Source organism: Somniosus microcephalus, chromosome 8 (assembly GCF_052327205.1).
Source record: "Somniosus microcephalus isolate GS21.2 chromosome 8, FLI_Smic_1.0, whole genome shotgun sequence".
Lineage (NCBI taxonomy): Eukaryota > Metazoa > Chordata > Chondrichthyes > Squaliformes > Somniosidae > Somniosus > Somniosus microcephalus.
In genome coordinates, this window is record NC_140994.1 from 66,892,085 (window position 1) to 66,964,173 (window position 72,089).

Below are 72,089 nucleotides of genomic sequence, written 5' to 3' on the forward strand. Positions count from 1 at the left end.
ACTAAAAGATGACAAGTTCCCTGGACCAGATGGCCTGCATCCCAGGGTCTTAAAAGAAGTGGCTGCAGGGATAGTGGATGCATTGGTTGCAATATAACAAAATTCCTTGGACTCTGGAGAGGTCCCAGCGGAATGGAAAACCGCAAATGTAACTCCCCTATTTAAGAAAGGAGGGAGACAGAAAACGGGAAACTATAGACCAGTTAACCTAACGTCTGTCATTGGGAAAATGCAGGAGTCCTTCATTAAGGAAGCAGTAGCAGGGCATTTGGAAAATCATAATGCAGTGAAGCAGAGTCTGCATGGTTTTATGAAAGGGAAATCAAGTTTAACAAATTTGCTGGAGTTCTTTGAGGATGTAACGAGCAGGGTGGGCAAAAGTGAGCCAGTGGATGTGGTGCATTTGGATTTCCAGAAGGCATTCGATAAGGTGCCACATAAAAGGTTACTGCATAAGATAAGAGCTCACGGAGTTGGGGGTAATATATTAGCATGGATAGAGAATTAGCTAACTAACAGAAAGCAGAGAGTCGGGATAAATGGGTCATTTTCCGGTTGGCAAACGGTAACTAGTGGGGTGCCACAGGGATCGGTGCTGGGGCCTCAACTATTTACAATCTACATTAATGACTTGGATGAAGGGACCGAGTGAAATGTAGCCAGGTTTGCGGATGATATAAAGATGGGTGGGAAAGTAAGTTGTGCCGAGGACTCAAATAATCTGCAAAAGGATATAAACAGGCTAAGTGAGTGGGCAAACATTTGGCAGATGGAGTATAATGTGGGAAAGTGTAAGGTTATCCACTTTGGAAGGAAAAATAAAAAAGCAAATTATTATTTAAATGGAGAGAGATTACAAAATGCTATAGTTCAGAGGTACCTGGGGGTCCTTGTGCATGAAACACAGAAAGTTAGCATGCAGGTACAGCAAGTAATCAAAAAGGCAAATGGAATGTTGGCCTTTATTGCAAGGGGGTTGGAGTATAAAAGCAGGGAAGTCCTGCTACAACTGTACAGGGTATTGGTGAGACCACACCTTGAGTACTGCATACAGTTTTGGTCTCCTTATTTAAGGAAGGATATACTTGCATTGGAGGCAGTTCAGAGATGATTCACTTGGTTGATTCCTAAGATGAGGGGGTTTACTTATGAAGAAAGTTTGAGCAGGTTGGGCCTATACTCATTGGAATTCAGAAGAATGAGAGCTGATCTTATTGAAACATATAAGATACTGAGGGGGCACGACAAGGTAGATGCAGAGAGGATGTTTCCCCTCGTGGGGAAATCTAGAACTCGGGGGCATAGTTTCTGAATAAAGGGTCGCCCTTTTAGAACTGAGATGAGGAGGATTTTCCTCTCTCAGAGGGTCGTAAATCTGTGGAATTCTCTGCCCCAGAGAGCTGTAGAGGCTGGGTCATTAAATACATGTAAGGTGGAGATAGACAGATTTTTGCAAGATAAGGGAGTGAAGGGTTATAGGGAGCAGGCAGGGAAATGGAGCTGAGCCCAAGATCAGCCATGATCTTATTGAATGGTGGAGCAGGCTCGAGGGGCCAAGTGGCCTATTCCTGCTCCTATTTCTTATGTTCTTATGCTACGGACCAAGAGCTGGAAAGTGGGATTAGGCTGGATAGCTCTTTTTCGAGTGGCACAGACATGATGGGCCAAATGGTCTCGTTCTGTGCTGTAAATTTCTAACATTCAGAGGAAATAGTCCTTCCCTATCACTCTATTAAATACAGTCATAGTTTTTGAAACCTCAATTAAATCTCCTTTTTGTCTTTTCTACACGAGTGGAAATAGCCTCAGTATCTCAAGTCTCTCCTAACAACCATCTCATTCCTGGTATTATCCTGGTGAATGTATACTGTACGCTCTGTATGGCTTTAATGCCCTTTCTATAGTGGAGTATTTAAAATTGTGCAGTGTTCTAACTGGGGACTAACCATTGTATCTCTTTGCTCTTGGACACTGTGGCCTATTTATAAAACCTAGAACGCTATTGGCCTTTTTGTGACATTATCTGCCTGCTCTCACAGTTTCAGCAAATGATGTACTTCACCCCTCCGTCTCTCTATTCTTCCCCACCCTTCAGCCTCTTCCCAATACAGGGAAGGTGTTCAAATCTAATGTGTACCATTTACTGTTTTCCACAGGAAGGAGTCTACTGAATCATCCAATGAGGGCAGCCTTATGATAAATGAAACCGATAGACACCACCTTAGCTGAGATTACTCGTGGGTCTGTGCAATAAAGAACCCGGATTGTAAAAGCTAGGATGACTAAAGATGTCTGCACTCATTGAAAAAGCTATTCCTGAATTTCTGGATAAAATTTTCACCCACATACTAATCTTTAGTCACCCAGTGGCTGTGTGCAGGGTGAGCAGATCAGAAGACCTCCTAAGCATTTCTGTTCTGGGCCTAGCTAAAGCCGCAGTCTGCGGCTTGAAGATGTGTTGGATGGCCGAGAGCTGTCTCTATGCCTGCTTACCCATGTTCAGAACACCAGTACACACCCAGGTGAGCATGAAGTGGCCACCAGTTTGCACAAAGCCTTCCACAAGCACTGGGCACTGCAAGATATCTATTGCATAATAGATCCAAGCTGAAAGTTGTGGGTGTAACCTGGGGAATCATTTTAGTTTCGGCGGGTTGTATGGAATTTTATTAGTGGTATTCTCCCAGGAGTGAGCTTGAAGAATGTTCAGCAGCATTCGGCATGCCGATAACACCTCCATGAGCCCAAATAAAATAGGGCACCTCCCCGTGGAGAGAGGTTTAGCTGAATAGATATAGCCTGAGGTAAATTAGACACTAGTTGGTCTTGCGTGGGGGTGCTTGTTGATAATAGGCCTGAGGCAGCTATTCTATCCCCTCCTCCTGAAATTGGCCAAAGGGATGGTGCCCTATACTGACAATTACCTGTAAGTACTCAGCTCCTACCCTTGAGGGGAGACCAGATACTTCTGGGTAAGAAGATTTCTACAGGGAATGATTGGTTTTTAAGACGTTGCTTTGTTTCATCCTAAGACAGTGGGGGTAATTTTGACTTTGGGTTGATCGGGCAAAATGGGTGATATCGATTCAGCCGCCCACTATCCATCTCTTCTGATTTCCATTAATATTGCAACCCCAGTATCAATTTAGCAAATAATGGATCTTGTATTAGAAAATCACAATTTGAGCAATTCTCCCGCTGATGTGCAGTAGAGCACAGACTGCAGCAACTTTTTACAGTACTAAAGCCTTTGGTACCACAGGAAGGAGCAAATTATTTCCTCTTCTTTCCTATATCGCTTGTAATCACAGGTCTGAATATTGTTTCAGCTTGCACAGCAGGAATTACCAGAAGTCAGTCTCAGTCACTAGTTCAGCTCTTTTTTTTTTACAACCAACTGCAACCAGAGAGTGGCTAGGTGTTTGATTTGCTTCTCTCCTTGCAAGCTATATATCTATCTTTATTATTGCTGTGTTCTCAGGTCTGGTTTAGCACAGGTAAACTGGCGACCACACCCTAAGTGCTCATTAATCTTGTAGTATTTTCTTTGTCACTGTCTAAGGGATTGAACTAAGGTACCAAGATATTCCTATCCACAGCTAGCCTTTTTTTTACCCAATTTTGCACCTAGTTGTAAAGTGTGACCTTTCCTTTCAGTAAGTATCAATGGGTCTCCTAAAGCTTATAGCAAATTAATTTCAGCCCATGTTGTGTCCTGAGTTTCCATTCAAGGATCCAGGGGCTTAAAGGGAACATAATGAAAATGATTGAAACAGATAAAAGGCACACATGCTGTATATGTCAACTGTAGCTCAGTGGTAGCACTCTTGCCTCTGAGTCAGAAGGTTGTGGGTTCACATCCCTCTCCAGAGATGTAAGCACAAAATCTCTGCTGACTCTTCAATGCAGTACTGAGGGGTGCTGCACTGTTGGAGGTGCTGTCTTTCAGATGACATATTAAACAGAGACCTCGTCTGCCCTTTCAAGTGAAGGTAAAAGATCCCACAGCACTATTTTCAAGAAGAGCAGGGGACTTCTCCCTGGTGTCCTGGCCAATATTTATCCCTCAACCAACACCTAAAATCAGATTATCTGGTCATTATCACTTTGCTGTTTGTGGGACCTTGCTGTGTGTAAATTGGCTGCTGCATTTCCATCAATATAACGGTGGCTACACTTTTTAAAAAGTACTTCATTGGCTGTAAAGCACTTTGGGATGTCCTAAGGTTCTTACTGTGTTCTTTACCCCTTATAAAATACAGTAAAAGTTGTAAAGAATGGCGCTAGAAATTGGGGAATTGCATTGCTAGACACAGAGCATTTTCCCTAAAAAAGTGGGGGGGGGAAAGAGCTGGCATAATTGTGGAGACCCTGGAACTTTACATGACACAGGAATAGGAGGTCCTATAAAATACAGCTCTGAAAACAAGCTGCCAATTTTAGGGCCTTGTTTAATCACATGGTGATGCTGATTTTGAAGTGACCGCCTTCTTTGGGGGGGAAGCCAATGGAAGCGGTCAGAGGCCTGAACCATTTTCTTGGCATTTGGAGCAGCTCGCTGATCGGGGATGGCAGGAAATCTGGCGTCTCCTCTGCGGACCCCACCTGGTCCCAGTAGGTTAAAAGGGATGGGAGGTGGTGATCATAAGGGAGGGCTGCAGAGGGTCACACATCAGGGAAGAATGGATTTTGTGGGCCCAGGAGGAACATTAAAGCAGCGGTTCCTTTACGAACCACTGGTTAGGCCGCTCTTTGCCAAGTACCATTAAGCAGAGCGTGCTCCACCCATTGCTACTTCAAAATCGCATCATGGTCCTATTGATGCCCTAAGAGCCCAATTTGAATGGGCTAATGAAGCTGCCGCCTGTTTCAGGTGGGAAACTGGGTAGCCTATTTCACGGCACCCACCAAAAAAAACGGTGACCTGAACATCAGTGGGAACAGGCTGGTAAGTCGCACTACCCCCCTACTCCCACCTGACGGTATCTGTTGAACCAGTCCAGATCAGGCAACCTCTTTGATGCATGAAGGATGCCTGACGAATAAAACGATTTTTAAGTTTTTCTGTTTAAGAGTCCACGATACAGCAACAGCAGTTTACAGACTTAGAGAATTCTTCTCTCCCTGAGGTATTTCTGTTTCAAAGAATGTGCCCCTCTTACAGTACCAGTTCTGGCCTCTCTGCCAGCTTCAGAGCCTCGTGCATTCCTGCAGCAGAGAGTTTACGGTTAATATTCCTGTACCTGCACTTCAACAGATTGTGATAGGTTGTCCGCAGATCTCTGTTGAATAATGCGTAAATAAACGGGTTTAGCAGAGAATTTGCGTAACCAAACCACAAGATCGTTCTTTCCAACCAAAAGGGTATACAGCTGCACTCGGTGCCACAGATAAAAGGTCTTGCGGTAGAAAGTATGAAAAATGGCAACCAGCACACAGTGAATGCCCCGACTACAATGCCAAGGGTGGTTGCAGCTTTCTGCTCCCTTTTGAAGATTGACATGTTCTTCCTGTCATTTTTCAAAAGTCGGGCAAAGTTGGTGCATTCCTCCGACTCTTTGCGTGGCTTCACCTCTCTTTTAGCAGCCTCACCCATGCGCATGTCAACTGGCCGAGGGAATCCTGCAAACGTATGTTTGGCAGCACTCTTCTTGGCAGCCTTGAAAATCTGATGGTACATGAGAAGCATGACTGACATCGGGATATAGAACGCCACTGCAGTAGAATAAATAGTGTAACCAAAGTCTTGGCTGATCAGGCAGACTTCGCCATCGTTGATATTCTCGGCCCAGCCAAACAGAGGTGGTAGTGTAATGGATGCAGCCAGAAGCCACACACAAAGGATCATTTTGGCCATGCCTTTCCCATTCTGTCTGACGGGATATGTCAATGGTCTTGTTATTCCTAAATACCTGCAACAAAAAAGAAGTGGCAATTGGTGATCTCCATGTTCAATGTGAACAATTTATTTCATTGAGAGTTAAAAAAATAGTCTATCTAATAAAACTGGCGCCACATGAGAAAGAAAACGCTACAGTCTACAATTACTCCCGTGTACACAGTTGAGTCCGATAAAACAACAACAACTTGCAGTTATGGAGCACCTCTTAACATAGTAAAACGTCCCAAGGTGCTTCACAGCAGCGACTATCAAATAAAATTTGTCACTGAGACACATAAGGAGATATTATGAGAGATGACCAAAAGCTTGGTGAAAGAGATAGGTTTTAAGGAACATCTTAAAGAAAGAGAGAGAGGCGGAGAGGTTTAGGGAGGGAATTCCAGAGCTTAAAGCCTAGGCAGCTGAAGGCACGGCCGCTAATGGTGGAGCAATTAAAATCGGGGATGTGGAAGAGGCCAGAATTGGAGGAGAGAAGAGATCTTGGAGGGTTGTAGGGCAGGAGGAATTTACAGAGATAGGAAAGGCAAGGCCATGGAGGGATTTGAAAACACGGATGAGAATTTGAAAATCAAGACGTTGCCGGACCAGGATCCAATGTAGGTCAGTGAGCAGAGGGGTGATGGCTGTACGGGACTTGGTGCAAGTTAGGATTCGGGCAGTAGATTAGTGGATGAGCTGAAGTTTATGGAAGGTGGAAGATGGGAGGCGGGCCAGGAGAGAATCGGAATAGTCAAGTCCAGAGGTAACAAAGGCATAGATGAGGTTTTCAGCAACAGATGAGCTGAGGCAGGGTAGAGTCAGCCGATGTTATGGAGGTGGAACTAGGCAGTCTTGGTGATGGAGCAGATATGTGGTCGGAAGCTCATCTCGGGGTCAAATATGGCACCAAGGTTGCGAATGGTCTGGTTCAGCCTAAGGCAATTGCCAGGGAGAGGGATGGAGTCGGTGGCTAGGGAACAGAGTTTGTGCTGGGGACCAATGGCTTTGGTCTTCCCAATATTTAGTTGGAGGACATTTCTGCTCATCCAGCACTGGATGTTGGACAAGCAGTGTGGCAAATCAGAGACAGTGGAGGGGTCAAGAGGGGTAGTGGTGAGGTAAAACCGGGTGTTGCAAGCGTACATGTGGACCTTACGTTGGGTTTTCGGATGATGTCGCCGAGGGGCATCATGTAGGTGTAAAATAGGAGGATAGATCCTTGAGGGACACCAGATGTAATGGTGCAGGAGCGGAAAGAGAAGCCGTTGCAGGAGATTCTCTGGCTACGACTGGATGCATAAGAATTGAACCAGGCGAGTGCAGTCCCATCCAGCTGGATGACGGAGGAGGATGGTACGGTTAACCATGTCAAAGGCTGTCACATAGGATGTTGTTTGTGACTTTGATCAGGGGCGTTTCGGTACAGTGGCGGGGCAGAAGCCTGATTGGAGGGATTCAAATATGGAGTTGTGGGAAAGGTGGGCCCAGACTTGGGAGGCGACAGCACGTTCAAGGACTTTGGAGAGGAAAGGGAGGTCAGAGATGTGGTGGTAGTTGCAAGGGCAGAAGGGTCAAGGGTGCATTTTTTTAGGACAGGTGTGATGACGACAGATTTGAAGGGGAGGGGGACAGTACCTGAGGAGAGGGAACCGTTAACAATATCAACTAATATGGGGGCCACAAAGGGAAGTTGGGTGGTCAGCAGTTTACTGGGAATAGGGTCGAGGAGCAGGAAATGGGTCTCATGGGCAAGATGAGCCCAGAGAGTGCATGTTGGGAGATAGGAGAGAAACCAGAGAAAGATGTGAGTTCAGGGCTAGGGGAGGGGGGAACCTTAGGGGAAGTTTAGCCCGGTGGGCTAGGGGAATGGAGTGAAGTGGCAGAGGCAGCTGAATGGATGGTCTCAATCTTAGTGACAAAGAAGTCCATGAGCTCCTTGCACATGTTGTCAGAGGTGAGGGTGGAGATGGTTTAAGAAAATAGTTTGTAGTGGAGAATAGAAGCCGGGGGTTATCTTTGCATTCCAGGATGATCTTGGAATAGTGCGCAGTTTTGGCAGAGGAGAGCAGGACCCAATAGTGCTTTATGTGGTCCAGCCAGATCTGGTGATGAATGACTAAACAGGTTGTCTATCATAAACGTTCCAGTCTGCATCCCTTAGACTTAAGGGAGCAGAGATGAGGGCCATACCAGGGGGAATGACCAGGGTGAGAGAGAGTAATGGCTTTCATAGGGACAAGGTCATCAAAGGTGGAGGTGAGGGTGTGATTGAGCAGATATGTAGCTGCAGAAATGTCGTGGTGAATGGAGGGCCAAAGGCTAGACAGGTGGGAATTTGAATGTGCAGTTGTAAGTAGCTTAGGGGAGAGTTTTATCCAGGGGCAGACACATAAGGAAGTGGGGTTGGGAGGGAGAAGGGGGATGTGGATGTGGGTGGACAGGGATACAAGGAAGTGATCAGAAATGGTCTTATCTGTGATGGACACAAAGGGAGTAGCAAAGCCACGTGAGAAGGCAAGATTGAGAGGATGGCCGTGAATATGGGTCAGGGGGTTTATATGGAGGGAGAGATTAAGGGAGGATAGGAGGGCAGTGAACTCAAATGAGAGAGAGCATGATAAGTTGAGATGGAGGGCAAGAGCCAGTCTTTATCCCTTGGAATAACACAATAAATGAATCAGACATAGACAGCGAATATAGGTAGGTTGTCTTTGAAAATGTATTTTAAATTTACAGTGCTGAAGATTAAACGTTGAATCGTCAACCAGTAAAAAGCATCGATCAGAAAGGTAATGGATGAGTGTAATCAGATGGATTTAAAAGCAACCAATCTGCCAAATATTACAGACATAAGTGTTATTAATATAAGTACCAAGTGACTTTTAGAAGTGCAATTTAATAAAGGCAGAAGGATTGTGATTCAACATTCGAGGTCATCTAGCAGATTAAGTGTTATTAAACGCGCACCATCTTCACATTTTTCCAATTGGCTTTTAAACAAACATTGCGTTTCTAGAAATCTTATTCCAATTTCAGACATAAAATCAAGAACTTTTGTGTGCAGCAGATGAGTAGATCTATCCAACAAGTCTTCATTAAAATTGCACATTCCTTTCAAGTAAATGTTGATCTAAATTGCGTCAAGGTTTATTTTTGCATACATAATTAGTTGCTATAACAAATCTGGGTTGTTGCTAGTGACAGAATAACGTTAAGAACCGGAAGATGCTCTGTGATAAATAATCATTTGAAAGACAAGATGCATATTGCGTTCAAGATTACAGAAGCCATTATCATTGCTTCATTACCCTATGTGTAACATATAACAATGGCCAGCTTCAGATTCCAGCTGGCAACTCTTCAGTTACACCAGCAGACTGGAAATCTGCACTGCTGGATGGAATTCTGTTTCCTGAAGGATAATGCATGCATAAAAAAACAGCCTGTTGCATTGTAACAGCCATGTATGTGGGACACAGCAGTTATACGAGCAGAAAATAAGGTTTGGAATATCGCTCACTGGTGAGAGATCTGTAATTATGTTTTGTGATTCATTTATATTAAATGGGATGCTGCCATTACTAAGCCTTTGAAAATACCAGAGTAACTTGCTACATGCAATAGGTCAGCACTGACAGAAGGTGAGTTTAAACCAGATCTACATGAGACAAGAACATTGACTAAAACCTTGATTCTGTTACAAAGTTTATTATGGAGGAACTTGGGTATGGACTGTGTTCCAGGGCAAATTTTTGAAGTGTTTGCCCCCTCATTACTAGCATCATAACAATGGAAAGATTCCCCACTCCAGCTGGAGAATACTGGTGTCTAAATTGTTGTTTTTTGTCCTTGGGATGTGAGCAACGCTGGCATGGCCGCATTTATTGTCCATCCCTATTTTCACCTTCTTGAACCAATGCAGTTCTTGTGGCGATGGTGTTCTCACAGTGCTGTTAGGTAGGGAGTTCCAGAATATTGACACAGCGATGATGAAGGAACGGCGGGCGATATATGTCTAAGTCAGTATGGTGTGTGACTTGAAGGGGAACTGGGAGGTGATGGTTTTCCCAAGGCACTGCTGCTTTTGTCCTTCTCAGTGATAGGGGTCATGGGGAGGTAGGTGCTTTCAAAGTAACCTTGGTGAGTTGCTACAGTGCATCCTGTAGCTAGTACATACTGTAGCCATGCTGTACCAGTGGTGGAGTGGTGAATCTAGTAGCAGGGGCACTGATCAGGCAATCTGCTCCATTATGCATAGTGCACGTGCAGACTTGAAACAAGGACCTGCCTTTGGCATCATTTACCACCGGGCAATGGTGTAGTAACTTGATCCCACTACCCTTCGATCCCTGCTCTGTATATGTCTGCCTCAGTTGCAAGGCTTGCAGCAGCATGAGAACTGAAGACTTGAGACCAACACATGTGCCTTATTAATTATTGTTTGGACAGTGGATGCACATTCTTGATAAATCCAAAAATGTCCCCATCTAAATTAAAAGCTGTTTCATGGGATGGAAGGTACGGCAACTATCAGGTCCCAGAATGTAGGAGAAGCCTGAACTGAGAATAAAAGAAGAAAAATACTGTGCATAGGAAAATCCAATACACATGTGTCATCCACACACCATGCTTGCATGTGGACAGTACCAGTTTCCATTTATTAATTTTTGATTTGATTATCACAATTTCTCCTGCAGTTCCCGCACAGTAGTTGGGCTCTGTGTCAGAAGTTGAACTGCACAGAGGAGTACACAGCACAATAGAGGCTCAGAGAGGAAGCAACAGAAGTTTGAGAGTTGGTACTTGTAATATATGTGGGTAGGATAGTTCCAGACCTAGACAAATATCGCCCGCCGTTCCTTCATCATCGCTGTGTCAATATTCTGGCACTCCCTACCTAACCTGAGTTGCCAGTTAATGTGCTTGCTTTATTAGGCCAGAGTGAACTGAGCATGCTTATACTAAACCATGTGATAAACCATGTGATAATACGTTACACTGATTTCTCCTTAAAAATGATGTATTCCCCTCTCAAATACAACAAAACTATGGTCCCACCTTGCCCAGTGTTAAATGTACCACATAACAAAAACTCCTGGCTTTTTTCTTTTAAAAGAACTACAAATCCTACAAATGAACTACAAATTCAGTTTAATAACAGGTTTGCAGAGCCTTCCTGATCTCCTTAAAGAAGGTTTTGGTGTTGAATCAATTTTCGGACTGTTTTGTTTTGGTTCCGAACTCAAAGATGATCCTGTTTCTATCTCAGACTTGTTTGAACCTGGTACTTCAGTTACTGAAGTCTGAACCGAGTCAAACTCGTGTATGTGTTCATAGTCAAGTGGTTTAAGATCACGTCTTGGTTCATCTCTAGTGGAGATCATTTGATCTACATGAACACTTTGGATGTTGTCACCAATTTCAACCAAATATCTCTTAGTTCCACCAACCTCTACTACGGTTCCTACATCCCACTTGTGTGAACTCGACTTTCCAGGGGGACTGAGAACATGAATGTGGTAAACCACTGTTTGTATTCCTGTTTGTCCTGTTTGTATTCCACTGTGTACATGCCTGGACATGCCTCGGCTGACTCCTCCCACAGGTCCTAGTATAAAGGTGACTGCTCCCCAGCCCTTGGTATCCTGGACCGGTCGACCACTCGAGGCAGACCTCCATTCTGTTGTTAATAAAAGCCTTTAGTTACTCTTCTAACTCTCAGTCTTTTATGAGTAATTAATAGCGCATCAATTTTATTAACAACATTTTTATAATGGAGAAGATCCTCACACCAGCATGCCTGGACTTAGATCATCGGGAGGCGGACCCATCCACCAAGTTTACTCACTGGCTTAAGTGTTTCGAAAAATTCCTGACCGCCTCCGAAGCAATCAAATCGGACGAGGACAAACTGGATGTCCTGACCTCCAAAGTGAACCACCGAGTGTACTCGGTCATCCAAGACGCGACCTCGTACGCGGATGCTATCAAGCTCCTCAAGGACCAGTACACGCGCCCAGTGAACGAAGTGTACGCCAGGCACCTCCTGGGGAGTCGTAAACAACAACCTGGGGAATCGACCGTGGAATACCTTCAGGCACTGTCTGTGCTTGGCCGGGCCTGTGGTTGTAAGGATGTAAAGGCCGCCGTGTACACAGAGGAACTTATCCGGGACGCTTTTGTAGCGGGCCACAGATCCAATTACACACGACAGCGACTGTTGGAGCAGAGTAACCTCGACCTCAACAAGGCCTCTGAACTCGCACTATCGTTGGATGCAGCCTACCAGGGCATGGATGCCTACTCCTCTGCACCGTGGACGCCGCGGGGAATGACAGCCTGGGACACGGTAGGACCGCCTCATAGCGCCGTGCCACCCCAGCCACACCCCAACAACGGCCCAACTACCGCAGCAGTATCCCAAGGCCAGACAGCAGTGCCCCAAGGCCAGAAATGCTACTTCTGTGGCCAGGCAAAACACCCCAGAGCGCGCTGCCCGGCGAAAAACGCGATCTGCTCGGGCTGCGGGAAGAAGGGACACTACGCTAGCGTCTGCAGGGCCAAAGCCACCCCGAACCCCAGCAGCGCCGCGTGTGGGCCATGCGGGCCGCCATTTTGGACCTCCCCGACCGTGTGCGAATCACCGGTACAGCAGCCATTTTGGACGCCTCCAGCCACATGGGGATCATGGACGCCGCCATCTTGGACGACAGCCGGGACGCAGCAGGCCCCCGACACCGCCTCATCTGATACCCGCAGCGACACACCGACCCCTACGCTGGCATCCGTTACACTGGACCAAGCGAGACCGCACCAACTGGCCAGTTCCACAATGGACATTAAGGTAAATGGTCACGATACAATCTGCCTTTTTGACTCTGGGAGCACGGAGAGCTTCATCCACCCCGACACGGTGCGGCGTTGCTCTCTCCCAGTCCTGCCTGCGCAACAGCGGATTTCTATGGCCTCCGAGTCCCAGTCGGCGGACATCGGCGGCTACTGCGTGGTGACACTCGTAGTAGACGGGACCGTGTACGATCATTTTAAACTTCTGGTCCTGCCTGACCTCTGCGCTGCCGTCCTGCTGGGGTTAGATTTTCAGTGCCACCTTAAAAGTGTTACGATGGCGTACGGTGGACCCCTACCCCCACTCACAGTCCGCAGCCAGCAGCTTCCAAATTGCCCGCCGCGCACCAGGTGCAACCTCTCCACACTCAGAGTCACCCCCCCACCACTGTTTGCTAACCTCACCCCCGACTGTAAGCCCATCGCCACAAAGAGCAGGCGATACAGTGCCGGGGACAGGGTTTTCATTAAAACCGAAGTGGAGCGGCTCCTGAAAGAAGGGATTATTGAGGGCAGCACCAGCCCCTGGCGAGCCCAGGTTGTGGTCGTTAAGACCAGCGAGAAGCAGCGCCTGGTCATCGACTACAGCCAGACAATAAATCGCTACACCCTGCTGGACGCCTACCCACTCCCCCGTATAGCTGATATGGTCAACCAGATCGCGCAGTACCGCGTCTTCTCGACCATTGACCTGAAATCAGCGTACCACCAGCTCCCCATCCGCCCTGAGGACCGCCAGTACACTGCCTTTGAGGCAAACGGCCGCCTCTATCACTTCCTTAGGGTTCCCTTTGGCGTCACCAACGGGGTCTCCATCTTCCAAAGGGAGATGGACCGGATGGTAGATCAAAATGCGTTGCAGGCCACTTTCCCATATCTGGACAATGTGACCATCTGCGGCCGTGACTTGCAGGACCATGACGCAAACCTCGAAAAATTCCTCCGCACCGCCCAACTCCTAAACCTGACATATAACAAGGAGAAGTGCATATTCCGCACAAACCGCCTCGCCATCCTTGGCTGTGTTGTGGAACACGGAGTCATCGGCCCCGACCCCGACCGGATGCGTCCCCTTATGGAACTTCCACTGCCCCACTGCCTCAAGGCCCTGAAGAGGTGCCTAGGGTTTTTCTCCTATTACGCCCAGTGGGTCCCCTACTATGCGGACAAGGCCCGTCCGCTGATCAAGTCCACCTCTTTTCCCTTGACGGCAGAGGCCCGCTTAGCCTTCCACCGTATCAAGGAGGACATTGCCAAAGCCACCATGCACGCAGTGGACGAATCCATCCCCTTCCAGGTGGAAAGCGACGCGTCCAACTTTGCCCTGGCCGCTACCCTCAATCAGGCGGGGAGACCCGTGGCCTTCTTTTCACGAACCCTCCAAGGCCCGAAGACCAGACACTCCGCTGTTGAGAAGGAGGCCCAGGCGATTGTGGAGGCTGTGCGTCATTGGAGGCACTACCTGGCCGGAAAACGATTTACCCTGCTCACTGACCAGCGTTCAGTTGCTTTTATGTTTAACAACAAGCAGAGGGGCAAAATCAAAAATGACAAGATCTTGAGGTGGAGAATCGAACTTTCCACCTACAACTACGAGATCTTGTACCGGCCCGGGAAGCTAAGTGAACCCCCGGATGCGCTATCGCGTGGCACCTGCGCCAGCGCGCAGATCGATAGACTACGGGTCCTCCACAATGACCTCTGCCACCCGGGGGTCACCAGGTTCTTCCACCTCATCAAGGCCCGCAACCTGCCTTACTCTATTGAGGAGGTCAGGACCATGACCAGGAACTGCCAAGTCTGCGCTGAGTGCAAACCACACTTTTATAGACCAGACAGGGCCCACCTGATAAAAGCCACTCGCCCCTTCGAGCGCCTGAGCGTTGATTTTAAAGGGCCTCTCCCCTCCTCCGACCGCAATGTGTACTTCCTCAATATTATTGATGAGTACTCCCGTTTCCCGTTCGCCTTCCCCTGCCCGGACATGACCAGTGCCACGGTCATTAAATGTCTGAACAACCTCTTCACCCTGTTCGGCTTCCCCAGCTATATCCATAGCGACCGGGGCTCATCGTTTATGAGCGACGAACTCCGTCAGTACCTGCTAACTAGGGGTATTGCCACAAGCAGGACCACCAGTTACAACCCCCGGGGGAACGGACAGGTGGAAAGAGAAAATGCGACAGTTTGGAAGGCCGTCCTGCTAGCCTTAAAGTCTAGGGGCTTTCCAACCTCCCGCTGGCAGGATGTGCTCCCCGATGCGCTCCACTCTATTCGGTCACTGCTCTGCACTGCCACTAACGCCACCCCTCATGAGAAAATGTTTGTCTTCCCAAGGAAGTCCACATCAGGGACATCGCTACCGCCATGGCTGACGTCCCCAGGGCCGGTCCTACTGAGAAGACACGTGAGGACCCATAAAACGGACCCCCTGGTCGAGAGGGTCGACCTCCTCCACGCCAACCCCCAGTATGCTTACATCGCATACCCGGACGGGCGGGAGGACACAGTCTCCATAAGAGACCTTGCACCCTCGGGGACCACAGTAACCCACTACCCACTACCACCCCCCCCCACGATCCGATATCCAGCCCCAGCAGACGGCAGGCCTGGGCCCCGCGACCCGCTCGACATCTACGAGGACGACACGCCTGTGCCACAGCCTACGCTGGACTCGACGCCGGAAGCTTCACTACCCCTACCGTCGCCACGCCGATCACAGCGGCAGACAAGACCTCCGGAGAGACTCCAATACACTAACTTTTAATACACTTCACCCCGCCGGACTCAATTTTAAACAAGGGGTGAATGTGGTAAACCACTGTTTGTATTCCTGTTTGTCCTGTTTGTATTCCACTGTGTACATGCCTGGACATGCCTCGGCTGACTCCTCCCACAGGTCCTAGTATAAAGGTGACTGCTCCCCAGCCCTTGGTATCCTGGACCGGTCGACCACTCGAGGCAGACCTCCATTCTGTTGTTAATAAAAGCCTTTAGTTACTCTTCTAACTCTCAGTCTTTTATGAGTAATTAATAGCGCATTTTGTTTGAAACTGCGTTCTTTCTGATTGCTGGCATAATAACATTTCTGTCTCAACTGTTTCTATTCAACACTTGAGGCCAAATTTGGTTGAACAAGACTCAATTGTGTTCTCAATCTCCTCTTCATCAAGAGTTCTGCTGGGGTGTATGTGTGGTGTACGGAGTAGTTCTGTACTTCAGCAAGAAATTTGCCAAACATTGCTTCATGCTGAGTCCCGAACAACCCTGCAACACTTGCTTTTTGAGAGCTTCTTTTACTATTCTGACTGAACTTTCAGCTGCTCCATTAGTAGCTAGATGATATGGTGGAACAAGAGTGTCTGATACCATTCCGTTTCATGAATTCTTGGAATAGAACAGAACGGAACTATGGGCCATTGTCAGAAACAAGCTCTTCAGGTAAGCCATGACATGCAAAGATAGACCTCAACTCATCTATGGTACATTCAGTAGTAGTGTTTGAACTCATGTGTTTCACTTCAATCCACTTTGAGTGAGGATCTACAAGTACCAGGAAATAATCATTTGCTTTCTCACAGAAGTCTACATCTACTCTCTGAAAAGGTCTACTTGGCCATGACCAGTGTTGTAGTGGAGTTTTGGGTGGTTTGTTTCTGTAATTTTGGCAAACTCTGCATTTGCTGATAAGTGATTCAAGACCACTGTCCAATCCATGCCAGTAAACAAAGCTTCTTACAACTGATTTCATACTGACGATCCCTGGATGTTCAGTATGAAGTTCGCCAGAATTCTATCTGTCAAAGAAGTAGGTTCCACCACTCTGTTTCCCCACTTAATACAACCTTGCTCACCAGACAATTCAGTATGATGGTTATGGAATGGTTTCAATTCTGTGTCCATACACTGATTAGTCCATTCATTCAAGGTGTTTTCATACACCCTTTTCAGTACTGAGTCCTTCTGAGTCTCATCTGCAATCTCAGTTGCATTCACAGGAAAGTCTTTGTCAACTGCACCTAGTGTGAAAATAGCTCCTTCACTCCCAAAATATGAGACCTCATGTGGCAACCTGGACAAGGCATGTGCGATTGCATTTTGCTTTGAAGTACGATATTCAATCGTGTAGTCATATTGTGACAACAACACTGTCCAACGTTGCATTCTTGATACGGCCACTGCAGGTATGGCAGATTTGGGTGTCAATATTGCTAGGAGTGGTTTGTGATCGGTAATCAGGGTAAACTTTCTGCCGATCAGGAACTGTTGGAATTTCTTAATTCCAAACACAATGGCGAGTGCTTCCTTTTCAATTTGCGCGTAGTTTCTTTCGGTCTTTGTGAGGGTTCGTGATGCAAATGTGATTGGTTTCTCTTGGCTGTCATCCATTACGTGGCTTATGACAGCTCCCACATGGTAACTAGAAGCATCACACACTAACTTAAGCTCACGCTCTGTGTTGTAGTGCACAAGTAGAGCATCACTAGAGAGACTTCTCTTACAAGCGTCGTAAGCTTCCTGTTGCGCTTTTATCCACTTCCACTGGACATCCTTCTTGAGGAGCTCGTGCAATGAAGCTAATGTGGTCGCTAATTCAGGCAAGAAACATGCGTAGTACTGGACCATTCCAAGGAAATATCTTAACTCAGACACGTTCTGTGGCTTTGGAGCATTGATGACAGCATCAACCTTTTCCTTAATTGGTTGCAAGCCATTTGCATCAACTTTCAGACCAAGGTACACAACCTCGGGCTGCACAAAAGCACATTTGTTCCTTTTCAATTTTACACTGCGGGCATTCAACCTTTGAAGCAAGTATCTAACACTTCTAGATTTTCTTCCTCGCTGCTTGTTGCGATCAGTACATCATCTTGATTGCATAAGCAATTTGGAACTCATTGCAAAATCTTATCCATCATTGCCTGGAAGATTTTGGGGGAGGACTTTACACCATTCGGCACCTTGGTGTATGAGTACAGTCCCTTGTGTGTGTTGATAGTGAGATACTGTTGACTCTCTTTGTCAACATTCAGCTGAGCGTAAGCGTGCAACAAGTCAAGCTTGGAGAAAACCTTTAACCCAGAGAGTGCTGCATACATATCTTGTGAAGTAGGTAATGGGTACTGTTCATCATCAATCGCTTGGTTGACAGTAACTTTGTAGTCACCACACAAGTGTGGTGTATGTAACCTGTACCACCTTAAGAGAACTACCTTAAGAAGATGGACTACTTTCTCTTGCTACTGTATATTGTAGTACCAGTGGTGACCACACCGGTATATAAGCTCTGTGTAGTAATTTGTAAAGCAGTTCAGCCCTGACCTTCAAGTAGTAAAGACCTGTTTAAGTTTTTCCTGTTGTCTGTGTCCAGTTATTTGAAATAAGTATACCTGGAACACACAGACTCAACAGTGGCGACGAGTCGATCTTACCCAGTGGCAATTGCATCCAAGGCAGCTTCGTCCCCAGAATGGGCGTCGAGAAGAGGCATCCGCCCTCATCATCCTGCTGAGCACCACATTCGCACGGGAGGCATCGAGAACCCGGGTTGGAATTGCTGACCACGAAGTCCACCATCAGCGACAGGCAGTGATCATCCTTCTTCCACGGCGGTGGGTAAGCCGATCTAGCGACACGGGCAGAAAGTCGGCCGCGTTGTCAGTGGAGAAGGGGGGCGAGACCGGAGGAAAAAGGGCGGAGAACTCGACCGCAGCTGGTGTAAAGGGCCGGGCTGCAATCGGAATAGACGCGCAGCAAGAAAGGAAGCGCTAATACCCACGAGGACAGCGGGGAGTAAAAGCAGCTGCGTCGGGGGAAATTAAGGACCGCTGGGAGGCGAGAACGGCAACAGCGCGGTAAGCGCCATTGTAGCCAGCGGGGGAAGAAGCCAAGCACGGGAAGCCACCATTTTAGTCGGCGCAGGAAGAAGACAAGTGCGGGAAAAGCCGCCAAGCGCGGGAAGCCGCCATTTTGGAAAAAATAAATAAATAAAATACTTAAAGAAACTTACAAGGATGCCTAAAAACGGTAACATCACTGCTTTTGATAGCGATGTCGAAGATTTGGCCACTTATGTGGAGCGTATTGAAGTTTATTGTACAGCAAATGAGATACCGGCTGAAAAGAAAGCACTAACCCTATTAAACTCGATGGGTGCAAAGACGTACGGGTTATTAAGGCACCTTGTAACACCAGATAAACCGGCGGATAAGACTTTCGCGAATATTGTTACTATCCTGCAAGAGCATTTAAACCCCACGCCGCTGCTGATAGCGGAACGATTTAAATTTTACAGAAGAACGCAGCTGAAAGAGGAAAGCAACGCTGAATTCTTAATTGAACTGCGCAAGCTATCAAAGTACTGTCAGTTTGGTACAGGACTAGCAGATGCTCTGAGAGATAAGTTCGTGTGTGGACTATTAAAAGAAGGAACTCAGAAGCGACTGCTAGAGGAAAAGGACCTTACACTAGATAAAGCTGTCACCATTGCAGCATCGCACGAGGCGGCAGCACGAGGCACCGCGGAAATGCAGCTAAGGCCATCGGAACTCAGCACCAATCAAATGGCATTGGGTGCAGTAAAGTGCTATCGTTGTGGAAGGACAACGCACGATCAGAACCAGTGCTGGTTCAAAGATAAAGAATGCAGAAAATGTGGCAGACTCGGTCACATAGCGAAAGTATGCCGGTCAGGAAAGAAGACCAGCAACAAAAAGTCACCACAGAAGAAGTACAAAAAAGTACACAAGGTGACAGAGAACAGTTCGGATGAACAGAAGACGGATTCAGACTCCAGCAGTAAGGAACTGGGTTGTCTAAGAATACATAATGTGGGTAACACAGCAGACCACCAAACTATTTGGGTTACACTCCAGATAGCAGGAGTCCAAGTGAAGATGGAATTGGACACGGGATCGGCATTGACGGTTATGAATAAGCAAGATTACAAAAGGTTATTCTCACACATTCCCCTAAGGGATACGGGGATTGTATTAAAAACATACACGGGGCAAAGAGTGTACCCCATCGGAAAGATAAAAGTAAAGGTGGTCCACAAGGGTAAAGAAAGCAAAGGAATGGACTTGTATGTGTTACCTGAGGGAGGTCCACCACTACTGGGACGGGAATGGATCAGGAGAATAAATATGGACTGGCATTCCTTAAAAGCACTAACTGTAGATTCCGGTAAAAAGGACGATGTCAAACCTAAACGACTGTCCAGAATATTGGACGATGCTAAGGAGGTGTTCCAACAGGGACTGGGAACACTGAAAGGAATTACGGCAAACATCAAGGTTGAAGAACATGCAAACCCGAAATTTTTCAAAGCCAGACCGGTACCTTATGCGATACGACCTGCTGTGGAAGCTGAGCTGGAAGGGCTAGAACGTTCAGGAGTACTGTCAAAGATGGACTGGAGCGAATGGGCCACGCCCATTGTTCCCGTCATGAAGCGTTCATTGAGCAACAAGCCGGGGGAACCGGGGAAGGTTCGCATCTGTGGCGATTTCAAGATCACTGTTAATCCGGTTCGTCACACGGTGCAATATCCGCTTCCGCGGATTGAGGATATCTTCGCTTCGTTGTCTGGCGGGAAACACTTCACCAAGATAGACCTGGCGCAGGCGTACTTACAGATGGAAGTTGATGAAGCGTCACGCCAGTATCTCACGATCAACACGCATAAGGGCTTATATCGGTATAATAGACTGGTTTTTGGAGTGGCATCGGCTCCAGCGATTTGGCAAAGGGCCATGGAGCAGGTATTACAGGGAATTCCTGGCACACAATGCTATCTGGACGACATTCTTATTACAGGAGATGATGATGAGGAACACCTTGCTAATTTGGAACAGGTGCTCACCAGATTGAAAGAGTATGGACTTCGAGTTAATCGCCAGAAATGTGAGTTCTTTCAGAAGCGGATCTCGTACTGTGGTCATGTCATTGACCAGGAGGGGCTTCACAAGTCACCTGACAAGATCGAAGCTGTTGTGAAGGCTCCCGCTCCGGAAAATGTATCCCAGTTGAGGTCGTTCCTAGGGTTGATTAACTATTACCATAAGTTTCTGCCAAATTTATCCACGGTGCTACACCCGCTGAATGCTCTTTTACAAAAGGGAGTGCCATGGAAGTGGAGCGAGGACTGTAAGCGGGCTTTTCACAAAAGCAAGGCATTGATCACCTCTAAGGAAGTGTTGGCTCACTTTAACCCAACGCTGCCTATTCGTTTAGCTTGTGATGCTTCCCCATATGGTATTGGGGCAGTGCTATCACATAAGTTGCCAAATGGCTTGGAAAGACCAGTCGCGTTCGCATCCAGATCATTGACCTCCGCTGAGCGCAACTATGCTCAGATAGATAGGGAGGCTCTCAGCCTCGTGTGGGGAGTAAAAAAATTTAATCATTACCTGCAAGGCCAAAAGTTTACGCTGCTGACAGACCACCAGCCATTGGTTTCCATTTTTAACCCTAAGAAGGGTGTTTCGGTGATGACAGCGCAGAAGCTCCAGAGATGGTCCCTTTTCCTAGGGGCACATCAATATGAGATCGAATTCAAAGGTACAAAGCAACATGGTAATGCTGATGGGCTGTCGCGCCTGCCAATACCTACAGCGGAAGAGGCACCGACAGTTGACCCTGTTGAGTTATTTCACTCGACCATCATCGAATGTTTGCCAGTCACCAATGCGAGTATTGAGAGAGAGACCAGGAACGACCCGACACTGTCTCGGGTCTACGAATTGACAGTGAAGGGATGGCCAGCACATGGCGAACCACTGTTACCGGCATTCTCAGCCAGACGAGAACAGCTGTCCGTTTGTCAAGGAACATTGATGTATGGAACAAGGGTGATTATTCCTCCTAAATTAAGGGAGAGAGTTCTAAAGGAACTGCATGAAGGTCATCTGGGGGGAGTCAAGATGAAAAGCCTTGCTAGGGCTTATGTGTGGTGGCCAGGTATCGACAAACAAATAGAGGATCTGACTAAAAGCTGCTCAGGGTGCCAAAAAGTTCAAAATGCACCTCCAATTGCACCGCTGCATCCATGGGAATGGCCTTCAACCCCATGGCAGCGTGTACATATCGACTTTGCAGGTCCATTCATGGATTCCATGTTTTTGATAGCGGTAGATGCACATTCTAAATGGCCAGAAGTGATTAAGATGGCGACCACTACCTCGGAAAAGACGATCGCAGTTCTAAGAACCATATTTGCAAGGAATGGATTGCCAGAACAGATATGTTCAGACAACAGACCGCAGTTCGTGTCAGAAGAATTCCGGAAATTCATGAAGAAGAATGGGGTGAAACACTATACATCTGCCCCATATCATCCAGCTACAAATGGGTTGGCCGAGAGATTTGTACAAATGTTCAAAAAGGCGATAAAGGCCATGAGCGAAGACCATATTCCACTACAACACAAGGTGGACAATTTCCTAATGGCATATCGAAACGCCACACATGCAGTGACAAATCAAAGTCCTGCCATGATGTTTTATAACAGGAGGTTGCGGTCCAGGTTGGATTTGTTAAAACCAAATGTGCGTAGGGAAGTCGAAAACAAACAGTTCCAGCATGTAAATAACAAGACCACTCGGAGTTTCGAAATAGGACAACCAGTGTTAGCCCGGGACTATAAGAATGAGAAATGGCAATCTGGAACAATTCGTGCCAGACAAGGGCCCCTGATGTACACGGTAGAGATTGGTGAAAACGTAATACGTCATGCTGACCAACTTGTAGAATCGAGAACAAGGGTCGAACCCATGGCTACGGCAGAGACACCAGTGGAAGAAATGATTGAACCTGTAGCATCTACCTCAAACGCGAACGTACATGAGGATGTTCAATCCATAAGAGATCAATTAGAGGAGTCACCCCAGCAACCAGAATCAGAGACCCCTGAAAGGCGTTATCCAACTCGGATCAGGAGGCCTCCTCAGAGACTGAATCTTTGAACAGTTGCATGAAAGTTGTATATATGTTATCCATGTTATGTTTAAATTGGGGTGTACACTGTTAAGCTAAAAAGGGAGGAATTGTGGTGTATGTAACCTGTACCACCTTAAGAGAACTACCTTAAGAAGATGGACTACTTTCTCTTGCTACTGTATATTGTAGTACCGGTGGTGACCACACCGGTATATAAGCTCTGTGTAGTAATTTGTAAAGCAGTTCAGCCCTGACCTTCAAGTAGTAAAGACCTGTTTAAGTTTTTCCTGTTGTCTGTGTCCAGTTATTTAAAATAAGTGTACCTGGAACACACAGACTCAACAATAAGCATACAGTTTTGTCAGCTTTGGGTACTACCACAATTGGGGTAGCCCATTTAATTTTGCCAGTTTTTACTAACACTCCATTCTCTCAGTTTCTCTAGCTCTTCCTCCACCTGACTTTTCAACGCCTTGCCTTACAATAGACAGGCTTCGCATTGGACTTGATGCAGATATGCGCGTCATACCCAGTGAAGCTCTCATAAATGTCTGAGAACATGCTTTTATACTTTTTCAGCATTGTGTCAAGTCACTTCTTTGAAGAGTCGACACTGAAGGCAGTTTTCCAGTCTAGTTTTAACTTTCTCAACCAGTCTTTGCCCATGATCATCATATCATAAGATTTAGATTAGCAATGGAGAGGAGCAACCAGATCCAGCAATGCCTCCATCCTAGTTGGGCCAAGAACATATTGGTCAAGGAAATTCTCCTGAACAATTTTCAGAAATTCCTCCCCCTCCTTTCCCTTTACCGTAGCATTATCCCAATCGATATTTGGGCCATTAAAGTCCCCAATATCACCACTCTATATATCTTGCATATCTCTGCGATTTCCCTTCAGATTTGCTCCTCTACCTCCCTCTCACTATTTGGAGGCCTATAGAAAACCCCCAATAGCGTGATCATACCCTTTTTGCTCCTCAACTCTAACCAAATGGATTCTGTCCTTGTCCCCGCAAGAACATCCTCCCTTTCCCACACTACAATGTCTTCCTTAATCAGCACTGCCACCCCACCTCCCTTTTTTCCTTCCCTATCTTTCTGAACACCTTGTACCCTTGAATTAAGTGCCCAATCCTCACTAAAAATCTTCTACCAGCATGTAAACAGTAAGCGGGTAGTAAGAGGTGGGGTGGGGCCTATTAGAGACAAAGAAAGTGATATATACTTAGAGGTGCAGGGCAAGGCTAGAATACTCAATGAGTACTTTGTACTGGTGTTTACTAAGGAGGTGGATGCTGACAAAATATCGGTAGAAGTGGAAAAGATAGAAGCAATGGAAGGGGTGAAAATTGATAGAAAGATGTACTAGAAAGGCTGGGTATGCTTAGAGTGGACAAGTCGCCTGGTCCAGATGGCTTGCATCCCAGGTTGCTAAGGGAACTGGGGGAGAAGATAGCGGAAGGGCTTGCCATAATTTTCCAATCTTCCCTAGATGCGGGGGAGGTGCTTGAGGATTGGAAAGTAGCAAATGTGACACCATTGTTCAAGAAAGGGTGTAAGGACAATCCTAATAACTACAGACCGGTCAGTTTAACATCAGTGGTGGGTAATGTTTTAGAAACAATAATCAAGGAAAAAATTAATGGGCACTTGGAGAGGTTTAAGCTAGTTAAGGAGAGCCAACATGGATTTGTAAAAGGCAGATCGTGTTTGAATAATCTAATTGAATTTTTTGATGAAGTAACAGGGAGGATTGATGAAGGGAATGCAATGGATGTTGTCTACATGGATTTTCAGAAGGCGTTTGCCAAAGTACCACATAGAAGGCTGGTTAACAAGATTGAGGTTCATGGAATAGGTGGGTCAGTGGCAGCTTGGATTAGGAATTGGCTTAAGGACAGAAAACAGCGAGTTGTGGTAAATGGCTGTTTTTTAGACTGGAGGATGGTAGACAGTGATGTTCCCCAAGGGTCAGTGGTGGGGCTACTGCTTTTTTTGATATATATAAATGACCTTAATATTGGAATGCAGAGTAAAATTTCTAAATTTGCCGGACACCAAACTTGGGGGTGTGGCAAACAGTGAAGATGATACCAATCGAATGCAAAAAGACATAGAGAGGCTAGCAGAATGGGCAGGCAAGTGGCAGATGGAATTTAATACAGAGAAGTGTGAGTTAATGCATTTTGGCAGAAGGAACAGGGAGAGGCAATATACACTTAATGGCACAGTTTTAAAGAGTGTGCAGGGACAGAGGGACCTGGGAGTTAACGTGCATAGGTCCCTGAAGGTGGCAGGACATATTGAGAGGGTGGTTAGCAAAGCATATGGGATCTTGGGTTTCATAAATAGAGGTATTGAGTACAAAAGTAGAGAAGTTATGCTGAAACTTTATAAAGCGCTGGTTAGGCCACAACTGGAGTACTGCGTCCAGTTCTGGTCACTACACTTTTGGAAGGATGTGAAGGCCCTTGAGAGGGTGCAGAGACTTACCAGAATGGTTCCGGGGATGGGGGATCTTAGTTACACGAACAGGTTGGAGAAGCTGGATTTGTTTTCATTAGAGCAAAGGAGGTTGAGGGGTGATTTGATAGAGGTGTACAAGATTATGACGGGTTTGGATAGGCTAGATGGGGAAATGCTGTTCCTGCTAGTTGATGGTACAAGGACTAGGGGACACAGATTTAAGGTTTTGGGCAAGAGATACGGGGGAAGTGAGGAAAAACTTTTTTACACAGCGAGTGTTGAGAACCTGGAACTTGCTGCCGACGGAAGTGGTGGAAGCGGAGACACTCAATGTTTTCAAGGGGAGACTGGATAGGCACTTGAGGGAAATAAACTTGGAGGGCTACAGGGATAGAGCAGTGGAATGGGTCTGACTGGATTGCTCTACAGAGAGCCGGCATGGATTCAATGGGCCGAATGGCCTCCTTCTGTGCTGTATGACACTATGGGCTCGATTTTACTAGGCCCGAGGAGGCGGGATTGGAGGCGGGATTGGAGGCGTGTGAGGTGGTAAAATCACAAAAAATGGCGGGCGGCCCCAATCCCGCCTCCAAGCAATTTTCCCAAATGCGAGTTTTCTGACCCTGTTTCCATCCCGCCTCCAAGGGGCGGGATAGGCCCTTAGGGCCCTTAACAATCAGTTAAGTGCCTCTATAATCCCATTTTGAGAGGCCTTTCTGATTTTACCACTTTTCCCATGTCCTGTACGTCTCCTCTGGAACACGCCAGTTAATCCTGGCGGCATCACAAGTGGACTGCTTACTAACAGCTGCAGCTCCACCATTAAAAAGGAGTTTTCAGCAATCATCATTTGCAGGTGGCAGAACTTTGTTGTCTCAGGTCTGGGGGAACTTTTAGCAGGCATACCCATTGTTGTGGAAGTTCGGAGCCTGACACTCATCTCCAGTGTGGCCTCCTGGGAAACCCCTCTCGCCACCTTGACTGAGCGCTTCCTCAACTGAGGCATATACCAGAAACATGGGAACCATTTATTTCCTTTCCTCCTGGACATCAGATTCGGACGAAGACCAGCCGTGGCAGCAGCAGAACCATGAACAACAGCACCATCAACAGCAGCAGCAACAACAGGAGGGCCAAGCTGCTGCTCACCCACCTGAAGCTGCACAGGCCAGAAGGCGCCAGCGTGCAACCACATTGCTGCCCGGGATGCAAGGGATGCACTAATATTGGCCAGATTTGCTTAGCCTGCACAATCAAACACTTTTGCCTCGCACCTTCTTATCAGACCATCGACAATGGCCAAGAACCTGCGGATTCCTATCACTCTGACCACCATACTGACAATTGCAAGTCGCCCTAAGCCCTCAATGTGGAAGTCCCATTAGCGAAATGACACATGCAACAACTGCAACAGTTTGCCATCAGATTTTTTTATGACAATAAGCAACTGATAGCTTTTCAAAATTAAACACAACATTACACCCAAGTGACTACCCTTGTGACTACTTGTGCATTATCTTCCTTTTATGCGTGCTCCTACGTGGTGCTTCCCCTGTGGCTTCAGCAGATGTGGAGGCCCCTTACTCACTTTCTTGCAGCTCCTGTCTCGATACCTTTGGCGGGCGTCCTCTGGGGTTGCGAACCTGTGAGGGCTCGGCAACAGGCTGCTGCTCCTGGGGCTGTGCAGGGGTTGAGATGCCGATCTTAGTTGGGTGGGGACTCTGGTGGGGCTCTGACCGCAGGCTCTGCAGTGGCATGGTCGTGTGAGCGCTTGGAGAGGAGCCCCCACTTCCTTGTTGTATGCCACCAACATCCCTCTCATGGGTCAGCCCCACTTCAGAGCTAGCAAGTGGCTGGACAGCACCTTGCTGCACTGCAGGGGGGCCATGAGGACCCGTTTCTGCACTGGAAGTCCTACTCCAGAGGACTTGCATGAAGGTCTGGTATGTTTGCTCAATGGCTGACCATCGCTCCTCAAGAGATTTCAGTCTATTCTGAACAATTACCATGTTTTCCATACCCTGGCGACTAAGCTCCTCCATGGACGTAGCCATCCTCTCCTCTACGCTAGCCAGCCTTACCATGGAGGTAGCCATCCTTTCCAAGAAGGTTGCCATCCTTTCCATGGTGATGCTTTCATGCGCCAATGCCTCCACAAAGGCTCTGCTCATGTTAGCAATGGATGCCTCCATTCACTCCACACTCGCAGCGACCCTGGAGACAAAACCTGCCAGAGACTGCTGCACCTGTTCCTGCAGTTCGAGCACCGCACTCCATCTGGATGGACCCGGAGGCTCAGGCTTGATATGCAGTGGAGCCGAGCTGGCAGAATCCTGTGCCCTCCGACGAGGACTCTCCACTGCTGTCCCTGTCTCCACCATCTGCTGATGCTCACTTGTGAGCTGTGTTACACCAGGTGACAACTCTACTCTATATCCCGAAGGGCCCACCGAGGTGTGAGCGTCTGCACTGGTGCAGGGTGCGCTTTATTCTGCTGATGGAGCGCACTCAGAGGTTGCAGCTTCCTCTGAGGAGTCTGGAAGCTCAGGCTGTTCCTCCTGGACAGTGGGGATGGGGGCTCTCGATGGTTCTGTGGGGGAGTAAAGTGTTTGCGTGGGTTTCCTCCGGGTGCTCCGGTTTCCTCCCACAGTCCAAAGATGTGCGGGTTTGGTTGATTGGCTATGATAAATTGACCCTTAGTGTTAGGGGGATTAAATACGTGGGGTTACGGGGATAGAGTGGGATATGTGTTGGTGTAGGGGTTACGGGGATCGGGTGGGATATGTGTCGGTGTAGGCTCGATGGGCCAAAATGGCCTCTATCTGCACTGTGGGGTTTCTGTGATTCTGTGATACGAGGTAAAGGTTGCATGCACATTGAATTGTGCAGATGAGCATAAGTCAATCTGTTAGAGGTGGTGAGCTGGGCTACTGAGGGTGGCCCTCCTCCTGTCCTCGCTCTATCCCGCTTATTGTGGGCTCTCTTTTCCTGCAATGAGGGACACAAGTGGAGTTTGAGTGAGAATGAAGGCGTGAGTGTAGAGAATGCATAGCATAGATGCTTAGAATGAGATAAAGGGCCCTCCCTGTGTGTTGTAAGTTGTTGTCATTGCATCACAGTGATAGGGAGTGTGAGGGCTGCATGGTCAAATAGTTAAGTGAATGTGACCATAGAGAGAGAGGGAATGGGTAATGGTGCAGGGATGTCAGTGTCAAGTGAGATGTGGAGGAAGAGGTTGGCAAAGCAGAGTGCTGGTGAGGAGAGACGATGGGAATGAGATTGAGGGTGATGAGAAAGTCATACTCACTTTTCCTGTGCGGAGGTCATGAAACCTCTTCCTGCACTGCAGCCAGGTTCTGCGGCACATAGAGATGGCATTGACCTCCTGGGCCACTTGCAGCCACACAGCTTTAGTCTGTTGTGGTGGCTTTTTTCTTCCTGAGGAAGGGAAGAGCACCTTCTTATTAGATCTTGCTCCCTGCACCAGAGCTTGGAGGGAGGACTCATCAAATCGAGGTGCACACTTTTGCTTGCTGGTGGACATGGCCGGTAAATGAAGTCCTTCATACAATGTCCAAAGCGTTTCCAGTCTCCAGAAGAAGCAAGGCTGCTTGCAGGCCTTAAATCCAGCAGCACTGATGACATCATCGGAGGCGACTTTCAGGATGGAAAGACTAATTGGGCCAGGGGTTCCCACACGCTAGAAATCAAGTGCCCAATTAGGGGAAAAATCGCACTTTTTTCCCACTTCACATCGGAGTCGGGGTCCTGACACGAAAACCACCTGACACGCCCCCAGCCCGCCCCAATGGCAAAATCCAGCCCATAGACTCTATGAAAGTTTGCCTGTTGTTGTAGCTCGCTACAATAATAGGCAGTTTTACTGACTGGCCATTGTGTTGAATGGTACATTCCATTTGTCCACATGTCTCTAGGATTTCTCCAGTGTAGGCTTTTAACTCTACGGTACTCTTTGTAAGTGGTATGTGATTAAACATACACTCATATGTGCCCTTACTCATGATAGAGCAGTCCGCCGCCGTGTCGATACACATATCAATATATTGCTTATTGATCAAAATTTTGTACAGAAGTCTTTCTCATGACTGCTAGCATTGCCGCTAGTGGCATAGATACTGTAGATGTCTAGTCCTTCAACATCAGGTGTGTTCACTTCAATATTGTGAAGTCCTCCCAATTGCTGTCACTGCTTTGCATTGCCACTAGAATCGTTCTTACTTCATACTTTAGATCTAGCTCTGCAAGCTGTTGAAGTATGGCCTTGCTTCTGGCAGTGAAAACACTTTGCATTTCTGTATTGGCAGGACTTCCATTGAGTGATTTCCATTGCAGCGATAACAATTCACTGAACTGCTCTCACTGACATGCTTTTGACTTGTTCTCACAACTTTAGGTTTGGCAGTAGCTTTGTGACTGTAGATCTTCAGCTGCACTAGTCACTTGAGTTGGATGGAGCTCCCTAGCATTCTAAGATGCCGTCTCCATAGATGGGGCAATTTTGTATGCTATGTCAAACATTAGGTTCAGAGTGTTCAGTAACTTTGACTGTGTGTGCTCATCCACCAGTCCACACACAAACTTATCTCGCAACACACGATCCAAGAATGTGCCGAAGTTACAATGCAAAGACAGGTTCTTAAGAACTACAATGTAGTCACTGATGGTTTCACTTTGCTTGTGGTTTCTGGTACCAAACTTATAGCTCTCTGTTATTTCTAATGGTTTTGGGCCAAAATGGTTCTCGAGTTTCTTGACAATGTCTTCAAGCGACGCATCCTTCGCTTTCCCTGGCGCAAGTAGGTTTGTCAACGTTCCGTAGACATCTACGTTCACGAATTATTTTATTCTGGGCTTGAACATTCTCATCTGCACCTTCGGTCTCAATAATATTCTTGGCCCTAAAAAACATCTCCATCCACTCAATGTAAGAACTGAATGGTTCGTGAGCTCGGTCGCACATGCCGAGGCTTCCGATGAATCCCGTAGGCGTGGCCATGATTGTCCCAATCCCATCGAACAGTGACTCAGCACGCTACCTGTGTACTTGTGAGAATAAATGCTGCTGTTGCTGCTATGTATACACACACACAAAGGCGAAGCACAGACAATTCTGCATGAGCATTAACAATAAAACATCGCAAAAATTCAGATTAGGTGTCACAAATTCACCTTAAACTTGTCCACTCGAATGTTGAACACTGTGTCCTTCCATGAGCCCTAAAAATGGCTTTGGGATCCCATTCTTGTCGCCAAAATGTAATATATGTGGGTAGAACAAATGAAGGACAGAGACACAATGAATTGCTAGTTCATGTGCTTGCTTTACTAGGCCAGAGTGAACTGAACATTGGAAGGTAGCAAATGTAACCCCACTATTTAAGAAAGGAGAGAGAAAACAGGGAACTACAGCCCAGTTAGCCTGACATCAATAGTAGGGAAAATGCTAGAATCTATTATTAAGGACGTGGTAACACGGCACTTAGAAAATAATAATAGGATTGGGCAGAGTCAACACAGATTTATGAAAGGGAAATCGTGTTTGGCAAATCTGTTAAGAGTTTTTTGAGGTTGTAACTAGCAAAATAGATAAGGGGGAACCAGTGGATGTGGTGTATTTGGTTTTTCAGAAGGCATTCGATAAGGTGTCACACAAGAGGTTATTAAACAAAATTAGGGCTCATGGGATTGGGGATAATATACCAGCATGGAATGAGGATTGGTTAATGGACAGAAAACAGAGAGTAGGAGTAAACGGGTCATTTTCGAGTTGGCAGGCTGTAACTAGTGGGGTACCGCAAGGATCAGTGCTTGAGCCTCAGCTATTCACAATCTAGATCAATGATTTGGATGAGGGGATCAAATGTAATATATCCAAGTTTGCTGATGATACAAAGCTGGGTGGGGATGTAAGTTGTGAGGAGGATGCAAAGCGGCTTCAAGGGGATATAGACAAGTTATGTGAGTGGGCAAGAACATGGCAAATGGAATGTAATGTGGAGAAATGTGAAGTTATCCACTTTGCTAGGAAAAATAGAAAAGCAGAGTATTTTTTAAATGGTGAGAGATTGGTAAATGTTGGTGTTCAGAGGGACCTGGGTGTCCTTGTACACAAATCACTGAAAGTTAACATGCAGGTACAGCAAGCAATTAGGAAAGCAAATGGTATGTTGGCCTTTATTACAAGAGGATTTGAGTATAAGAGTAAAGACATCTTACTGCAATTACATAGGGCCCTGGTGAGACCACACCTGGAGTATTGTGTACAGTTTTGGTCTCCTTACCTAAGGAAGGGTATACTTACCATAGAGGGAGTGCAACGAAGGTTCACCAGACTGGTTCCTGGGATGGGGGGATTGTCCTATGAGGAGAGATTGAGTAGACTAGGCCTATATTCTCTAGAGTTTTGAAGAATGAGAGGTGATCTCATCGAAACATACAAAATACTTACAGGGCTTGACAGGGTAGATGCAGGGAGGATGTTTCCCCTGGCTGGGGAGTCTAGAACCAGGGGTCACAGTCTCAGAATAAGGGGTCGGCCATTTAGGACTGAGCTGAGGAGAAATGTCTTCACTCAGAGGGTAGTGAATCTTTGGAATTCTCTACCCCAGAGGGCTGTGGATGCTCAGTCGTTGAATATATTCAAGACAGAGATCGATAGATTTTTGGATACTAAGGGAATTCAGGGATATGGGATAGTGCAGGAAAGTGGAGTTGAGGTAGAAGATCAGCTATGATCTTATTGAATGATGGAGCAGGCTCGAGGGGCCAAATGGCCTACTCCTGCTCCTATTTCTTATGTTCTTATGCTCTTATACTAAACCATGTGACAAACCATGTGATAATACATTACAGTACTCAGAAGGTGGAAGGGCAGGAATCCGCAGATTGGGAGAGGAGAGGCGGGATGGGAGGGCAGTTGTCGGCAGATTGAGATGCAGGATTCAGGTGGTAGTAAATGGAGAGTCGGAAATAGAATATGTAGAACTTATAGCACAGAAACAGGCCATTCAGCCCAACTCGTCTGTGCCGGAGTTTATGCTCCACATGAGCCTACTCCCACCCCGCTTCAGCTAACCCCCTCAGCATATCCTTCTATTCCTTTCTCCCTCATGTGCTTATCTAGCTTCCCCTTAAATGCATCTATGCCATTTACCTCAACTACTCCACGTGGTAGCAAGTTCCACATTCTAAACATCCTAATCCACAACCTGTACTGACAGTCGGCCATGTTGGCTGTCGATATATGTTTGTACTGCATCAATGCATCAGACCGTCAGCCCATTATAGATTCTGCATCAGACCTTGTATCTGTTGCACCATACGGTTCTACAATAGCCAGTGATGGCTTTGTGCTAGGGTACTTTTTTCTAAATGAAAGTATCATCATCACCACGGAGAACAACTATGGGAACTATTCAGTGCAGTTTGCATTGTAGATAGAATCATAGAATTTTACAACACAGAAGGAGGCCATTTGTCCTATTGCATCTGTGCTGGCTCTCTGACAGAGCTATCCACTTAGGCCCATTCTCCTGAGCCTTCCCTGTACCCTTAAAAATGTTTTTTTCAAATATGTATCCACTTCACTTTCAAAGGCTATTACGGATTCTGCTTCCATTCACTGATGGTAATTTTCACCTTCAGCACTTGGATTTCTCGTCCGTTATAGAACCCACCTGATTTTCCTTTAATGAAATTCAGGCAGATTCTATAATGGGCTGATGATCCACTCCATTAGATTACCGCCTAAGCATTGAAGGTGAAAATGACTGCCACTGTATCTGATAGGACACTCATGGCTCGATTTTCATTGGGCCGTTGAGGCAGGATTGGAGGCATGTGGGGGATTGAAATCGCGAAATCGGGGGGCACGAACCCATCCTGCCCCCAACCCGCCTCTATGCCAGTTTCAAAGGAGGCGGATACCCGACCTGTGCTGGGACCCGCCTCCCCGAGGCAGGAAAAGGATTAGTGTCAATTAACTGCCTGTTAACAGGTAGTTAACAGGCAGTTTATAGCCTAATCCCTATTTTTATTCCTGAAGTGTGGGATTCCCGACGACGCCAAACCACGCCAAGTTAGCGAGGCGGACCATCGGGCTGAAGGGCTTGGAGGGTTCGAGATGTCCGGTGTTCAGGTGAGTGATGGGTGAATGAGTGCAGAGGTAAGTGTGTTTGGTGTGTGCAAAGTGTTTAAATAAGTTTTACTTACGTTTACTTACCTTTACAGCCTTCCTTCCCTCAGGTCTCGGGAGTCCCTCATCTCACTGGCACAGAAAGCAGAATGGCCGCGAGCTGTCAAAAGTTGCAGCATTCAGCTTTCTGTTCTGGAGAGATCTCTAAATCAGCCTGAGAGGAAGGAATTAACTTAGTGTACAGATTGTCAGTGTTTGACAGCTTCAAAGAGCTGTCAAACACTGATATTTCATCTGTCAAAAGCTCTTGACAGATGAAATGTCAATCTGTGACATCACCTGTTGCCGGGTGGCCCTTAATTGGCTTGCTGAGCCCGATGGGTGGGCTCAACAATGTCAATCAAGTGAAAATCGAGTGGCTTGGCCACAACTTGATGGAGGCAGGACTACAACCCCAAACATTGTAGTCCCGCCTCCTACGCGCCTCCAGTATCAAAATCCAGCCCTCCATGTCCAAAAAATCTTCTGCATAAAAATTCTGCGAATCTCTCCCTTTGTTTTTTGGATGGTGATCTTAAATTTAAGCCCTCTAGTTACAGCCAATAGAAATAGTTTTTCCTGATTTACTTTATCTAAACCTCTCATCATTTTGAAAACCTCTATTAGATCTCCTCTTAACCTTTATTCCAATTTCTTTAGTCTCTCATAACTAGTCTCTCAGCCCTGGGATCATCTTAGTGAATTTCTTCTGCACCCTCTCCATGGCCTTAATATCTTTCGTAAAGTAAGGCATTTAAAACCTGACACAATATTTTAACTGCAGCCTAACCAATGATTTGTATAGGTTCAGCATTACCTCTGCTTTTATACACTAATAACCATATTTATAAAATCTAGGATCCCAAATGCTTTTTTTAACAACTTTATCAACTTGTCAATCTACTTTAAAGATTTCTGTATCTGAAGCCCTAAGTCTGCCTGCCCCTTTTAAAAGTTTATTATTTAATGCCCTTTCCTTAGTTATCCTCCCAAAATGTATCAGTAATGTGATTTACATTAATCGCATCATCTGAGAACTAATAATGCTACTCATCTGAGTGTCTGTAGTCTCCTGAAAAGTTTTCTTTAATATTCCACAGGAGCGTTATCAAACAGAATCTGGCACCAAGCCACAAAAGGAGATAGTAGAATGGGTGGCCAAAAGCTTAGTTAAAGAGGTAGATTTCAAGGAGTGTCTTAAAGAGGGAGGGGTAGAGGCACGGAGAGGTTTAGGGAGGGATTTCTAGGCAGCTGAATGCATGGCTGCAAATGGTGAAGTGATGAATGTTGAGGATGCGCAAGAAGCCCAAATTAGAGGAGCGGAGAGATCTTGGAGGGGTGTAGGGCTGGAGGAGGTTACAGAGATAGGGAGGGGCGAGGCCATGGGGGGATTTGAAAACAAGGATGAGAATTTTAAAGTCGAGGCATTGCTTAACCGGGCCCAGTGAAAGTCAGCGAGCACAAAGGTGATGGGTGAACAGGACTTGGTGGGAGTTAGGATACGGGCAGCAGAGTTTTGGAAGAGCTGAAGTTTACGGAGGTGCAAAGTGGGAGGTCAGCTAGGAGAACATTCGAGCACCACTCAAAATAACTCGCAGAAGTGCGATCCTAGCCATTTCAGTATTTGTCCGGGCAGATTAAATTCATAGTATGATTATCTCCTGAGCACAGCTGTTTTCAAACTCTGGTGAAGTGCATCACTGGGTGATTTACCCAATAGTGAGGTGTCTTTAAAAAAATTGGGAACACTAAGGGAAACACCAGGAAACTTCCTAAAGAAATGTTCTGTAATAAAATGAATAGCATTTTAGAAGAGGAAAATGGGGAAAAGGCAATAAATCATTCAAAAGGTAGAGATGAAAGGAAAAGTATAAATGCTTAAAATAATGGGATAAAACCCCCAAAGTGCTGGGAATACACATCATGTCATTGAGCATCTGAATGAGAAAGGCCAATGCATGTTTCCCTTCTCCTTCACATGCTGATTGACCTGCTGTTGTACTTCCAGCATCTTTGAAAGATGTGCAAGTAGTGGACACAAACCTTCAATAATGACAGCTCCAGCTGAACATTAACCACTCTACAGCTGCCTAGCTCTAAACAAGACCTTTGATGGGCTTGGTCTCAAGACAAATGAAACAGATAGCACTACTTTTTGTATGTTATCTCAACCCAGTAAAATTTCTATCGCAACCTCTGGAAATGGACAATCCCTGTTCCTGTACATTGTCTCTTCTTCTCTTCTTCTTCTTCTTAGGCAATCCCTCGGAACCGAGGATGACTTGCTTCCACATTAAAAATGAGTTCTCAGATGACTGATGAGTCCAATGCAGGACCTACAGTCTCTGTCACAGGTGGGGCAGATGGTGGTTGAAGGGGCGGGTGGGTGGGGTGCTTGGGTTGACATGCGCTCCTTGCGCTGCCTGTGCTTGACTTCCGCTTGCTCCCGGCGAAGAGACTCGAGGTGTTCGGCGCCTTCCCGGATGCTTCTCCTCCATTTTGTGCGGTCTTGGGCCAGGGATTCCCAGGTGTCAGTGGGGATGTTGCACTTTTTCAAGGAGACTTTGAGGGTGTCCTTGAAGCGTTTCCTCTGCCCACCTGGGGCTCTCTTGCCATGTTGGAGCTCTGAGTAGAGTGCTTGTTTTGGGATTATAATGCTATAGTGACACTGTACTGTGATAGTTATCAATTACTGGCAGCCAAGTCTTCCAACTTATGTAAGAAGCAAAATAAAATGGAATTGCTTTTGATAATAATAGCGAGTTCTCTTTACCGCTATCTGACAATATATAACCCATAAAGGTAGGCAACCTTAATACATCCAAATGGGTTAGCTAAATTGCCTGCTGATACTGAAATCAGCCACAGCATTCTTAGCGCTTGCTGCTCAACTGTCAGAGACATTAAGATACTAAAGATAAATTGCTCGTCATTACCAAATAATTGAATTAATCTTGTTTGAGGGCAGCTATTCATCAATTAGATTGGTGTGCATGTTGGAAATTGTTCAGTTATTCATGCGTTGTATTCTTAAAGGTTCAGTTTAAAAAATGTGAGATGTGGAAATAATTCTGCATTTATAAAAATGAACTGCAGCCATCTGGCCTTAACATTGAGTTTAACAACTTTAGATCTTAACCACCACTCCCACTTGCTCTCGGATAGCAGGTACTGGTAATGGAGGATGGTTGCACCAGAGCCACTGGGGGTGGAGGAGCTGTGGGCTCGTGCGTGGGGTGGGAATCCCCAATCGGTACACGCCCGGCGGGGTGATCGGCAACCCTGGGGTCTACCCACCTTTCCTCCACTCATTCCCGGGCCATGGGAGCCTTCTCCACTTTGCCAGATTTTCCATGTTTCCCGACCCCTCTGCTATTCTGCAGTAACCAGTTACACCTCCTCTGGCCCATCTTTTGTTTCTATACTAACTAGTCTAATTATCACCCCCTTTTGTCTTGCAACATCAACCCTTTTGTCATTTCATCACTCCTGCCCTCCGCCCTTTTGTTCGTTTCCTGCTTGTCCCCATTTCCCTGGTTCTGTAATTGCTTAAAAGCTGTTCATCTCTAACATCTCCCAGTTCTGATAAAAGGCCCTCGAACTGAAATATTAACTCTGTTTCTCTCTCCACAGATGTTGCCTGACCTGCTGAGTGTTTCTGACATTTTCTGTTTTTATTTCAGATTTACAGCATCCACAGTATTTTGCTATTGATTGATAATTATTCTTTCTCCAACTGCAGCGTGATCCTTTGTGCAACTGCAGGCTTTGGGTATTTTAGGATTGTGACCCACTGACTGTTTTATGAGTGTAATGAAGTTTGAATTATTAGCATTGTTTACTTAAAAGATCAACATAGTTATTTCAAAAAGAAAATACTGCAGATGCTGGAAATCTGAAATAAAAACAGAAAATGCTGGAGAAACTCAACAGGTCAGGCAGCATCTGTGAAGAGAGAAACAGAGTTAACGTTTCAGGTCGATGACCTTTCATCAGAACTGGAAAAAAGCAGGAAATGGAACAGATTTTTAAGCAAGTGAAGAGGCTGGAAAGGGGGGGATGGGATGAAAGAACAAAAGGGAAGGTCTGTGATAGGATGGAAGGCGGGCGAGATTAAGAGACATTAAGAGATATTCAAGGCAAAGGGAGATGGTAATGGAACATGTTAAGAAACAAAGGATGGCTCTAGATGAAGTGTAAATTGTGCTGGCATAGTTATTTCCTTTATTCCTTCATGGTGTAAATGCTAGAGTTTGAAACAGGCTAAATTTACTTCATAATCTTGCACCTAATCGACTGAGAGGCTTCATTTCAATCCCTGATTCAGAGTTATGGAACACGATGCACCGATACGAAATGTTTCATGAGAAAACAAAATGAATTTACTGTGTCAGGAAGCAGAAGTTTATCAAATCTACAGAGACTCTGTTATCAATCGCATGAATCTTGTATACAAAAGGTAGTTGGCGCATTATAAATATTTTCATTGTATATATTTGCTGTTCTTAATATTTGCTTATGTTTTGTTTCATATTACTATTTAATTGCAAATAAATTTACTTAATGTTTTAGTCTATAAACCTCTGGTCTTTAGTCTATAAGCCTTTTGGTAATATTCACCACTTGATAAAGAGTTTGGCAGCACAGGCTGGCACGAGACTGAAAATCACCTAAATCGATTGCTGCAAGTGGTGTGATTGTTAATCCTCAGTATGAAGAAAAGGTGCAGCTTCTAGATCATAAGGGACAAGGTTTGATTACAGGAAGTGTGGTTAGATTATTGAGAGGGAAGACAATTCAACAAAATCCCCCAAATGCCTAAAGGTTCAAATACAACTCAGCCACTTAAAGTGAGTCAAGGCTTAGCTTAGGGATGAGTCTATAAACCTATTGTTAGCCTGCATGTGCACAGGTACCCATGACATGTGACTGTAGTGAAATATATAACATGCCAAAACTCTATGGCACAGTTAGAATATTTATATTTGTTTCTCAGTTTGGATCTTCAGTTAGGTTCGGAGTGATTCTAGGTCACTGAGCTAAGAGGCAGAGTCAAACTCAATTTGTACAATTTTTAGAAGTGTAAGTGTAAACTTGACTTGCTTCTTGGATATTAGTGCAGATTTCAGTTAGTTTGGGATTGAACTCTGGAAAGGAGACCCCTAAAGATACCCTTTTCTAATAAAGGACTGGATACCTTATGTACTGTGCTTCACGGAATTACTTCCATTAGGGATATTCATGAGGCTATTGAAAGCTGGCAGCATTCCTAGAGGAATGCTTCTTAATATGAAGTTACCATGGGAAGTCCTTCTCTCTATCACTAAATGCTGAGTATAATGTCTTTCTAAATATTATATTGAAATACATCAAAATATATCAGTCAGAAAGTGTCACAGTACAGTACTGAATTGAAACAAATGTTCACAGAAATTCCCATAGCTTCTGAAGCTGAGTAATTCAGTATTGTTAATTAAGTAATTTTTGTTTTACCCTTGAGAATACTTAAACCCTTTTGCTTTATTGTATGGAGCATCAAAAGTGAATCTCCACGACAAAGTAACAAACCAAAGCAACTAGAAAATAAATAAATAGACATTAGTATTATCTCAAATTTAGATTCTGGCACTTAAACAAAGAAAGAAACTTGACATTGGCCTGATTGAACTGATGTGATCAACATAAAGACAGTCAGGAATAACAAGGAAACTAAGTGTAATTAAACAAGTGATTCAAGATTGCCATGATAATTTATATATTCATTATGGAGGTGCTTATGAAACTCATTACAAAACTATATTTATAAATAACTAAATGTACAATATGGGATCTTCCACATCCTTCTATAACTTACTTTACTTTCTTACAGTTCCTGCTCCCATAAATATGGATTAATGTTAAAGTGACAACTCAAATTTTAAAGGTTTAATCTGTTACTTTTCTGACTTTTTTTGCTGAAGTACAGAAAAAATTCACGCATTGTTGTTATGAAACAACATTCTAAATGATTCTCAAACTTGCCCCCTTTATCTTTAAGAAGATTGTGTGCAATTATATCTTCTATATATATATAAAAAGCGGTTGGTTTGTCTGTCCGTCTGTCTGTCCATCTGTCTGTCCGTCTGTATGTCCGCTATACACTCAGAAGTTATAGAGCGTACCTACACATATGTTATATCAAAAGAAAGGTTATGATCAGGGGAGTGTCATAAGCATATTTACTTTTGGGTCAGACAAAAATTGTTCTGACAGTATACAAAAAACGTTCAAAAATCCGCTCATTAGCGGTTGACCAATCCTACCGCTCATTAGCGTTGAGTGACGTGATGGTTGACCAATCCTATAGTTCACTGACCTGATGGTTGACCAATCGGTGCGTCACGGGCGGGACCTAATCCTGCAGCCTCCCGAAACTTCGCTGCCATTTTTTCCCCTGCTTTTCCTCAAAGCTGCATCAGCCCGCCGGAGTGGGAGGTCAGTTGGGGTCACTCGGGCCGGGCCTGACAACCGCTCGGCCCGAGACACAGAGCGGGCAGGGGAGCGGCAGTGGCCGGCCGTCAACCACGTGGCCCGCCGCACCAGGAACTCAACTGGGGTCAGTCTCGGCCCGAGAGCCCGGCCAGGCCTGAAGCGCTAGGCCGCGCATGCCCACCGCGGCCGGGCTCAATTTTCCAAGCCCTTCCCCGGGTGCCAAAAGAGCTGGAGGGAGGGAGGGAGGGCGAGGAGAGGGGGAGAGGGAGAGAGAGGGAGGGAGAGAGAGAGGGGACAGACAGGGACAGGGAGCGAGGGGGGAGAGAGAGAGGGGACAGAGAGAGGGGCAGGGAGAGAGAGAGGGAGGGAGAGAGAGAGGGTCAGGGAGGGAAAGAGTGACACAGAGCGCGGGAGCGGCAGCGGCCGGCCATCAACCGCACGGCCCCCTAAACTGCCCTGGCAACGCCGGGCCCCCCCTGCTAGTATATATATATATATGAGATAAAGGGCACTTAACTGCATCAATTTCTTAAAAGTGAGAATGTATTTTCCACAGTAATCAATTTAAGGACAATAAAGGAATTTCTCCAAGTCTAACAATGAACTTTGTGAGGGAAAAGAGATTAGAGTGTCACTCGTTGGAAGCCTGAGGAGCACATCACACTTTAGCATGAAACCTTTCTTCCCTTTTTAACAAAAATTCTCTCCAATCATTGTCTGCCCACTTTCTCTCCTCCCCTACCCTCCTCTCCTGAAGCCATTAATACCTTTCTATGGTTCCAAAGATAACCAATGGCCGCATGATACCTTGCTGGAATATTGTTCCAAGGCTATCTGGTGGTCCTCCGATACCTTGCCCGATACTGTGCTGGAATATTGTTCCAAGGATATCTGGTGGTCCTCTAATACCTGGCCCGATACTGTGCTGGAATATTGTTCCAAGGATATCTGGTGGTCCTCCGATACCTCATCTGATACTATGCTGGAATATTGTTCCAAGGATATCTGATGGTCCTCCGATACCTCGTCTGATACTATGCTGGAATATTGTTCCAAGGATATCTGGTGGTCCTCCGATACCTCGTCTGATACTATGCTGGAATATTGTTCCAAGGATATCTGGTGGTCCTCCGATACCTCGTCCGATACTATTCTGGAATATTGTTCCAAGGATATCTGGTGGTCCTCTGATAGGTTGCAAGATATTTTGCTGGAGCATGGTTCCAAGGATGCCGATGGTTTTTTAATACCTCCACTGGCATCTTGCTGGAGTATACTTTCACGGATACTGCTGGTCCTCCAATACCTTGCTTGGTATCTTGCTAGAATATGGATTCAACGATGTCAATGGTCCTCTGATAACTTGTCAAGTGCCTATTATTTGTGTGAACCATGACAGTTTAGCATGCGCTAAATCCCGAACTTGTAATCTGTCAAGTTACGACTTGACAGTTGATCTGCATTGACGGGTAAATACTCATTCCTGGTGCAGAGTTGGACTAATTGCCCACAAACTGCCCAGCAATTATGGACGAAAATGTTACGGTTAGTGAAAGCAGGCACAGGAGCCTGTTTCCCTGCAAAAGCAAACACCTTTACATTCTTTTGCAGGTTGTTTGTGTTGATTAATGAAGCCGCATTAATGGTGAAAATAATAAGAGTTTGCATCCAGCCAGAATCATGTCTTCTCGTTAAAAGCTGTCAACCGTGATTAAAGAACTTAAGGCTGCAAATCTCCTTTTGACCTGGTTCAGCAATTAACTAAAATGCTTTAAGGAGTGTAATTTTTTTAATTTATCAGAAGTTTTTTTCATTTTAGACAGGCAGTAATATAATTTGATATCTTGAATAAATACAGTACAATTTACTGTAATACAGTTTAATTAATGAAAAGAAAAAAATCTATTATCAATTTGCATCTTCCCATTATAGGTAAAAGCACCCTCGTTTCTCCTCTGTTGCCTTATTCTGTAACTTTATTTCACTATGTACCAGTTATCATATCCCCTTGAACAATTAACTGTAAAAGCCAGTAGCTGGTTCCCACATATCTGTCAAGAGGAAACTTGGCACTTCCACTGATTGGAGCACCAGGCCCACATGATCTAAGGTACACTTCCGCACACACTGCACCCCTGGGATCCGTGGGCCATTACGCTGCCCTCGAGTACGCTGCATCAGAAAGCAAGTTCACGAAGGATGGTCCCCATCAGATAAGTTAGTATTCTATTTGGATGCCGGTGGCGTACTCTGTAGGTATGCCACCAACTGCAAAATCTGCCCCGTTGTTATTATATGTCATAGTGTCAGCTGTGGCTCAGTTGGTAGCACACTCGCCTCTGAGTCAGAAGGTTGTGGGTTCAAGTCCCACTCCAAAGACTTGCGCAGATAAAGCTAGGCTGACACTCCAATGCAGTGCTGAGGGAGTGCTGCACTGTCAGAGGTGCCATCTTTCAGATGAGACATTAAACCGAGGCCCCGTCTGCTCTCTCAGGTGGATGTAAAAGATCCCATGGCACTATTTCGAAGAAGAGCAGGGGCATTATCCCCGGTGTCCTGGCCAATATTTATCCCTCAAACAAAATAACAAAAAAAGAGATTATCTGGCCATTATCACATTGCTGTTTGTGGGAGCTTGCTGTGTGCAAATTGGCTGCCACATTTCCCACATTACAACAGTGACTGCACTTCTAAAGTACTTCATTGGCTGTAAAGCGCTTTGAGACATCCAGTGGTCGTAAAAGGCGCTGTATAAATGCAAGTCTTTCTTTCTTTATAGATTTATTAAGTATTTCACTCATCAAAATATATGTTCTTGTTGAATGTCTGCAATTGTTTTCCCCTGATCATTCTCTGCAAAGATTATTTAAATTCCGTAATATTCAGCCCTAGTACGCAGGGACTGATGATTTTGAGTTAAATTTCAAATAAACAACATGCCAGAGGGCTGAGTGCTGCTGTGTTAAGCACAAACTGAGAAGAGGAGACAACACTTTAAGTGCTGTGACATGACCTGTCAAGGGACACATTCATTTCTGCTTACACTATAATAAAACAATTGCTTTTCCAAACCCGAACCCTGGAATATGTGGATCTGTTGATATATGACAGGGAAAAAGATACAAGCTTGCAGTAAAACTAAGCCAATTGAACAGGTTTATTTAAAACTGCCCTCTTCTCATTTTATAAGTTACACAGGGTAAGCTGTACAAAACTATCCGTGTAAGAGAAACAAGTAATGTGCAGATCAGACTTGTCTGTCCTTAAAGGAGACGCCATGGGCATTCGTTACAAAAAGGCTTCTTGTGGTCCATTAAAAACAATTGAAGTCGTAATTTCTAATTAAATTCAACGGTGTTGATTCCAATCTGGTGTTTTGTTCAGTACTGCTGGATGTATGGCGGCAAAAACAGTGCAATAGGATTTTTTTAATTAAAAGCAAGTTTTTGAATTCACGCACATGCTCTTTGAATGACTATATATAAAGATTACCTAAAGGGAACTGACATATTCCATGTGTTTATTAGTGCCCCGACTGTATGCTCGAGGATCCGAAAAATGTTGCTCTCGCTCTATTTAAGGGATTCGTTTCTGAAGACATGTTTGGAACATTAAATGTGGATTCTCTACACGCTTTTGTGGCTCACGGAGGTTTTCTGTGCGGAAGCACTCCTGTAATCCCACAAGATATCGCATCAGATTATCAACTAGTCAAAGGGGCATTTTTATTGTGTAAGAACAGACTGGGTCACACATACATATGTAACCAGGCATACGGTTATCAGGGAGATCTCCATAGCAAGGGATCGCTGCTGACAGGACTTAACAGGGACATTGATCCCTCGACATCAGTCACGGACACACTCTGCTTTCTGCAATTACAGGTGGCGGAAACGTGAGTGTGTGTTTCTAACAACTTAATTCAGCATGGAGATTTAAACGAGGGCACTGCACACCCACACAAACAACTACAAAGGACATCGGTGGCAGTGGAACCATTGTGACTGGGAAGATGCATCAACGGCTCTACCTCTCCACTTCCCATCTAGCAATCGAGGACACCGTCAGCTATCTATACCTTCAACAGCCACTCAAATGAGAATTTGGAGTGGGATGTTTAGCTGAGCTGAATGTGAAAGTACAGAATCATACTATCCGTACGCCTTATCTTCATTCCTGTTGCCCAATTATCTCTGCTAAGTGCATCTTCTGTCCAGATTGCACGCTTACTCTATTTAGTTACTTTCTGCAGATTCACCTCAAACTACCTGAACACAATGAAATAGTTCGGGAAGTATTTCACCATAATTTTAAAAGTGGATAAATCCACACTACTCGTGTTTTTAATTCACATTTCACTTAATTCCTGACAACTGAGCCAATTAATGTTTAGATTATTCATTTAACAGCAATCGATGTTTATACAGTTGCTTATGCAACTGGCCCGCTCATCCAGTTCTTGCACTGCCATTCATTCTGTGGCAGATAACCGGAGGATGTGAGTTAGGCTCACAGATACCGGGGAGCAGCTATTTGGAGAGCTCACCTGTCGATACTGATCACACACAGAGTCATGATCGAAGCGGTGCAGCACATCACATCCATGGCGATGAAGACGTTGCAAAAGACTTGTCCAAAGATCCACTGGCCGCCGATCAGGTCGGTAACGATGACAAAGGGCATCACGGCCACGGCCACCGACAGGTCGGCCAGGGCGAGCGACACGATCAGGTAGTTGGAGGGCTGCCGCAGCTTTTTCACGAAACACACCGAGATCATAACCAGGCAGTTGCCGGAGACGGTGAGCAACGTGATGATGGACAGCATGGCTCCGATGATCACCTTCTCCGTGTCGCCGTAGGGCAGGATCTGCTGGCCGCAGTTGGTGCCATTGTGCCGCAGGGAGGTGACAGGAGTTGGCCAAGAGCTTGGGGTGGGATAGTGGACAATCTGGAGCAGCTGGGGACCCAAAGAGCCAGGGATCATCATAGGGGTGTTGAGTTCTTGTAGGGGTCCCTCCAAGGTGTGCCAGCGGATATTGCTTATATAGCTGCCGTTAATGTCCATAATCAGGTCTGAGACTGCCCAGAGCATTTGGTCTGCAGAGAACCTTTGAAGTTCAAGATGTTCCACCAATTCACACAGATCGCACACTGAATCCACCTGGGCAGCAGTTGGCCCTGCTCCACTGACTCCCCAGTCCAATCACTCGGTCAGATTAGCTTTGTTTGGAGTCATGTTTGCAGGTAATGAGGCGAGTTGAGAAGCCCTTGCCAGGCGGACGGGGTCTGTAGGCTCCCTCTACCTGGGGCTCTCCAGGGGGGAAATGCGCCCGGCGCCGACCAGTCCTCGGGACTGTGCAAATTCTCTCCAAAGATGAGCGGTCGGTGGCCGTTTGTAACAAAACGAAGCCTCCAGCCTCAGAGCCGACGTGACGTGCAGTCCGAGATGGATCAACATATTCTCTCAGTGCTGGGGAACAGACAGAAACAAAACGAAATGTTCTTCGGTGTACAACAAGGCAGTGAAGTTAGATTTAAAACTCACGGTGTAGCTCTTCCTACTAAATATCATTGGGGATTCCCTTTGTTGTATCACGTCCCACATGGCGCACCTTCAAATTTCTCCAATTCCATCACACAGAGCCCAGCTCCCACTTTTCCTGAACCCTGTTCTCTTTACACCGGTGCTGCAGTCTGTTGGAGAGAATCTCCCACTAAATTTCTAAAAACCATTCAGTCCCATTTCTTTTTTTTCTCCCGGTGAAAGTTTTTTCTTATATCCAGTTTTTGAAAGCAGCTCTCAGCTCGTTCACACACTGAGGGGTTTTAGCCGCGAGTGTGAAATTATATACCACCAGCCTGACGTGGCAGGAAACAAGGTTGAGCAATTATATAAATGTCGCTGGGTTATGCCTCTGGTTAATCAGCATATGATTCGGCTGGATAATAAAACTGAAGCTCGGGTTGTATTTGCGTTGCTGCTTCTTGGCAAATGTGGGCTCAGATTGTCCCCACAGACAAACTGGCAACACACAGATCAAAATGGTTAATTTCAAAATTATTTAGTGCATTATTTTTGAAGAGTAATTCCATTTGTATTGATTTATTTGATGTGGCCATTTGCCCTTCATTCTGACTTTTTTTTGCCTGTATAAGTGCAGAAAGCTCCGGTTTTTTTGCTCACACGTTGTTTTATATGAAGGTGGGAAAGTATAAAAAGATAGAACTTGCATTTATATAGCGCCTTTAAGGACCTCAGGGTATCCCAAATTGCCAATTAAGTACTTTTGGAGTGTAGTCACTGTTGTAATGTAGGAAACGCAGCAGACAATATGCGCACAGCAAGCTCCCGCAAACAGCAATGAGATAACCACTAGATAATCTGTTTTAGTGATGTTGATTGAGGGATCTTCTTCAAAACAGTGTCATGGGATCTTATACGTCCACCTGAGAGGGTAGATGGGGCCTCGGTTTAACTCATCCGAAAGGCAGCACCTCTAACAGTGCAGCACTCCCTCAGTACTGCACTGGAGTGTCAACCTAAATTTAGTGCTCAATTCTCTGGAGTGGGACTATGAACCAACAACCTTCTGACTCAGAGGTGAGGGTGGTACTAATGAACCATGGCTGACACAGTTGAAACAGTATAGGGCCAGAAAAGGCCATTGTGGATCACCAGCCAGTACCAAATCCATAGATTTTTTAAATAATAACAATTATTTTCTTTTTTTAAGTTTGTTTATGATATTTCAGCTTCTACCATAATTCCACGTGTATGTCCCAATCTTTATTTTGTTTTCTGTAAAATTATAAAAAGTGAATGATAAAACCTGCTTGTTACTTCCTGGCTTGCTGGCTGTGAGTATTCTTCAATGTGATTGGCTGCTTAGCCTGCTTGATGACATTACTGTTGTTGGATGCCAGAGATTCCCCTCTAGATGGTGCCAGAATGAAATCCACACCAAAGAACAAATCCACGCCAAAGAACCCACCAAAACTTTGTGGGCAGCTTTCTTCGAGGTCAGCGGTGAGCGCCGCTACTTCACCGCTGACCGCAAAATCCAGGCCATTGTTTTGAATATTGAAATAAATGTTATTTGCAGCAGTTATTGAAATGAATGTTTTGTGTTACTCCTGTGAGGGTAGGCAGAGATTTCTGACTGGTTGTTTTGATATTCAATGGTCTCTCATTTGTGTACTATATTCAGGTATATAACCTGGGACAGTTTTCTACTCAGTTCCCAGAAGTGCTTTCAACAATACTCTGAAAGTAAATGATCACAATGACACTCTAAATTTTAATCTCTGGGAATCATTCACCCTGCCAATATAAAATTATAAACTGACAGCTTGGGAAGTAAGCCTCAAGTTATATTACTTATATTGCAATGTCTGAAGTGTCAAAAATCATATAGCTGGAATTTTAATGTAATTCTATGAAAAATTATTAAAAATAAATGGTTGTTGGAGGTGCCTCCAGTAATGGCTTTTAATATTAATCCCTGTTAATGCCATTTTCAAGATGATGGACAACATTTTCCAGATAGAAGCAAAAGCCATTTGACATAAAGATATAAAAGGGCTGAAACAAAACTGATATTCAAAAATATTATTTTTTGTTATTACTATACCATATTTTATACAATGCCAGTGGTAACCTGTGCAATGTGAAACCACACTGTAATGACATCTTTTCAATGAATTATCATCAAATATCACTAACAAAATGTTGCACCGTTGATCAGATTTCACTTCGCAGAAGTCACTGTTCTGGTAAGACACAAATAATTATTTGGATTTAGCTCAAAAAGTGAAAAAAAAGGTGGAGACACAAAACACAACAATCCTATCTCAGAAACAGTATACATGAATCGACTGTGCAAAAATACATTAGATACTCCTGGAAATATGGAAAATAATTCTAAATGCACAACATTTTGAACCCCAATGCCATTAATTCCCAGTACAACACATCATCATTCAAATTATTGTCTAACAACTTACTTCACAGCACACAAAATCCATCAAACATGCTCCAGCAGTCTATTAGTACATCACAGACCAGGACAACATAAAGAGAACTGTTTTCATAGCAACCAACTCATCTTGTCCAATTTTGGCACATCTCTGTGATTCAACACATTGGCATCAGGTAAGCAACCTAGAATTATTTACATAGTTTTTTTCAAGAGCAAGAAAGCAGCTCTACAGATGCCTGAAGGCCGAGGTCCAACAAAAAACTCGCGACCTAAAGAACAGATGGTGGGTGGAGAAAGCGCAGGAGATCCAGCAGCTAGCCGACAACCACGACGTGGGTGGATTCTTTAGCGCAGTCAAGACCATCTACGGCCCAAGCACCCAAGGTCCTACCCCACTGCGGGCAAAGAATGTAGAGGTTTCTCATCAAGGACAGAGAGGCAGTCAGTGCCCACTGGAAGGAGCACTTCGAAGATCTCCTTAACCGAGACTCTGTCTTCGATGCAAGTGTCCTCAACTCCATCCCACAGCACAACCCGCCACCACCTCAGCACAACCCCAGCCCGGCATGAGGTTGAAAAGGCCATCTGACAACTGAAGAACAACAAGGCCTCAGGAGCAGATGGAATCTCCGCCGAGGCGCTAAAACATGGCGGAGAAGCACTATTGGCGCAAATACATGAACTTATTTCTCTTATTTGGAAGGAGGAGAGCATGCCAGGGGATCTCAGAGATGCCGTAATTGTGACCATCTTCAAGAAAGGTGACAAGTCCAATTGCGGTAATTACAGAGGAGTTTCCTTGCTGTCTGCCACAGGGAAAGTCATTGCAAGAATCCTCCTCAATCACCTTCTCCCAGTAGCTGAAGAGCTCCTCCCAGAGTCGCAATGCGGATTCCGCCCACTAAGGGGCACAATGGACATGATCTTCACCGCGCGTCAACTACAAGAGAAATGCAGGGAACAGCACCAACCACTGTACATGGCCTTCTTTGACCTCACAAAGGCCTTCAACACCGTCAACTGTGAGGGATTGTGGAGTGTCCTCCTCAAATTCGCCTGCCCTCAAAAGTTTGTCACCAACCTCCACCTGCTTCACGACGGCATGCAAGCCATGATCCTGACCAATGGATCCACCACAGACCCAATTCACGTACGGACCAGGGTCAAGCAAGGCTGTGTCATCTCACCAACACTCTTCTCGATCTTCCTGGCTGCAATGCTCCATCTCATTCTCAGTAAGCTCCCTGCTGGAGTGCAGCTAACCTACAGAACAAACGGGAAATTGTTCAACCTCCGTCGCCTCCAGTCCAGATCCAAGGTCGTCCCATCCTCTGTCATTGAATTACAGTATGCAGACGACGTTTGCATTGGCGCACACTTCAAACCATCGTCAACACCTTCACCAAAACGTACGAGAGCATGGGCCTTACACTGAACATCTGTAAGACACAGGTCCTCTACCAACCTGCCCCCGCAACAGAGTACTGCTCCCCGATAATCAAAATCCATGATGAGGCCTTGGACAACATGGACCACTTTCCATACCTCGGGAGCCTACTGTCAACAAGGGCAGACATCGATGACGAAGTCCAACACCGCCTTCAATGTGCCGGTGCAGCCTTCGGTCGCCTGAGGAATAGAGTGCTTGAAGACCAGGACCTTAAAGCCAGCACCAAGCTCATGGTCTACAGAGCAGTAGTGATATCCACCCTCCTTTATGCTTCAGAGACATGGTCCCTGTACAGCAGGCACCTCAAAGCACTGGAGAGGTACCACCAACGCTGCCTCTGCAAGATCCTGCAAATCCATTGGCAGGATAGGCGCACCAACGTCAGTGTTCTCGCTCAGGCCAACATCCCCAGCATCGAAGCTTTGACCAAGCTCAATCAGCTCCGATGGATGGGCCACATCGTCCGCATGCCTGATACGAGACTCCCAAAACAAGCGCTCTATTCAGAGCTCCAACACGGCAAGAGAGCCCCAGGCGGGCAGAGGAAACGCTTCAAGGACACACTCAAAGCCTCCTTGAAAAAGTGCAACATCCCCACTGACACCTGGGAATCCCTGGCCCAAGACCACACAAAAGTGGAGGAGAAGCATCTGGGAAGGCACCGAACACCTCGAGTCTCTTCGCCAGGAGCAAGTGGAAGCCAAGCGCAAACAGCGGAAGGAGCGCACGTCAACCCAAGCACCCCACCCACCCGCCCCTTCAACCACCATCTGCCCCACCTGTGACAGAGACTGTAGGTCCTGCATTGGACTCATCAATCACCTGAGAACTCATTCTTAGTGTGGAAGCAAGTCATCCTCGGTTCCGAGGGACTGCCTAAGATGAAGAAGAATCAGGTAAGCAGAGAAGAGCTTCCGACCTCATATCCACGCCATCACTAAGACCGCCTATTTCCACCTCCGTAACATCGCCCAACTCCACCCCTGCCTCAGCTCATCTGCTGCTGAAACCATCATCCATGCCTTTGTTACCCCTAGACTTGACTATTCCAATGCACTCCTGGCCGGCCTCCCACGTTTTACCCTACATAAACGTGAGGTCATCCAAAACTTTGCTGCCCATGTCCTAACTTGCACCAAGTCCTGTTCACCCATCAACCCTATTCTTGCTCACCTACATTAGCTCCCGGTTTAAAAAATCTCATCCTTGTTTTCAAATCCCTCCATGGTCTTGCCCCTCCCTATCTCTGTAATCTCCACCAGCCCTACAACCCTCCGAGCTATCTGCACTCCTCCAATTCCACCCTCTTGAGCATCCCCGATTTTCACTGCTCCATCATTGGTGGCCGTGCCTTCAGCTGCCGAGGCCCTAAGCTCTGGAATTCCCTGCCTAAACCTCTCCCTCTCTCTACCTCTCTTTCCTCCTTTAAGATCATCATTAAAACCTACCCCTTTCCTTATGTGGCTCGGTGTCAAATTTTGTTTGATAACGCTCCTGTGAAGTGCCTTGGGACATTTTACTTTGTTAAGGACGCTATATAAATACAAGCTGTTGTTGTTGTTGATACTTGTACCTTTGTGTTGTTGTGCAGCATTTTTAACTGTGCATCAATGGGAAAATGGTAGTGAAATTCTGGAACCAAATGGTGTGAGATCCACTCTGGGATGCCATCACATACTTTGAGTTCTCACCAAGTGCAGTCAGTTGGACTACCTGGGAACTTTTAAAACTTTGCATGGAATCTGTTTAATGTAATGAGAGGACATATGTTCCTGACTTCCCTCACCTAATATTAAAAACTAGCTTCTCATGACAGGAGCTCTGTGCATGCATCACACAAATGTGCAGAGTTCCTTTGCATCTGACCTTGTTGAGACTAGTAGTAAGGTGCAGTTGGTTGTATAAGTCTGATCTGCTAACAGCACATTGCATTGCACAGAGGCCAGTGGCAATGGGATAACGTTGGCCCTCATGAAACTGAATAGCTCTGCAACTTTTATAATGTGTGACGTCAAATATGCTGATTGCTCTCAAACTGATTAATAAATCTTATTTCATGCCTTTAGGTATTCTGGCTTAGAAATTCAGTTGCATTCGCCAGCCGTTAGCGCCATAAGAGGAGTAGATCTCGAGCGCTAGGCACTTAGCACCCGGGCGCAGACCGATCTGCACCTACGCCCAACTTCAGTTGACATTTAGCGCCGGCGCAAAGTGTTTGCGTGCGCTCAGCTGCGCGCGCAGCTTATGACGTCATTTCGTCGTGCAACGCCGTTTGTGCGCCCCAAACCGGAACTTCAGTGGCGCCCGCCCAATGTGGGCATGGCGCTGTTAAGAACTGTGAAGTGGAACACAGCAGAGGCCCTGCGGGCCTCGGGGAGTGCTAATTAAAGGGCACTTAGACTGAACTATAAAGGCCAGCCATTTTGCTGCAATGACTTTAGTGCTACGGATTTCTGGACAGAGACCAAGGAAGAGACCTTACTGATTTGGGCCAACATAGGAGAGGTATTTTTGGCTTCTGGCCAGAGCTTGGAAATTTGACTCATTGTGATTTCACTGTTTGCAAGTATATTATGGGGGCTGCATGGGGTTCCAACCCTCAGTTCCAGCATTATGTGCGAAGGGCTCGCAGACGCTGTGTGAGAGGGGCAGCCATGCCTAGACGCAGAGGGGCCATCAGGCGTCGGCAACGTAGGCCTTACCCACTCAGGGAATACCGCCAGCAGGTGTCCTATCTCACCATGACTGCCGCGCATTGTGTTAAGAGGCTGCGCTTCAGAAGGGAGGTGGTTGCAGAGATCTGCCAGCTGCTTCACAGAGATCTGCGTCCACAGCTGATGTGCAGGACGTCTCTGTCGGTGGAAGTGAAGGTCACGGTGGCTCTGAACTTTTATGCAAGCGGCTCCTTCCAAGCCGCTGCTGGGGACATAGCGAACATCTCCCAGTTCGCCGTGCATCGCTGCATCCAGCAGGTCACCGATGCCCTTTTCGCAAGGAGACACCAATTCATCTCCTTCCCCATGACCCTAGAGAGGCAGGAGCAGCGTGCAGTCAGATTTGCGAGGATCGCCGACTTCCCCATGGTGCAGGGTGCCATTGACTGCACGCATGTGGCTATGTGGGCACCTATCGACAATGCCGAGGATTACTGCAACCGGAAGGGCTACCATTCCCTCAATGTACAGCTGGTGTGTGACCACAGGCAGCGCATCCTAGCTGTCAATGCCCGCTTTCCAGGCAGCAGCCACGATGCATTTATCCTGCGCCAGACTACTGTGGCTGGCATGTTCCAGGCACAGCCTCCCCCAAGAGGATGGCTTATCGGGGACAAAGGCTATCCTTTGTGTACATGGCTCATGACCCCGCTCCGCGCGCCCAGGACCCCTGCTGAGGAGGCATACAACGAAAGCCATCAAGCCACAAGGAACATCATAGAGCAAACGATTGGCGTCCTCAAGCAACGGTTCCGCTGCCTGGATCGTTCCGGCGGATCTCTACAGTATTCGCCGGATAGAGTCTCCCAGTTCGTCGTCGTTTGCTGCATGCTGCACAACCTGGCTATCCGCAGGACTCAGGCACTGCCACCTCACGTTGGACCACCACCTCAGGAGGATGAGCAGGAGGACCATGAGGAGGAGGAGGAGGAGGAGGAGGAGTACCAGCCCAGGAGGGAGCCACAAGGTCCAAGGGCCGTCCGTCGGCGGCTTATTGAACGACACTTCTAGGCCCCCTGTCAGGGAATGGCTTGTGGCAATGAAGGCACATGAATGCAGCCGCTCCGCAAGCCCTCAGCCGGTTAACGCAACAACCACTTGAAACATCACACATGGACAAGCTGAATAAATAAAAAGCTTTATTGTTAAAACTCAGGGCCCTTCCCACATGAAACCCAAAAACAGACAAGACCCCCAAAAAACAGTCAAAAACATATCTCACTCCCACAACCTGGGGAGGAATAACCAAACTTGTCCATCCAAATGGCCTTCATCCTCGGCCTTACCAAGACAAACCCCCCCATACAGAACACAAACACCCCCATGTAAAAAAACATTTGGCAACACACTCTACTTTGTGTGCCGAGAGGGCGAGTCCTTGTCCAGGCTTTTCCGGCCCCTGCCCGACCTGTTGCTCCACCTCAACCTGGGCCCTGTGGGTGTTGCAAGGCTGGGGGAAGGCTCCTGAGGGCCACAATGCGTGACGGCAGATGCCCTTGGGGGTCGGCCTAGACGAGCTCCGGCCCTGGAGGGGCCGGCTGCTGACTGCTGCAGCTGTGGCTGGCCAGCATCAGTCTCTCCAGCAGCTCGTCGCAGCTTTGCTGGGGGAGTGGCAGTGGCGGCTGCAGCAATGGGGGCAAGCTGGCTGATGCCAGGCGCTCGCTGGTCGCCAGAGACACTGGCAGTCGGCCGGGCTGGCAATGCAGCAAGCGCAGCAATCTGGTGAAGGCCAGACCGCTGTGCTGCAGCAGCGCGGCGGGTGCCCTGGTGATGCGTGCGTGACACAGCGAGTGTGGCAGCAGTGAGTGCCCGTACTGCCCTGGTCTGTGCCCGCATCAGACCAGCCAGTGACTGCACGGCACCACTCGTCAACTCTCCACTCGCTGCCTGTGCTGCCCTGAATTCGGACCGACTCGCGTCCTGTGATGCCCTGAATTCTGCCTGACTTGCGTCCTGTGATGCCCCGAATTGTTCGAGACCCCTGGCCTGTGAGGCCCCGAAATCGGCCACACTATGAGCCAGGGACTCAATGGCCTCAGGTAACCGTGCAACAACCCCCATGAACTCGGTGTGGCGACGATCCGAGTCCGCGGACATTTGATCAAGGAGGCGCACCTCCTGGGCGAGGACCGTCTCTGGACTGGAGGCCGGACTCTCCCTCTGGGGAGAAGGCCGCCGAGCTGGCCGACCCTTCCCGCGTGGCTGGACGCCACTGGGCCCAGCAACTGCACTCCCCTGCAACACTTCCCCCCTCTGGGGAGAAGGCCGCCGAGCTGTCCGACCCTTCCCGCGTGGCAGGATGCCACTGGGCACAGGAGCTACACCCCCCTGCAACACTTCCCCCTGGCTCTCCTCCAGGCAAGACGTGTCCCCTCCATTGCCATCCCCTGGCGCGGATGAGGGTTCCCCCGATGTGCCGCCTTCCTCTTGCTCCTCGTCGTCCTCCTCTTCCAAGGGACTGACACTCGCAGCTTCAGGGACCTCCTCCTCACCAGCTGAAAGCAGGAAGGCACAAGAGTAGCTTTAGAGTGAGGACAGGGCGTCAGCGAGGGAGGCATGAGTGGTGGCATTATGCGCATTGGTCGGACAGTGGCAAAGGATGTAGATCTGAAGCACAAGGGGAACGAGAGAGGTCCAAACGGTCATGTCCTTACCATTGGGGCCCAGCACAGGGTCGGCATCTCCAATTGCAACGGGGCCAATCACCCGGGCACCCATGAGTCGACCCACGCGCTCCTCCAGGTCACTGAGCTCCTGGAACTGGGCACGGCCTCCCCCGGTGACAGTCCGGCTCTTCAGATTCTCGGCCAGCTTGGCCTGCAAGAGAAAGGACGGCTTCTAAGTACAGTGTGGTGCCCTGTTGTTGTGTGCACTGCCTCCCATGGTCGAATAGCTTGGCCAGTGTGGTGCCCTGTTGTTGTGTGCACTGCCTCCCATGGTCGAATAGCTTGGCCAGTGTGTAAAGTGCAGAAAGTGCTATTGATGTTCATGCCAGTGCCATAGCTGCTGGAGGAGGGCTGGCCATTAGGCCTTTGATGTCCCTTTGCCCATAATGTGAGGTGCACATGCAAGGATGAGGAGGACACTGGAAAGGGTACTCACCCTGACCAACCGAGTAAGGTCGTTAAACTTTTTCCGGCATTGGTCACCAGTCCTGGGGACATCGCTGTTGGCTGTGACCCTCTGGCCGATTTCCCTCCAGGCTCTCCTGTACAGCCTCTTGGGAGCCTTCTTGCCACTGTCCGGGAACAAGATATCTCTTCTCCTCTCCAAAGCCCTAACCAGCACCTTTAAATCATGGCCAGAGAAGCGCTGCGCTTGCTCACGGGCCCTCTGCATCCTTGCTGACGCTATTTCTCTCCAGCAGCAGTGTTTAGGCCTAGCTGGAGGGCTGCAGTATCCAGGGCGTGGCAGCAGACCAAGTCGACCCTTCCCCCTTTAAGAGCTGGCCAGCGCCAGGGTGTCTGCTGTCAATCAAAACATGACCGCACCTGCGCTGCGCCCGGCCTCGGCGCTATCAGTCTGCACCGCCGGCTTAGCGCCTAAAGATAGGGGTGCAACGTCAGTTTTAGCGCTCGAGCAAACTCCTTGGCCAAAGCTACTGAATATCGGCGAAGTGGCCTCCACTTTCTGGCGGGCGCAAACTTTAGCGCCCGCCCGACTTTACCGCACCAAAAGTGGCTATACTGAATTTCTAGGCCTCTATGTTTTAATTTACTTTTCTATTGAATATCAGCTTTGGGCCACTTTAAAATGACTTCTTCCAACTGGTTCGAGAAGAAATTCTCTGCAGATTTGAATTGTCTGTATTGGAAGGAATCCATATGGTTGGTATGCAGCGTGTCACTTCAAGGAAGGAAGGAAGTTGCAATTATCCAGCACCTTTCATGGCCTCAGGATGTCCCAAAACATTTTACAATCAATGAAGTACTTTTGAAGTTTAGTCACTGTTATAATGTAGGGAAACGCGGCAGCCAATTTGTTCGCAGCAAGGTCCCACAAACAACAATGAGATACATGACCAGATAATCTATTTTAGTGAAGTTAGTTAAGGGATAAATATTGGCCAGGACACCAGGACAACTCTCCTGCTTTTCTTCAAATAGTGCCATGGGATCTTCTACGTCCGCCCGGGAGGGCAGGTGGAGCCTCATTTTAACGTCTCATCCAAAAAAACAGCACCTCCGATAGTGCAGCACTTCCTCAGCCTAAATTATGAGCTCAAGTCTCTGGAACGGAGCTTGAGCCCATGGCTTTCTGACTCAGAGGCGAGCGTGCTACCACTGAACCATGACTGCCACCTTACAAAGGCAGCTGATCTTTGCCTCAGTGTACTTCCTAACCCATATCTGTCCAACGTCTTTTGTCCCATTCCAGACTTTGAAGCAGAGAGAGTGTATAATTGAGGCCCATAGCAAGGTTTTTCTAAAAGAATTAAACTTCACTTTATCAGACAATTGAATGCACTTTGGAAATGGAAGCATTCAGTGAATATCCAATTTCATAGGCAGGCTTTTCCTCATATATATGTGTCCAAGTTACAAACAGTAGTAAAGTTTAAAAGTATCCATTATTTCAAAGTAGGTCTAAAGTAGCAGTGAGAAATCATATACTCCTTTACTGCAATCTAGTGAACTCTGGTTTGTTTGCTCTTGCCTTTGTTTAATTTTACTTCTTAATAAACCTGATTTATAATTTGTTACTTGAGATATATATTTTGTTCTTGGGATGTGGACAATAGAATCATAGGATGGTTACAGCACTGAAGGAGGCCATTCAGCCCGTCGAGCCCATGCCGACTCTGCAAGAGCACTTCAGCTGCTAAGGCCACATTTATTGCCCATCCCTAATTACCCTGGGAAGGTGGTAGTGGGCCTTCTCCTTCAACCACTGGGCTCCTTGTGTTAATGGTGATTCCACAAAGGTGTTATGTAGGGAATTCCAGAATACTGAATGGTGTGTGACTTGGAGGTGATGGTGTTCCCACAACATTGCTGGTCTTATTTTTTCTCAGTGGTAGAGGTCACAGGGGATGGAGATGCTGCAGGAGTGTTATTTGTCAGTCAGCTGGAGAGGCCTGGAGTTCCTGTGTCCATATGTATGGTAAACTAGTGTTGGATAATCCATAGCCTTTTAACTCAAATAACAGATTTCTGGGCTTAAGAGACAGTAATACATCTGATAATTGGTTACATTTATTATTATCTCAAAACATTCATTGTAACACTGCATACAGAGTTGTACATGTAAGTAAGATGCCCTACAAATATATACTCATGAGTAAAGGACTCATTGACCATTCACTGTTCCTTTCTACACAGGTGGTAAAAGTCCTTACTTGAGCCCCACCTGCAGACAGTCACGTAACAGTTTCCATTTTCTAATTTAGCAGTTGTCTCAGTTTACATTGTGGTCAACCATCAACTATCGCCTCTATTCTTCTGCTATATCTTCCTACTTTATCTGAAATGCTCAAGTATGTCCTTTGTGTGGTCAAAAGTCAGTTAAGCTCTTTAAGCTGGCTCTGTATTTCTGTTCTCCTTGAGCTTATCCTTCCCATGATTCCTACATTGGCCATTTGGCCTTTGTTCCTATATGGAAGCTGCAAGCCTAATTTTTTATGTCCCAACAAATAGGTTTATTTTTCACTCAGAGCACAATACCTCCCATTGCATCATGCATAAGGCCACACTTCAGTTCATAGGAAACTTGGGCTTACTTATGAAATGGCTGTTTGCATTAAACACACATAAAGGCATCTAAGAAGTATCTGAATCCTAAGAATGTGAATTAGTTTGTGCACTGAATTGCAAATCTATTGTTCACTGCAAAAACGTATTGGTTTTGATAACTATAAATTTAAAAAAATTAAAGTCAATATCTGTATTTGAATTAGAAATAATAAGAGACAAGAATCATAAGAGCACCAGAGGATACTTCTTCTCCTTCTTAGGCAGTCCCTCGGAACCGAGGATGACTTGCTTCCACATTAAAAATGAGTTCTCAGGAGACAGATGAGTCCAATGCGGGACCTACAGTCTCTGTCACAGGTGGGGCAGACGGTGGTTGAAGGGGCGGGTGGGTGGGGTGCTTGGGTTGACGTGCGCTCCTTGTGCTGTTTGCGCTTGGCTTCCGCTTGCTCCCGGCGAAGAGACTCAAGGTGTTCGGCGCCTTCCCGGATGCTTCTCCTCCACTTTGTGCGGTCTTGGGCCAGGGATTCCCAGGTGTTGGTGGGGATGTTGCACTTTTTCAAGGAGGCTTTGAGGGTGTCCTTGAAGCGTTTCCTCTGCCCACCTGGGGCTCTCTTGCCGTGTCGGAGCTCTGAATAGAGCGCTTGTTTTGGGAGTCTCGTATTGGGCATGCGGACGATGTGGCCCGTCCATCGGAGCTGACCGAGCGTAGTCAAAGCTTCGATGCTGGGGATGTTGGCCTGAGCGAGAACACTGATGTTGGTGCGCCTATCCTGCCAATGGATTTGCAGGATCTTGCGGAGGCAGCGTTGGTGGTATATCTCCAGTGCCTGTTGTACATGGTACATGTCTCTGAGGCATACAGGAGGGCGGGTATCACTACTGCTCTGTAGACCATGAGTTTGGTGCCGGGTATCCCATGGTGTTGCTTACGGTGAGTCAGAGGATACTGGCTTGGAGTTTCCACTAGGTTGCATTGTTTTTATCAGTGCAATTCGCACAAAATTGGCCAAACCAGCACAAAAGATCGAGGAACGTTGAGCGCAAATCGAGTTTCTGCGATCTTTCGTGCTGGTTTAAAAAACATCATGCTGGAAGCCAGCCCAGATCAAATTAATCACCATTGCGAGTTTCCGCTAATTGCGCCTGTTTGCGGGCCTGCGAGGAGGCTTTTAAAATTAAGCTTTTTTTAAGCACAAGCACACTAATAGGCATCTTTTAAAAGCTTTTAAATATTAAAAAATATTTAATTTACTAAGAAACTGACTAGTGTACACCAATGAAACTAATAAATGGTTCTGAACAGTTTTTTTTAAAGCCATTTTCAGTTATGAGGTTACTCACAGGTGGTGGACTAGACACTCTGACTAAAATTGTTTATTTTTTGTGCTAAACCCATATTAATAAAACTGCATCAGGTTACCACTCTTAAATATATCAAAGAATACTTCATAATGCAAGAAAAAAATGATGTAATTACATTCTAAAACGCTGCTCGATTGCGCTGGTTCACGGAAGATTTTACGTTTGGTGATATGCAAATGGGTTTGAGCAGAAACTTCAATTCAGAAAACTAGTGCCATTGTACCCAAAGCGGAAACTCTACTCTTACTGTGTTTTATAATGACAGGAGCATTATACAAGTAATGCTGCTGAGGGTAACTGTGTGTAAACTGGCCTGTCCCTTTAAGTCCACACGGTCTAATTCTTGAGGCTAATTGGTCTTTAGAACATCCGATTCATATGGTCAATTAGACGGTATTTCCTGTTGAGGAAGTCTTTCTGAGAAAAATTAGACACTGAAGCATAATGGAAATGTCTTAAGATTTTTATATGCCTGTAGATAGATTGAAAAACTAGTATGTATTATCTTTCATTGTGAACATTGTGTGTTATTAGTCTTTGGGGAAAATTTATCTGTCCTGCATTTGCAAAAGAAGAGGTTGCAGAGGTCATGTGATGTGCTGTAAGTGGAGAACAGATAAGGAATGTGACATAGCTAGAGCAATGTGGTGAAAATTACAGGGTAAGAGGTGAAGAGGACATGGAGATTAATGTGTAGAGATGTGAAAGAAATACCCTTAGAGAGAGAGAAAAAGAAAGTCACTGGAATGAAACTGGCCAGGAATGACGTTAGAGAGGGTTAGAGTCACCGTACAAAGTGATTGACTGGGAATGAGTCAGAGATGAAGAGAATCAGAAGTCGGAGATTCCCAGTACACCCAACCCCAAAGTACAAAAATAATGAGAACCATTTTCCATTGAATGTCATCTTTTTGTCCTGTGTGCATTGTTGGACTGCTTTCTTGTTCTTTTTCATTTTGTTACTTTAAACACAAGATTATACTCATACTCAATTGTAGTAATGCTGTATCAGGTCTTTATTGAAACCTCATACTACCCACAACCAGTATGAGTACACAAGTATTTTCATACTACACAAAACTAGTATGAATGAGCTGCTGAGACACACACTTTACGATTCTAGTGTGAGCAGCTGAGATACCATACTCTCATGATTCCAGTATGAGCTACTAAACAGTGTTCCCTTACATTTCTTATACCAATTTTCACCTTTGATCACTACATTCCATGCAGACTACCAATAAGTCATAGTACATTAAAGATACATACAAATGCCAACAGAATAACACCATAAACCCAACAAACATGCACTTAACTGTTCTAATTATTTTATTGCCACAATAGCAAGATATTTAAGTAGTGTGAACCCTTGTTCCCACATCAGCATCCTAACAGCTTTGGAGTCAGGTGAATCACTTTTCCGAAAATGACTACATAAGGGCTGATTTCCCTTTCAGATGTTTGTGGTGTGATGATGTCAGAATGTCAGAGTCATCCTCTCATGCGACCTCACCAACATTGCAAAAGGTTAATTCCAGAGGGGCCGATTTTCCTGCAGGTGTGGGGAATTGTCGGGTTCCCCGAATGTCGGGGTTCCCACACGAATGTAAATGGGTCTACCAGATTGATGCAATTTTCCCTCAATTGGCCAATTCATTTCCAGCGTGTGGGAACCCTTGCTAATTGACTATTTCCAGTCAGAAAGTCGCACAGTATGATGTCATCATTCGTGCTTTTAAGGTCCACAGCAAGCATTGCTTCCTCTGCAGGCTTCCAAACGAACCATACAGGATGGCAGAGGAGCCTGCAGCAGCTGTGGCCAGTGCCAGACCCCGAGCTGCCTCCAAATTCGACGAGGCTTTAATGCAGGCATTATTGGATGGGGTGAGGGCCCACAGGGAGGTCCTCTTCCCTAGGTCAGGGAGGAAGAGGCCTCCCACTGAGACCAAGGCTGCATGGATGCAGGTGACAGCAGATGTCAACTCGCTGGGAGTCACCAGAAGAACCTGGATACAGTGTCGGAAATGATTCCATGGCCTTCACCGTGCAGGAAAAGTAAGTATGAAGTTTCCATCACCCTTAAACTGATCCCCATTGCCTTTCCCCACCAGCACTCAGCTTCAGCACTCTCTTCCTCCACATCCCACTTCACAGACACATCAATGCACCCTTACCCATTCCCTCTCTCTCTATGCTCACATTCACATAACTATTCCACCATGCAGCCCTCACACTCTGATGCTTTGAACACAACTGACAACACACAGGGAGGGCCCTTGGTCTTGCAGCCTCACACCATCTTTGTCTCCCTCTAAGTATTTATGCTATGCAATCTCTACACTCACTCCTTCATTCTCACTCAAACTCCACTTGTCTCCCTCATTGCAGGAAAAGAGAGCTCACAACAACAGAGAGTGAGCCAGGACTGGAGGAGGCCCACCCTCAATAGCCCACCTGACCCCCTGGGAGGAAGGAGTGCTGGAAATTGTCGGGCTGATGTGGCTGCGGAAGCTGGGGAAGGAGAGACAGGGGCAGTCCCACAAGCTGGTGACAGAATAGTTTTCCATCTCTCTCATTGACATAGCATGAGTCACTGTTATGATTCTGAAGCGACATCATTTAGACTTATGAACATCTGCAAAATCCAATATGCATGTAACCTTGGCATCACATCTGTAACTCTTTCCTTTACTCCCCCAGAGGACCATCCAGAGCCCCCGTCCCTACTGCGGAGGAGGAAGAGGCTGAGCAGCCAGACTCCTCAGAGGAAGCTCCAACCTCTGAGGGCACAGTGTCAGCAGAATTCAGCGCACCCAGCACCAGCGCAGCCACTCACACCTTGGTGGGACCTTCGCGAGATAGAGTAGTGTTGTCACCTGGTGTATCGCAGCTCACAAGTGAGCATCAGCAGATGGTGGAGACAGGGACAGCAGTGGAGAGTCCTCGTCGGAGGGCGCAGGACTCTGCCAGCTCAGCTCAGCTGCATGTCGGCCCTCTGCCTCTGGGTCCATCCGCAAGAGAAGAGGTGATGGATCTCCATGCACAGATGCAGGAGTCTCTGGCAGGTTTCGTCTCCAGTGTGTGTGGAGCGAATGGAGGAGTCCATAGCGAACATGAGCAGAGCCTTTGTGGAGTCACTGGCGCATGAATGCATCACCACGGAAAGGATGGCAACCTTCATGGAAAGGATGGCTACAGTAGAGGAGAGGATGGCTACGGCCATGGAGGAGCTAAGTCGCCAGAGTGTTGAAAACATGGTGAGTGTTCAGAATAGACTGACATCTCTGGAGGAGTGGTGGTCAGCTATTGAACAGAGAAACCAGACCTTCATGGCAGGCCCTCTGAGTAGGACTGCCATTGTAGAAACGGGTCCTCATGGCCCCCCTGATGTGCAGCAAGCTGCTGTCAAGCCACTTGCAGGCACTGAGGGGGACCTGACCCACGAGAGGGAGGTTGGTGGCAGACCTCAAGGAAGTGGGGGCTCCTCTCCAAGCGCTCACACTTCCAGGCCACTGCAGAGCCCTCGGTCAGAGCCCCACCAGAGTCCACACCCAAATGAGATAGGCGTCTCAACCCCTGCACAGCCGCAGGAGCAGTAGACTGCTGCCGAGCCCTCACAGGCTCGCCATCCCAGAGGACGCCCGCCAAAGGTGTCGAGACAGGAGCAGCAGGAAAGTGAGCAAGGGGCCTCCACATCTGCTGAAGCCACAGGGGAACCACTACGAAGGAGCACGCGTAAGAGGAAAATAAAGCACTAATTGTCACAAGGGTAGTTACTTGGGTGAAATGTTGTGTTTATTTGAAAAATGCCATCAGCTGGTTATTCTGAATAAAATTTCTGATGGCAACTTCTGCAGTTGTGGTGTGTGTCATTTCGCAAATGGGGCTGGAGGTCCTCTAATGCCAAGAGGGGAAGGAAAAAAAGGCCTTCCATGCTTCTAGTAGGTGCCTCAGTTGAGGAAACGCTGAGTGAGGGTGGCGAGAGGGGCTTCCCAGGAGCTCACACTGGAGAAGTGTGTGAGGCTCCAACCTTCCACAGCTGTGCCTAAGCCTGCAACAAGTGGCCCCAAGCCTGAAACAACAAGGTCCTGCAACCTACAAATGATGTCTGATTAAATCTCTTCTTTCCTGATTGACCTGCAGCTGATAGTCAGCAATCCGATATTGTTCACACCAGGTTTCATCAGTGGGGTTCCCACCAGGCGTGTTTAACATGGGAAAAGGCTGAAAATAGCAAGGGCCCCTTAAAATGGCATTATAGATGCCAATTATTGGTGATTAAGGTGCCTGAAGACCACTTCCGCCTGCTGCGGGTGGGACTGATTCGGGTCGGACAGAAACGCCTGGGTGAAAATCGGACGGGGCGGGGAATCAGGCGGGGGGGGGGTGGTCGCGTCCCCCTATTTTTGCGATTTCCCCCCCCACACACCTGAAAGCCCGCCTGACGGCTCCAGGAAAATCGGCCCCAAAGGGTTTGACTTATGAGGAAAGGTTGAGCAGGCTGGGACTATAATCATTGGAGTTTAGAAGAATGAGAGGTGATCTTATCGAAACATACAAGGATACTGAGGGGGCTCGACAGGGTAGATGCAGAGAGGATGTTTCCCCTCATGGGGAAATCTAGAACTTGGGGGCACAGTCTCAGAATAAACGGTCGTCCTTTTAGAACTGAGATGAGGAGGAACTACTTCTCTCAGAGGGTCATAAATTTGTGGAATTCTCTGCCCCAGAGAGCTGTGGAGGCTGGGTCATTAAATACATTTAAAGTGGAGATAGACAAATTTTTGCAAGATAAGGGAGTGAAGGGTTATGGGGAGCGGCCTGGGAAGTGGCTTTGAGCCCTAGATCAGCCATGATCTTATTGAATGGTAGAGCAGACTTGAGGGCCCAAGTGGCCTATTCCTGCTCCTATTTCTTATGTACTTATGACCCGTTGCCGGGTGGGAGATGGGAGAAAAAAAATTATAATGAGGTCCTGCCCTTAATTTTGGCAGGTCTTCCACGTCACTGGCCTTGCTGAGTTCTTCGGCCATTTTTGGCCTCCCCCCGCACACCCCTCACCTCCTCGTAAATAACCAGGCCCATGTTTCTGAGACACCACAGCAAATCTGGTGCTAGATACTAAGGAGCAGTACTAGTCACTGAGCATCCAAAACCAGTCACTGAGCATCTAGTACTACTCACTAACTATCTGGTATCACTCATTGAGCATCCGGTATCACTCATTGAACATCTGGTATCACTCATTGAACATCTGGTATCACTCATTGAACATCTGGTATCACTAATTGAACATCTGGTATCACTCACTGAACATCCGGTACCACTCACTGAGCATCTTAAATCATTTATTGAACATCCGGTATCACACATTGAGCATCTTAAATCATTTATTGAGCATGCAGTATCACTCACTGAGCATCCGGTACCAAGATTTTGAAGGAAGGAGGAGTCAAAAATGTATCCTTTGGGGGCTCGAAGGTGTTAGCACAGGTACAGAGGTGGGGCAGGAAGAGAAGCCAATCCTGGAGATACTTTGGCTGTGTTTGGATAGCTAGGAATAGAACCATGCAAGGGCAAGTCCCATGGAGCTGGGCAGTAGATGAGAGACAATGGAGAAGAATGGCATGGTTAACTCTGTGGAAGACTTTGAAGAGGTTGAGGAAGACAAAGAGGGAAAATACAGAATGTCCACAGTCATAGAGGATGGAATTTGTGACTTTGGCAAGGGCCATCTCAGTCCTGTGAGAATGGCAGAGAGAATGGCAGAAGCAAGACTGGAAGGATTTGAACAGGGAGTTTTGAGAGAGATGGGCAAAAAGTGGGGAGGTGTTAATATATCCAAGGATCTTAGAGAGGAAAGAGACATTAAAGTTGGGTCAGTAGTCAGAGAGGATGGATTAGGGTAAGCTTTTGAGCAGTGGGTGGTGGCAACGGTTCTGAAAGGGGAGAAGGATGGTGTCTTAGGAAAGAGAACCATTGTCAATGTCAGCTAGCATGGGGGTCACAAGGGAAGATGAGTGATCAGCAGTTAGATGGGGAGGGGAGTAAGGGAGTAGGTGGTGAGCCACAGGGATTAGATATGCATGAAGCGAGCATGGGAGATGGGGGATCCTCTGGAATGTTGCGTTAGGGTGATACTGAAGAAAACACAGAAAAAGCTGAAATTATACAGAAATCAAGCACAAGGGAATACAAAATGGAGAGAAATAATACTGCAATAGCCAAAAAATTAAATAGCACATATTATACACTTTGATGTACATTTATGAATAATAATAATTCCAGGGAGAGGGTCACTAATAAACTACAAAGAATACCCTCATTGCCCTGCTTCGCCTAGCTACACAAGGTAAGTGAAGGTTGCAGTCTCATCAGATTGTCCTGCTCTAATAATAATAATAATTATAGAATCATAGAATCTTACAGCACAGAAGGAGGCCATTCGGCCCATCGTGCCTGTGCCGGCTCTTTGAAAGAGTTATCCGATTAGTCTCACTTCCCCAATCTTTCCCCATAGCCCTGCAAATGTTTCCTCTTCAAGTATTTATCCAATTTCCTTTTGAAAGTTATGATTGAATCTGCTTCCACCACCCTTTCAAGCAATGCATTCTGATCGTAACAACTCCCTGAGAAAAAAAAAATCTCATCTCCCCCTTGGTTCAGGTCTGATGCTTATATCAAAGTTTCTGCTCAGTATGACTGAGAGGGCTGGATTTTCCCAATGGAGAAGAGTTGAAGGCGGGACTGCTCCTTGTCGGGTCAATGTCCTGCCTCCATCATCTTCTGGCCAACCAAAGGGATTTTCCCCTGATTGACCTTGTTAAGCCCACCCTGCGGGCTCAGCAGGCCAATTAGGGAGGAAGTCACTGACAGAGCACGTCAACGCCTGACGTGCTATCTGTCAAGACGTCTTGAAAGAAGAAATGTCAGCGTTTGACAGCTCTGTGAAGCTGTCAAACACTGACATTCTCTGTAGTTTGATGAGCCCATGTGTTCAGGACTCATCAAACCTTTCAACTTTGTAGATTTCAGATGGCTGTTGGGTCAAGAATCCAACAGCCAGTCTGTGAAATCGACAAGGAAGATGTCGGGTCTCTCGATCCAGGGTGGATGAAGGCTGTAGGCAGAAAACAAAATAACTGAACATTTTTTAACACTTACCACTCCACACTTGCACCCATCACTCACCTCTACATCTTACTTTCAGGTGTCTCCGACCCCCACAGACCTCCTTCACGTCTCCTCCAACCCGACGGGGTTCTTCGAGGTCGGGAAGCCTTCACCTGAGAAGGTAAAATGGCACTAATCCTTTTTTCTGCCTGTTAACTCCCTGTTAACAGGCAGTTAAAAGGATTTAATCCCTTTCTGCCTCCAGGAGACAGGATCCAAAGCAGCACATCTTCCGGCCTCCTGGCAAAAGGGCACGGAGGCGGGATGGGGGCAGTTTTGCCATCTGCCCCCACTTTCTGCTACTTTACCGGCAGTCCCGCCTCCATGTCCGTCTCCTCGGGGCTTGGAAAATCCAGCCCAGAGTTCCTACAGCAGGGAAAGGAGTGGGGGGGGGGGGTCTTCTTCTGGAATTGAATTGGAAATTCATTGCTGGACAAAGAAGAGATTTAGGGGGTGAATTTCCTCGGGGATTCTCCCGCTCTGCCACTGTAGCTTTGACGGGAACCTCGCTCACCTGCATAACCGGGGCGTCTGCTGAACGTCTCCCGAAGGTTGTGGCGGCTGAGCAGGAGAGGCCTTGAGGAAATATTACGGCAAAAGCAGAAAATGCTGGAGGTAGCCAGCAGGTCAACTAATATCCGCAAAGAGAAAAGACGGGCTAAAGTTTCAGGTGCAGAGCCTTCCTGTTCTGAGGAAGGGCCTTGCAGTCCAAACATTAACCTGCCTTTTCTATTTGCAGACGTTGACTAAGCTGCTGTGTATTTTCAGCATTTCCTGTTGTTTGTTGCACTTTTTCTTTTCCTTTTTAATATGGCTGCTGATATCCAGCACAACCCACAGCACTGTTACTGGTTAAAAAAAGAAATACAAGATGTTGGACTGCAATTATCGAGCTGCGACATTCCATAGGATGGCTGTTTTGAAGTGGATTTACACTGCAGGGTATATATTCTGACATGAATCTTGCCATTCATGTAGAAATGACGTATGAAATAATACTGGGTGGCCTGCTGGTGGCGCTGTCCAGGAAGAGTATAAATACTCAGGCATGGGCCCAGCTTGCTCAGGACATTTTGTAAACAGGAACTAGTGAAGGACAACTAGACCTCCATGTTGTGAAACAGTTGATTAAAGCCTTGTTTAATACTCAGACCAAGTGCCTAGTAGTTTTCTTATGTCAATTTAATCAACTGGACCTGCTCCATGCTCTGAGTGGTTTCGGGAACAGACGGCTACAACTCAAACAGTAGAAGGGAACCAGAGGTAGTAATCAATCCATCATGGAGAAACTACTCTGACCGCCCGTCTTGACCTGGACCAGAATTCACCTACAACTGCTAACGTATGGAAACACTGGTATCGTACCTTCAGAAACTTCCTCAGGGTGTGTGGTGAGAATGTTCCTGATAAGTTAGAGATACTTGCCAATTATATATCCCCTCATGTGTTTGACTATATCAAAGACTGTGTAGACTATGACTTCGCTATCCAAATACTACAGCAACTATATGTTAAGGCCCCAAACAAAATTTTTGCTCGGCATCTACTGGCCACAACTCGACAACAACCCAGGGTATCACTTGACAAATTCCTTCAAAAGCTTCACAGGCTCAGCAAGGATTGTAATCTCAAAGCTGTCTCGGCTGAGCAGTACCAGGAGGAGTTAATTCGTGATTCTTTTATTAATGGAATTGCGTCTCCCTTCATACGCCAGCATCTGTTGGAGAATAAAACCCTCAAGTTACAAGCTGCCTATGACCAGGCATGTTCTCTGGACTTAGCAAAAAAAAATGCAGATGCCTATCTTTTACCGCGTGCACGGACTGCTGCTATCACTTTTGGCGACTCCTCCAATGGGCCTCGGGCGGAAGCCCTCACTGATGACGACCCTATCCTAGCTGATGATGACCCTACCCTAGAAGCCCTCACTGATGACGACCCTGCCCTAGTGGCATCTTGGCAATCCGGAAGGAAGTGTTTCGTCTGTGGAGGTGCATTCCACTATAGGAATTTTGTCCTGCTCATAATGCAACCTGCAATCATTGCAGTAAGGTCACTTTTCTAAGGTATGCCAGTCAAGAGCCTCTGTTAGTAAGAAAGGTCACTTTTCTAAGGTATACCGGTCAAGAGCCCCTGTTAGTTTTGCAGCTGCTATCTATAAAACTACTTCTCCCCCAAGGGTAAAACTGCTCCTCCTGCCATCACAGCTGTTTTTCTCCAAAGCCTGTCCCATGCAGCCAAGGTTTCGGTAAATGGACACATTTTGAGTGCACTAATCGACTCATGCAGCTCTGACAGCTTCATCAGTGAGCAGGCTGTCAGTAAGTTAAAACTGCGAATTTACCCCTCGGACATAGAAATTGCAATGGCTCTGACGACACTGACCACCAACTCTTCCGGCTTTTGTCTTGTCGACCTTATTCTCAATGGCTGCACTTATTTCTCCACCCGGCTCGGGGTGCTCAAAAACCTATGCAGTGATGTGCTCCTGGGACAGGATTTCCAGAAACAACACAAAAGACTCACTTTCGAGTTTGGAGGGTCAAAGCCAGAGCTTACTATTTCCAAAGTACCGTTTTGTGCGCTTTTGGCGGCTTCGCTCAATGAGCCCTCCTTGTTTGCCAATCTTTCCCCCCCGATGTAAGCCCATAGTCACTAAATCACGACGTTTCAGCCAAGATGATCTATCCTTTATCGAGGCAGAGATCTCTCGCCTTCTAGCTGATGGTATCATTGAGCCATGTTCATCTTCCTGGCGGGCTCAAGTCATCGTTGTTAAAAATCCTCTGAAGCAACACAAGAAACATCTTTGCATCGATTACTCGCAAACTATTAACCAGTATACTGACCTGGATGCCTACCCACTCCCATGCATCAATGACATGGTCAATAACCTTGCCAACTACAAGGTATTTTCAACTTTTGACTTAAAGAGCGCATACCATCAAGTACCTTTAAAGGACTCTGACAAAAAGTATACGGCCTTTGAGGCCAATGGTCAGCTTTACCAGTTTTGTCACCTTCCATTTGGGGTCACCAATGGGGTGGCCATCTTCCAGCAGGCAATGGATAACCTAGTCAAACAGGAGAACTTAACGGACACTTTTCCATATCTGGATAATATCACCATTGCTGGCCATGACCACAAGGAGTATGATGCCAACCTCCAGAAATTTCTTGACGTTCTCCGTCGTCGCAACTTAACCTTAAATGAGTCCAAATCTGTGAAATCAGTACCATCAGTCAACATCCTTGGCTACTGGGTGGGCAATGGTGCCATCAAACTGGATCCGGAGCGATTTCGTCCGCTTCAGGAGCTCCCTCCCCCTACGAATCTCGGCTCTCTTCATCGGGCACTCAGCATGTTCGCCTATTATGTGAAGTGGATACCCTACTTCTGCGACAAGATCCAGCCCCTGCTTCAAGCGAGGTCATTTCCGTTGGATGCAACGGCTATTTCAGCTTCGATCTCCTCAAGCAACAACTGGAAAAAGCCACGCTTCATTCCATTGATGAAAATCTCCCTTTTGTGGTCGAGTGCGATGCATCGGAGGTGGCGATCTCGGCTACCTTGAATCAAGGTGGTCGACCCGTTTCATTTCTGTCCAGAACTTTGCAGGGTAGCGAGCTCCATTATCCTTCTGTCAAGAAGGAGGCTACAGCTATCATCGAAGTGGTATGTAAATGGAGTCATTTTCTCGCTTGTCGCCATTTCACGCTTATAACCGATCAGTGCTCCGTGGCCTTTATGCTGGATAACCGGAAACGCACTAAGATCAAGAATAATAAAATACAGCTCTGGAGGATGGAATTGGCTGCCTTTGGCTACACCATACATTATCGACCCGGGAAAGAGAATGTGGCCCCGGATACCCTCACGCATGCATTCTGCTCTTCCATGTCAACTTCGACTCTTGCGGATCTTCATACTGACTTATGCCATCCTGGCATTACCCATATGTTACACTTTGTGCGATCTAAAAATCTCCCATTTTCTACGGAAGATGTGAAAAGAACATGCTCCACTTGTAGAATTTGCGCGGAATTAAAACCGCAATTCTTCTGTCCGTCAGATGGCTCGCTCATACCCGCTATACAGTCTATGCAGCGACTCAGCATTGACTTTAAAGGGCCACTGCCTTCCTCAACGCGAAACACCTACTTGCTTACTATGGTGGATGAATATTCACGCTTTCCCTTTGCTTTCCTCTGTCCCAATATGCTTACTTCCACAGTGATCAAATGCCTCTATCAGGTCTTTTCCCTTTGCGGTACGGCCAATTTGATCCACTCTGATCGGGGCCCCTCCTTCATGTCAAGCGAACTCAAAAGTTATCTTTCCCAACGGGGAATCGCCACAAGTAAAACGACACCATATCATCTTATTGGAAACGGACAGGTTGAGAGATACAACGCTATCATTTGGAACGCTGTTCGTCTTGCACTGAGGTCACACAACCTATCAAACCAGCAGTGGGAAACTATGCTCCCTGACGCGTTGCATTCCATCAGGTCTCTTCTTTCTACATCCACCAACGCTACTCCTCACGAACGATTCTTCGGGTTCCAGCGTCGCTCCACTCATGGGACGTCCCTACCATCATGGTTGGCAGCTCCTGGCCCCGTGCTGCTCTGAAGATTCATCCGATCCTCTAAAATGAGCCCCTCGTCGATGAAGTGGAACTGACGGATGTCAATCCCAGGTACGCGTCCGTGCGGTACCCTGATGGCCAGACCCAATCGATAGTGGGATCCGTATTAATGACGCTGATACCCTGCGCTCCTCTGAGGATGACACCCTACCCAGGACGTCAAGGAATCTGCCAGCTATTCCGCCGGATCAACCCGGGGAACAGAGCGCTCCCCGTGGGATGGCCACCCGAAGCCAGGATGCCGGTCAGTCACCGACTACTGGGCAGGGTGAAGCCAGCTCTGCGCCTGTGGGGGCCCGCACCCGGATCTATGATCTCCCCAGTCCCCTTCAGGTCGATCAAGGTGACACGGACTCTGCCAGCCCGCCAGTACGAACTAAGCGACCCAGGGACCAAAACATGGTCCGAGGAGACATGCCTTCCGGCCACCGATGAAGATCCAAATGACTGCATCTATTCTTAGTCCGATTAATTCGGTAGAAGGATGCCGCCGGACTTCCAATCTTTCAGGTGGGAAGAACTACATGAATCTTGCCATTCATGTAGAAATGACTTATGAAATAATACTGGGCGACCTGCTGGTGGCGCTGTCCAGGGAGAGTATAAATACTCGGGCATGGGCCCAGCTTGCTCAGGACATTTTGTAAACAGGAACTAGTGAAGGACAACTAGACCTCCATGTTGTGAAACAGTTGATTAAAGCCTTGTTTAATACTCAGACCAAGTGCCTAGTAGTTTTCTTCTGTCATATTCTGAATTTGCATTCCCAGCAGATGTTCACACACCAGGAGTGTGCCTTTGTAAAATATACACTCCCAAGTTTACCGCCAGTGCAAAGTGATTTCTGCTTCTCACCAGTGTTAATCTTGTGAATTGTGTAAATCTGAATTTAATGCCTGATATATGTTATTTAAGGATAGTTACAGTCAGGCCCTTTGGTGTTGCAAATCTGGAGGTAAGGCCCAATTACATTTTGAAGGTTAAGTAGTTAAGGTCAAGCCCTGACTTAGGTTGCATTTTCTTTACAGGGTTGATTTTCTGAAAGTGTGCTCCTGGCAGGAAGGGTACCGGGAGTGTGAATTTGGCAAACTGTGGGGTGTGTGCCTGCAATTTCCTGATATCCACTCTTGCTGGGTGCCACTCCAGGAGTGTACATTGGTAAATCTCTCTTATAACTACCGTTGGTGCTGAGCTGTGCACTGATTGTGTGGGCAGGTCATTTCAATGCTCCCACAAAAACTGGGCGGAGCATGCACAGAGCT

General features: G+C 46.7%; 1 protein-coding gene across 1 annotated transcript; it reads right to left on the minus strand.

Annotated features, from left to right (window-relative positions):
- Positions 1-4,822: 4,822 nt before the first annotated feature.
- Positions 4,823-44,970, minus strand: htr7 (5-hydroxytryptamine receptor 7). Its single transcript, XM_085994833.1, has 2 exons — positions 44,349-44,970; positions 4,823-5,912 (listed from the first exon to the last, which is right to left on the minus strand). Exons 1-2 carry the CDS (start codon positions 44,894-44,896, stop codon positions 5,159-5,161), a joined length of 1,302 nt encoding a protein of 433 aa, XP_085850959.1. The 5' UTR covers positions 44,897-44,970; the 3' UTR covers positions 4,823-5,158.
- Positions 44,971-72,089: the final 27,119 nt, after the last annotated feature.

Bases quoted from the DNA above. Each gene is read 5' to 3' on its own strand.
- htr7 (XM_085994833.1), bottom strand. From the start codon at position 44,896: ATGCTCTGGGCAGTCTCAGACCTGATTATGGACATTAACGGCAGCTAT. The intron at 5,913-44,348 runs GTGAGCTCTCCA...TTTTTGTTGCAG, and splicing joins TGTGTGATCAGTATCGACAG to GTATTTAGGAATAACAAGAC.